The sequence below is a fragment of the Aplidium turbinatum genome, chromosome 16, assembly GCF_918807975.1.
Source record: "Aplidium turbinatum chromosome 16, kaAplTurb1.1, whole genome shotgun sequence".
Lineage (NCBI taxonomy): Eukaryota > Metazoa > Chordata > Ascidiacea > Aplousobranchia > Polyclinidae > Aplidium > Aplidium turbinatum.
The window spans coordinates 8,613,537-8,685,625 of NC_137487.1; the positions used below are offsets into that span (position 1 = coordinate 8,613,537).

The 72,089-nt window shown below is 38.0% G+C and overlaps 3 protein-coding genes across 4 annotated transcripts; 2 read left to right on the forward strand and 1 right to left on the reverse strand.

Annotated features, from left to right (window-relative positions):
• Positions 1–5,858: 5,858 nt before the first annotated feature.
• Positions 5,859–34,946, forward strand: LOC145785719 (uncharacterized). 2 transcript variants are annotated; one of them, XM_082597414.1, is made up of 8 exons: positions 5,859–5,913; positions 18,265–18,378; positions 18,692–18,850; positions 28,722–28,858; positions 31,647–31,850; positions 32,210–32,373; positions 32,586–32,726; positions 33,548–34,946. In XM_082597414.1, exons 2-8 carry the CDS (start codon positions 18,349–18,351, stop codon positions 33,661–33,663), a joined length of 951 nt encoding a protein of 316 aa, XP_082453540.1. In that variant the 5' UTR covers positions 5,859–5,913; positions 18,265–18,348; the 3' UTR covers positions 33,664–34,946. The 2 variants fall into 2 exon arrangements, with proteins under 2 accessions (XP_082453540.1, XP_082453539.1); XM_082597413.1 differs by lacking the exon at positions 5,859–5,913 and adding an exon at positions 8,285–8,439.
• A 3,304-nt stretch (positions 34,947–38,250) lies between these two features.
• Positions 38,251–48,799, forward strand: LOC145785166 (uncharacterized). The gene is made up of 4 exons (XM_082596863.1): positions 38,251–38,353; positions 46,972–48,008; positions 48,460–48,510; positions 48,731–48,799. The coding sequence occupies exons 1-4, from the start codon at positions 38,251–38,253 to the stop codon at positions 48,797–48,799; spliced, it is 1,260 nt and encodes a 419-aa protein (XP_082452989.1).
• An 8,857-nt stretch (positions 48,800–57,656) lies between these two features.
• On the reverse strand, positions 57,657–64,347 carry LOC145785836 (uncharacterized). Its single transcript, XM_082597542.1, has 4 exons — positions 64,129–64,347; positions 61,875–61,974; positions 61,292–61,358; positions 57,657–58,716 (listed from the first exon to the last, which is right to left on the reverse strand). The coding sequence occupies exons 1-4, from the start codon at positions 64,266–64,268 to the stop codon at positions 57,875–57,877; spliced, it is 1,149 nt and encodes a 382-aa protein (XP_082453668.1). The 5' UTR covers positions 64,269–64,347; the 3' UTR covers positions 57,657–57,874.
• Between the last annotated feature and the right edge of the window lie 7,742 nt (positions 64,348–72,089).

Consider the following 72,089-nt stretch of genomic DNA (forward strand, 5'->3'; position numbering starts at 1 on the left):
ATACAAATTTTGCAAGTACACATGGATTTACAAACTTGGCCACATATGCTTTGTCTTGTTTAACAGTTAAGTTCAGTTTGTTTTTATTTCCGACCGCCACAACAACAAAAAACAATATAGGCCTATGACAAACATAGCAGAGGTCTAGAAAAAGGTTAACCATGCCAACCTCCAATGCAGTTGTAGAAGGGATTACTTCTACCGTCACTTTGACCAAAACAAAGGAGAGAAATAGAATGCGGTTGCAAATGTTGGACTCATTGCTGAGAATAAAACCGCATTTGCATTCCTCAAAGCAATGCTGTAAACACTTTAAAGAAACACCAAGGATGCTATCTTTGTTTACATCAAAGAACATGTATCAAACTGACAAAGTTGACGAAGGTTCAGTAAACGAAGAAGGTCTTTTGTGGCTGCTGCAAGAAGACGATGATCCCATTTAAATTTTTTTACTAGATGACTGCTATGTTTGTCTATTCGCTACAGACCCAGTCGCTTTAGGATATTGTTAAACTGTTATTTTTGTCTTTTAGTGTCTTGTCGCGACTGATTTTGTTTCTTATAAGCTAGTTTATAGGTAGTTTTGTGTCTTTTAAGGAAAAAACATAGGTTTGTTAGAGTTTGTAGCAGATTTGGCTTTTTTTGGCTTTTTTTAAAGGCAAGTTTGGCTTTTTTTATTTTGGCTATCTGGCAACCCTGCATAGTCTGGCAACCGTGATTACAATGCTTATTTTGGTGGTGGGCACTTTAACGTAGGACAGGTTTCCTCGTGAATCAGCTGTTTGCAGTCATGTGACTCACGCCCAGTGGCGTATTTAGAAAGTTTGTTAGGGTGAGGCCAAGACATTGTGTCAGTCAGCCGCGTAGCGGCTGACTCTGCGGCTGGAGGCCAATGGGGGCCTGGGGGTAGTACACACGGGGTAGTCAACGGTAGTGCACAGAAAGCTCAAATTTGATGAAAATGGCTGTTAATTGGTTCAAATTGTTTCTACTTGGGTTAAAATTAGACTTGTTTGACCCTTTAAGTAGGAATGGGCAGGGGTATACCAAAATGTCATATGCTGATGCGTCAGAACGGGGGAAGGGGTTAACTGAAACCGAAAACTGAAACCGTACTGCCGCCGGGGTGTTCTGTTACTGTTCCAATCAAAGTGCAAGTTACTGTTCCAATCAATGAACCAACAAAAGATATCAAACATTTCAGAACATAAACAATAAGTTGGTCCTTCCGACCTCGAATAACTTACCATTAGAACATTCTCGGCGATTCGCAATGACAATTTACAGTTTAATGCGATGGCTGCGCTTGGCAAATATATCAATGACTGCATCATACGCGAGTACAATATCTTTGTTTAAATACATCTGAGCTAGACCATCCAAACGTGGCTCGGTCATGGTCGTGCGGCACTAATTTTTCAGATACTTTAGTGAACTGAAACATCGCTCACTGGAGGCAGTTGTAACTGGAAGCGTAGCAAAGATTCGAAGTAGCCTAATTTATGGATAATCAGATAAGTGCCGAGTTGTTCAGCCGCTTGACACGCATCCACAAGAGTCGCAGGTCGTTTATCCACAGAAACTGCAAGCCAATTCGCTCTCCATCTCCAAGCCAATTCGCTCTCCATCTTCGCAATTCAATAGTAGCTGCAAAGCAATTGCTTGGTTCAACATCCAGCATTTCATGGTAGAAGTCGAAAATCTCGTCGATCGTGCAGTCCTCATCTTCATTAATCAATGAAGGCAGAAATGTGCTGACTTTAAAAGCTAGCGAGCAGTGCTCATTGAATCTCGTGAATTTGTTCCATGTATTTGTCAATAAAAGGAAGAAAAACTGTTGACAAATTACATTGCAAAAAGAAGTATACCTCCGCCCCCCGCGCTAGGATGAATTATCCAAGCAATTATTGCGCTACAACTTTTTTTTTTTGCAAAATTTGTATGATTTTTACCTGATCATTAGGGGGAGGCCATCGCCCCTTATCCTCCCCCCTAAATACGCTACTGCTCACGCCATTATGATTGTAACCTTATAAACTCAATTAATTACAGTCTTTAAGATCCTTCTTGCACTCAGTTCAGTTGCAGAAGAAAAAAGAACATTAGCAGAGGGTGGGAATCGAACCCACGCAATCGAAATGACTATTCCCTTGCCCTAACCCATTAGGCCACGCTGCTGTGGCGATACATTCACTTAATTTTCTTTGTAGCAAAAATGTTTGGAGAAGATCGGATCGAGAAGATCGGAATATCACGTGCTGAGTCACGTGACTGAAATCAGCTGATTCGCACGGAAAACTGTCCTATGTTAAAGAGTCTACCTATTTTGGTAGGCACTTTAACTTCACCCGCTCGTCGAAAAAGCGTACTCGCGATTCAGCTGATTTCAGTCATGTGACTCGACACGCGATATTCTGATCGAAAAATTTTGATACAAAGAAATTTAACTGAATGCTTTGCCTCAACCATTGTTGCCTAATGGTTAGGGCAGAAGAGTAGTAATTTCGATTTCGTGGGTTCGATTCCCAACCTCTGCTAATACTATTTTTTCTTCTGCAACTGAACTGAGTGCAAGAAGGTTCTTAATGACTGCAATCAATGGAGTTTATAAGGAAAATTGTGACTAAAACACAAAGCAATTTCACATTGAAATGCAGGCACTCTTCGACGAGTGGGTAATGTTAAAGTGCCTACCGCTTATTTTATCTTGTTTGAGTTTGGCTTATTTTTGGCCTTTTTTCTGCCTGTTTGGCCTTGAGTTGGCCTTTTTTCTTGGTGAGTTTGGCCTTTTTTACAAATTTCAGTCTGGCAACCCTTCCCTCAAGTTGTTTGCGGAAACTCACTTCGGCTTTGTGCTTTTTAACTGCGATCAGCGACTTCAGCTTTTTTTAAATTTTTCTCTCGATCTTTTTAGGGTACGAACTGAGAGTACGAACTAGGTTGTGCACCCCCTTTTAAGAATTATAAAGCATGTAGTTTCAAAGCTAGGTTTAACAATAACATGCAAAGAGTAGGTTACAGTAGGTTGCTTTCGATGCATTTCTAAGCAAAACACCCGAGTTTTTCTCTGGCAAGTGGCAACACTGCTGCCACTTTTTATTTTGTAAACAAAATAATAAGGCAGTGGCTATTTGACCGGCTCCGGTCTTTGAATCTGAAACACTATTTGACCGGTCATGACGTCACTACATAAGCGCTTTTTTCTTTTTCTCTTTCAAAGCAACAGACGAGAAGCGCCGATATAAGTTCTAACTTCAACACGTTTTCTTCAACTCAGTCCGTGGCGCGTGCGATACGTCTCCGGCTGCCAATCTAGAGGGGATGAGTTCGATACCATCCGGAAGCATTTTTTTTTTTCATTTTTTTTTTATCTAAGTTTTGACCCGAAGCGCATTTTTGTGGTCGATTTTTAATTTGAGTAGCCTACAGCCCATTTTTTATGTCTTTTCAAATGTGAATAATAATGTTAAAGTTTTTTTAATTTGCTGGAATTTGAGAATTTCTCTTGGTAATTTTCCGATCGTCATAAGTGAACGTGTGTTGCCAAACGACCCTACATTTTTCTCTCAAGTTAGTTATATACAATACTTCTTTAAAAAATGGTTTTACCATTATCATTTCTTTTAAAAGAAGTATTGTATATAACTAACTTGAGAACTATTAACTAACTTGGACTGTAGGCTACTCAAATTAAAAATTGACCACATAAATGCGCTTCGGGTCAAAATTTAGATAAAAAAAAAATGAAAGAAAGAATGCTTTCGGATAGTATCGAACTCATCCCCTCTAGATTGGCAGCCGGAGACGAACCCTACGCGCCACGGACTGAGTTGAAGAATACGTGTTCAATTTAGAACTTATGTCGGCGCTTCTCGTCTTTTGCTTTGAAAAAGAAAAAAGTGCTTATGCAGTGACGTCATGACCGGTTAAATAGTGTTTCAGATTCAAAGACCGGAGCCGGTCAAATAGCCACTGCCAAATAATAACTCATTCATTCATTTTATTTTTCGTCATTAACACGCCCTGGACAAAAAAGATTACTACAAAATTACAATAGTCGAAATAAACCTACCAGCACGTCAATGAACGGGAAAAGGTGCCAAAACCTTTAAAAAAATTTAAAACGTGCCTGAATAGTAGATATGATGTACCATCAACCGGGGTGACTTTGTTTACCTCCAGGGGTGACTTTGATTTGGATGGGGTGACTTTGATCAGACACTGTTTAAGCTTTGTAATCGCCAATTTGAGCAACTGTACTTCGCTCAAATCATAGACTTTGCTCAAGTTTTAAGGATGAGATCTGAAGTACTTTTAATTTGATTCAGCAGTGTTGCCAACAAAAAATTTTTATCGGAGTTTCCAAGAGGCCAAAAAATTGGGGAAGAAAATATTTTTGAATTAATAGTTAACATTTGACAATGTACTCACTTTTTGGACCATAAACTTAACATTTGTGTTAAGGCCAATTTCCATCTGTCAGAAATTTATTATTGATATCGTACCGGTAATAGATCACTTATATTCGGTAAATATGGATAGATCACGTGCTTTTAGTGGCACACAATGACTCACGAGGTTACACTGCTAAAGTAAGGTTAGCCAGTGACTTGAGCAATTCCAATAATAAAGCAGTTCTTTTGCCGGCTTGTTGGTCCTGTTAATAACAGTCAGTTTGTCTTGTTAATAACAGATATTTTTAAGGCAGTGGCTATTTGACCGGCTCCGGTCTTTGAATCTGAAACACTATATGACCGGTCATGACGTCACTACATAAGCGCTTTTTTCTTTTTCTCTTTCAAAGCAACAGACGAGAAGCGCCTTTATAAGTTCTAACTTCAACACGTATTCTTCAACTCAGTCCGTGGCGCGTGCGATACATCTCCGGCTGCCAATCTAGAGGGGATGAGTTCGGAAGCATTCTTTTTTTTCATTTATTTTTTATCTAAATTTTGACCCGAAGCGCATTTTTGTGGTCAATTTTTAATTTGAGTAGCCTACAGCCCATTTTTTATGTCTTTTCAAATGTGAGTAATACTGTTAGAGTTTTTTTAATTTGCTGGAATTTGAGAATTTCTCTTGGTAGTTTTCCGATTGTCATAAGTGAACGTGTGTTGCCGAACGACCCTACATTTTTCTCTCAAGTTAGTTATATACAATACTTCTTTAAAAAATGGTTTTACCATTATCATTTCTTTTAAAAGAAGTATTGTATATATATAACTAACTTGAGAACTATACTTGAGAACTATTAACTAACTTGGACTGTAGGCTACTCAAATTAAAAATTGACCACATAAATGCGCTTCGGGTCAAAATTGAAATAAAAAATAAATGAAAAAAAAGAATGCTTTCGGATGGTATCGAACTCAACCCGTCTAGATTGGCAGCCGGAGACGTATCGCACGCGCCACGGACTGAGTTGAAGAATACGTGTTGAATTTAGAACTTATCTCGGCGCTTCTTGTCTGTTGCTTTAAAAGAGAAAAAGAAAAAAGTGCTTATGCAGTGACGTCATGACCGGTCAAATAGTGTTTCAGATTCAAAGACCGGAGCCGGTCAAATAGCCACTGCCTATTTTTAATTAATGCAGATTTAGACTAATTATTGTGTCCATAGCTGCTAATTTAATTCAGAAGATGCCTAGAAACTACAAGCGAAAACTTGGATCGAGAACGTACAGCTCAGGTTATTCGAAAGCAATGCTATCCAAAGCACTTCAAGAAGTTCGTAGTGGAGCTCTCTCTATCCGAAAAGCTTCCAAGCTAAATAATATACCATTTGGTACCTCAAGGAACAAGATGAAAGGACTTCATTCAAAAATGCTTGGTGGCCAGAAACGATTGAGTGACGAATGCGAGCAGGCGCGGATCTATGGGGGGCCCAAGGGGCCCGGGCCCCCCTTGAAATTTTGTGAGAAATTGTTGAATAGTTTGATATGCTTCTAAACAGCTGATATTAGTCCCTTAGCGGACTTAACTTATCCTGGGGGGGGGGGGATTATTTTTTGTCATTCTTAAGGTTGAAATTATCCATCGATTATACGATTATAGGCTACATTTTAATAGCAACACATGTTGGAGCTGGCTCAGCTGAAACCAACGCTGAGCCAAATGACGTCAGTTGAAACAATCTGAAACCTGAATTGTTTTATAGTTTTTAGTCTTCATCATAATTTCAATCAATTTATTATTACCGTAGGCTATATGTCTGCAAACATACAAACATCCAATTGGTCATGGACACTGCATACAGGGTTTTAAACCAGATTTCAAGTTTACTTTGCATGCTTAGCAATTTTTATTCCAGTAAAATTTATTGATGAACATGGCTGTTTTAATGTCTATTTTATAGCATATAATATCGTATATGTCGTAGTGTCATTGTTCACAGTGGTTGGGGGTTACAACCCCCCTTTGGCACGCGTGTGACGTCATGATATTGAGAATGATGCTTTCAGTCTCTATGTCTCTAAAACAAAGTTTGCCTAATTTTAAGCAAAACTGCATTAAAAGAGAGAGTTTTGCCAATACCAAACATTCAAACATCTCAGCCAGGAATTAGCAACAAGAAAACATAGAGACTTAACTTTATTTCCGAAAAATGCCCAAGAAAACATGATCTTATCCTTTTGCTATGCCACCGGACAGCACCATTTTACAGGAATATTTATACCCATATTTTTGTTGAAAATGCTCTCAGAAGGCCCCAAATTCAAAGTAATTTTTTTTAATTTTCTGGGGGAGGCCCCCCAGACCCCCCGCCGCTGGGTGTCACCTTTGGCGAACACGCTGTCGGGCTTCGCCCGCCGGCCGTCAAAACCCCCCAAAGTCCTGCCTATGCCACTGATTGTTCATATCTGTTTTATCTTTTTCTTACTTTTTAATTCCTTTTCAAATTTTCTGGCCCCCCCCAAAAAAAACTCCTAGATCCGCGCCTGAATGTGAGTGTCACATTATAAAAACCATTTCTGTTTTAACAGAATGGAAAGTTCCTCTTGGAGGAATGGACATTCACAATTTAGTAAAAACTTACCTGTATGCTCGTGGCATTGTTGATGCCAAATTCACTAACAATTTACCTGGTGAAGATTGGCTAGATGGGTGTATTAAATGCCACAATCTTTCGAAAAGATTAGTGGACAATGTAAAAAGCAAGCGTGCTGAACTGTCAGCAGAAATACTGAACAAGTATTTTAATAATCTAGAAATTACATTGCAAGGAATTGATGCAGACCATTTGTACAATTATGACAAAACAAACGTCACTGAAGTGATGATCCAGGAGCGAAAACAGTGATTGTGCCCAGAGGTCTCTGCCGAATCCAGCAAAAAATGGATCATTCTAAACAGTCCATTAGTGTGATGTTTTGTGGAAATGCTGCTGGAGAGTATCTTCCTCCAATGGTTGTATATGTATAAGGCTAAAAATATATATTCCTCTTGGACTGAGGGGGGTCCAGAAGGAGCGGGATATTATGCAACACCCAGTGGCTTGTTTGATTCCAGAACATTTGAAAACTGGTTTTGTAAAGTTTTCCTTCCTGATGTAAGAAGCAAAGATGGAAGTAAAGCAATATTTGGTGATAATTTATGATCTCATTTCTCCCCAATTGTCATAAAAAAAGCAGAAGAACAAAATATTAGGTTTATGACAATGCCACCCAACTCAACCCATCTTTGTCAGCCACTTAATGCAGCGGTATTTGGACCAGCCAAGCAAACCTGGAGTAAGATGCTCAAAAACTGGCAAAAAGAGACCAGGATCAAGGGATCGATTCCTAAGAGTCAGTTTCTTGGGATGTTGAAGTTGTTATGTGATAGCCTTCCGGTTGAAAACCTGGTAGCGGGATTTCGTGGCACTGGACTCCATCCTTTAGACCGCAAACACCGAACAGGTGTTAAAAAGATTCCCTGGTCATGGCAGATATCCAGTTGGCGAAGATACCGTCACGGTAATGAATGATTCTGTGATGGAGTTACTACGCAACCACTGTGGCGTCGATACAATGACAACCTAATGAAAAGTGTTGTGGATTGAATTTGCCAGTTGTGTGCATGAGCAGTCATCATAATAATGATAGGGTGGGAAAAGAAAACGGGGCATAAATGAAACCCATCTTCAGGCAAAAGCCCATTTTGATGTGGCACAGGAGAGCAAGGTGTTGAGCTCCTTTTAAGGTCAGATTGCACATCACACAGTAGTCTATGACGATTGAAGTTCAAGATCCAGTTTAAGTTATTGTTTCTTGTCCTGGGAGTGGTGGAATTTATAGCCTACTGCACTTGTTGGGTGCTGATTTTTAGGTTGAGTTTGCTGTTATATTAGGCTATTCTAACTGAAATGTCATTCAAAGTGAATAAATACTTGTCCATTGTGCCTTACAAAGTACCGGAATGGGCTATGAAGCTAAAATTGATTCCAAAAACAAGAGTTGTGGTTTGTACTATTCTACTAGCCCAGTGGTTCCCAACCTTTTTGATCCGGTGAACCCTTTTTGTCGATATTCAAATGTAAATTCCCCCCCTATAATTTTAGTTTGTAAAAAACTCGTTTAAACATTAATATTGTAATCTAAGTCTTGGAATATAAACTAAACTTTCACTAGTAAAAAGCTTTTTAGACTGTAATATTTCTTTTCATACTAAAATAATTTAATTAATGAAGAACGTTGCGGAAAAGTATTTTATTCAAAGAATACATTCAAAATTTAAGAGTCATTGCATTTAACAGCCTTTGTAAAAATTGTGATTTTTTGTTTTGACAACTCATGAATGCTGAAAGAGTATTGCAAAGAGCACAACGAATATCATTCTCCACGTCTAATCTGTTACTCTGTTTTGCTTTCATTTGCAAGAATTGAAAAACCTGATTCGCATAGATAAGTGGAAGCAAATGGAAAGAAACTTCTCAGCCACTTTGGAATAGGAATTACACATTAATGGCCAAAATCCAGTGATTGATTTTCTCTGAATAGGTCTCTTGCAAGAATCCGTTTTGAGTTCTAAAAATTCATCCTGCAATTTATCGGGAAGTTTTTCCATCAACAATGTAAATGAATTTCATATTAAATCAAGATCATCGTCATCAATTTCAGAAAAATGTCGAATGAATTCCAGTTCTAATGCTGTGAGATGTTGCAAAATCAATTATTTTTCTAACTCTGGAAGAACTTGTTTTTTGCCGTCAACAACCAGCACTGATAACAATTCTTTAAACATAGTTACATGTTCAATTGTTCATTCTAACTTTTTCTCTTTCTATTATATCAAGCTTGCTGGTGAAAGCTTCCAAAGCATCTTTAAATAATGCTGAGCGGTACTGGCATCTGCTCTTGGAAAGGCCACGCAAGCCAGGGTGTTTGAAAAGTAGAGGCGAGACAATACGTAGTTCCCCAGCGACCAGGACAGCAGAGCCTAATGACAGTGACATAAATCAATCACTCTCTTCCAACCTGCCTTGAGCCAGAACGAAGCAGTATATACAGTTTGTAATTCACATGGTATCAATATGTCAATGGCTCATGGATACAGATAACCCATGTGGGACGTGGGTGCGCAATCTTTGAACGGAGATGGCGTTTGAATATATACCATATATTGGTGTTTTTTCCTTGCATTTTCAGATTTAGTTTATTCAATGGACCAAACATATCAACCAAATAAGCAAGGAATCTAATCCATCTGTCATCATTCAGCAATGAAACAAATTCCAATTTTATTTAAAGGTCAAAAAATAATTTAAACTTGTCTCTGAGCTCAAACACTTGTTTGGTTACGTTTCCTCATGAAAGCCATCCAGTATTTAAATCAGTGGTTCCCAACCTGCGGTTCGCGGACCCCTTGGGGGTCCGTGAGAAAGCATTTGGGGGTCCGTGATTACCTTGATGAATTTCGGGAAAAAAAAGAAAATCGTTCTTTTTACTTTCATTTCTCTGTTTAAATGCAAATGTGTCAAGTACACCGTACTTTTAAAGCGCTCTGTCAAGAAGTAGGGTCAGATTACGAAGTACTTTTGTATCATTTTGAGGTACGTTTGTTATCTAGAGGAGAAGTTTTAAAACGACTGCAGCAGCTAAAAAATGAGGTAGGGTCAAGCGGGGTCAAATGGGACGCGGGGGCAAACGGGCCATTCTGTTACTTTGTTTACTTATCACATTTTTTTCCTACTTATTCTTTTCTAAAATCGGAAGTTAATAGCTCATTTTAAAGCTGCTTTCCCATAGATTTGCATCATGTAAAACAAACACAGATCTACACTTGGAAAATATACTTTAGATGATGCAAAAAGTGGCCAAAAAATGTGAAAATATTAAAATTTGAAAATTTACCAAAAAAACTTTGGTATACCACAAAAACTAATTAAGCTGCAATGAAAATTTACTGAACAGCATACACCCCAGAATGCTGAATTAGTATGTTGAAAATATTAATAGTCCCACTTTTTTACTTTTTGTAATTTTTCTGTTTAAATAAAATGGGGTCAAATGGGCCACATTGGCTTTTTGACAAGTTATAGCTCACTTGCATAACTTTTTTAATTCTATTTAATTTATATGGTATTTTTTTAGGTAAACAGGCCTATTATTACTATTAGACTTAGCTGTTGGTTGCATGATTAGCTCTAGACATGCCTTTTCTTCTTGAGCAAAAAGAAAATAGAAAGCATAAAACTGAAAGTGGTAAAGGCTTTGAAAAGTCCAAGATTTGAGAACCCTTCTAAACGTGCCATTGTGGACTTGATAACTGTCAATAGGAAAGAACTGCAGGACTTCATCACAGCAAACAACACACGATTTTTAAAAATTATTGAACTGCATTTTGACTTTTTGAGTCAAGACCCAACTCTTTAGGAACCCAATGACACCTACATTGCTACAAAATCGACTCTACTTGGCATGAGAGTTGTGAATGACATAACTGAATGTGGAGTGGCGAATACAAATTTGAGCATGATGTGCGAATACAATTTTCTGCACACCAATGACAAAGAGCAAAAGCAGTTCCTCCTCATGACAGTCTAAACCTTCAGACAGCTGTATCCAGATAGGAATAAGTCTACACTGATGCAATAACTATAACTAGTAACATTCTGGACATCTGTCAACACTGAACTAATTAATTTTGAGTAATTTTGTCATTATATTCCTATCATGTAATCCCGTGTTGCTATTAGTGTATTCGGTGAAGCTTTCAAAGTAGGTAGCAACCTTAAAAATGTTTTCAGTTGCCCCAAAAATTTGACAGGATTATTTTTTCAGGTATTGACACGATGCGAGAGGGTGTCAGACTTGAATTTCAAACTTTTAACTTTTCCCCAATTTATGAATCACCCTATTGTATAGTATCCTATTTCAATTGTCAACTATAGACCCTGCTGTTTGACTTGGCCCTTTTTACTCTGTTTATGACTGCCCGTTTAAAATTGAACATTTGTAAAATGTTTCCTTATTCATATCGTTCAATTTTAGTTGCAAAAAAGAGCAGTGCAAATTATGTGTTCTACCTTTATCTGAAAAAGGCGTAGAAGGCCTTTATTGCTAAAATTGTTGAGCATCACTTGAACAAAATACATGCCACCCAACAGGTATGTGATAAAACAGCAAAATTAAAGTTCTTTCCTTACCATTTAGACGTTTAGAAGTTGTGGCCCATTTGACCCCACAGCTGATGGGGTCAAACGGGCCACACCTACCCCAGCTTAGCACATTTTTTTATGTTTTTGCAAGTTTTCAATTTTTTTGAAAAATGTCTTATTTCATTGCTGAAAGGTGTAATGCTCTGTGGTAAATATTTTTTTTTTAAATTTCATCATAGGTTTTATGTGGCATTCAAAAAACTGAAAAAGTGTCCCGTTTGACCCCGCATGACCCTATCAACTCTTTTGAAAGCGAAAGGAAGTGTACGGCATGGCCTACTTAGCCGATATTTTGGGTCATATTAAAAGTGTTAATCATGGCATTGCATGGCATAATCAAGGACCAGGTGTGACAATAATTGATGCAGCTGAAAAACTGAAGGCGTTTTTAGCCAAGTTGCCGGTTTGAAAACGCAGATTGGAAGCAGGTAATTACGCTAACTTTCCAATGTTAGAAGATCTTATCTTGATGGATGAAACTCAAAGAGAATGTACTCTTTTGATCTCTATGGGAGAAAAATTTTGCGCACACTTGGAAACCCTGCAAATGTCATTTCGACGTTATTTTTATTTAGAACACCTGCCGATTGAAGTTGAAACATGGATTCGAAATCCTTTTTCTTTTTGACTTGAACGACATTAGCGATGACGATCTCAGTAAAGATGACCTAATTGATTTGAGATTAAAAGAATTATTACGCATTGAATTTCATTCAAAAACTGTGGAAGAATTTTGGTGCTCACAACTGCAAACCTACCCATTCTTGGCAAAGCAAGCGATTATTGTTTTGTTACCATTCATAACCACTTAACCTTTGCGAGGCAGGATTCTCAGCTCTTGTTACAATAAAAACTAAACATCGAAATCGCCTGAACGTTGAAGATGACATGCGTGTTGCATTGTCAAACTCAACCACAGTTCAGTCGTTTAGTTCAGGAAAGGCAACAACAGCCCTCTCATTAAATTTGCTTACGTTGAAAAAGTTTCGGCATGGCACTTTGGGTCACCTTAATATTCAAATACTGCTGACATTTCTTGAACAATTCATTCATTTTCTTATTTGAGCAACTGTTTAACCTGATATTTGCCGCAGGAGTCATAGCGACAATACAATATGACACAGTACAGTAGTTGAGGCAAAATTTAGGTAGGGGTCCGCAGAATTAATAATTTGTCTAGAGGGGTCCGTGACAACCAAAAGGTTGGGAACCACTGATTTAAATGAAAAAGAAGTAGGCCTACGTGATGGTCTGCATCTATATCAGTGCACAGTTGCATAATCGGGAGTTAATCTAATAATAATTTCTTCCTTAACACTCTAGTCCAGGTCAACTTACTAAGCTTAAAAAGGTTTACAATCCTAAAGCCAAATTTCCCCCTGAAAATTGCAAAATTTCCCTCTAGTGGGGAATTCCCCCCTTGTTGGGAACCACTGTACTAGCCTATACAAGTCTAAAGCAGGGTTTCTCAAACTTTTTTGTTGTGCGGCCCATTTCAAACAATAAATTTTGATGTGACCCTTTTGTGGGCAGTTTCCAGTGTAAAGTATTTGATTTTGGCCCTTTTTCAAATTATTTGATGACTTTATCATTACAATTTGTGACCCTGGTTAAGGTCGCAACTAGAGATGTAAAAAAACGTTTTTTTTTGTTTTTAAAAAAAACGAGCTCGTTTTTTTTGTTTTTTATCGTTTTTTTTGTTTTTTATTCTTTTTTTTTGTTTTTTTTACCTATGTTTTTATTAAATGTCGCAATATGCAGCAATTAGGGTAAACTCATTGCAATAGCGTCTTTTTCAACAAAAAAATAGTCTCATAACTCGTATAACATCTTTCAAATGAGACAATATGTCTCTCAAGTCTCAACACACGAGCCATAAAGGTTTCTCATCGTCTCAAATAGTAACACAGTGTCCTATGGTTGGCACATCTCAAGTATTGTCTGTAATTTGGTTCAGCCAGTTGTTAAATGCAGTACCACACTCGTGTACAGTTTCGAAGCCACCTGGGATTTTGGTTAATGGGCATGTTACGTTAGGACCAGGTGGTCAGGGTCCTGTTTCTGTACTTCACAAAGGCACTTTTCACCAGCACACCATTACCAGTACAACGTCAAGAGATTGTTCCAGTTGATGTGCATTTGGTGCAAACGTGATGAAAATCACACAAGCGGTTCTCGAGTTATAAGTGAAATAACCTTAGCCACTAAGTGGCTTTATAGATAAGGAGCAATAGAAAAACGGCCATATCTCAAGAACCGCTCAACATATTTACATAAGTTTTAGCTCTACCCCCATGTTTTATGGGGTGGGCTATCTGTTTATGAATATTAAAACAAGTTTTGGCTACTACTTTTTGAGCTAAAAAGAAATTAACCTCTTGTCGTTACGCACCAATAAAACCATGGTGCGTAAATTTAAAAAAAAAATAATTGGGTAGAAGAAAGATTGATGACAAGTTTGGCAAAAGCAGTGTAGTGCTAAAGTCCCAACTTTTAGCCCAAATCACATTTAAATGTAGTGAAAGATGGAAACGTTTTGATGTTTTTTTATTTTCCCTGAAGAGATTCAATAATCCTTTGTGACGTCATAGTCATGTTTGTTTTCCCTTAATCACACCATTGTGCTGTCATAGACATGTTTAAAAGAAGTATGGTTATTGGTTGCACTTAATCCATCCAATTTGAACTAGTTTGCAGAACTTTGAGACTTTAGCACTTTTTTTGTTTTTGCCTAACTTTTCGTCAATCTTTCCTCTGCCCAATAAAAAAAATTAAAGTTTGCATCATGGTTTTATTGGTGCGTAACGACAAGAGGTCAATTTCTTTTTATCTCAAAAAACAGTAGGCCTAGTTCTCAAATAAAATAAGTTTTCATCTTTGATGTTTGTTTTGTATCTTTATCCTGCATTGTGGGAATATGGGTAAAACTTTATTCTTGTCAGGAAAAGCATTATAAAGCATTTATTCACTATGTGAACACTGAGCACTGAGCAGTGCTGAAAAACTCCACTTTAAAGGAAAAATTTCTTCATTCAAGGTTGGTAGAATGGTAGTTACTAGCAATAGTCAACATGGGTGGTGGGCATTTGAAAGGAACATTAACCTAAACCTTTTCTGACAAATGCACTAACTTTTGACAGCTAAAAATATCAGTGATAAGGTCTCTTGCATTATATGTCCCAAATAATCTGCAAGAAGCATCAATGACGAAGTGTCCAATCCAAGATCTTACAACACATGAAAAGAATACTTCTGTTTCAACATTTATAAAGCATATACATCGTTGGCAAGCTATCAGTTACAAAACATGTTTAAACAAGCTATTGGCAATAGCTTGCATTAGTAAATTACCACGTCCACAAACAAGGTAAATGTGTGTACTGAATACTGCCACCTTGTTTTGTCAAAATTTCGTCAACCCATTGAGTGTGTACAAGAATAACCAGTACCACAGTATACTAACATCATAGGCTAACTTACATAAAAGGAAAAAGAAATTAACTCATCTACATTATGTCATGTATCAAATTTCATTAATTCAATGTTTGTCAGGTCTACTGCCACAAACATGCCAGAGAATGAAGAAGAAAGCGAAACAACATAGGTCCTCATAGGACTATGCAAGAATATATGCTGCCAAACACAAACACTTAGGAATTTCAGCACACCAATAAAACTATTTTTAGTAATTTAATGTTTTTCAAGAGCACTATAATGAAACTAAGCTGTAAAATGCAAAAAAATTGCAACTTTTTCAGAAAAATATAAAAAAAACAAAAAAAACCAAAAAACGAGTGTTTTTTGGCTCAAGTTTTTTTTGAAAAAAAACACGTTTTTTTTTAAAAAAACGGTTCGTTTTTTTTGCATTTACATCTCTAGTCGCAACTCATAGTTTGAAAAGCCCGGGTCTAGATTAATGTACTGTACCTTATAGCCTTCTGTATCTCAAAATGTTACAGTAGAATTTGCCTATAACGGCTTCGTTTATAACATCAATTCGCATATTACGTCACATTTCGCTCGGTCCCGGCAGAATTCCTATCTTTTACGTACATTGTAGTTCGGCTACAACAGCATCGCCTATAACGTCAATTCGCATGTAACAGCACCCTTTATTGGTCCCCAGACATCTTTTGTTCGTTTATAACGTCACTTTAAGCCATCACCTTCACCACGAAAGGTCAGTCTTTTAATCCAGTTAGCGCTGCTGCTTGCAAAATGTCTTCCCTTTATTTTGCAAGTCGTTCGCAGCAGGGACTTTAATTAACTGAATTAACTTTTTTCCCGCGTGAAAAACTATCACAAAGTCATGTAAAAAGCAGCTCTACAGTTGACCTACAACTCAAAGTAACAGTTGTACGTGCAGTAGCCTACTGTATAAACTAATTATATAACTTTTTTTCCCCGCGTGAAAAACTATCACGTGTAAAAAGCAGCTGTGTCAAATCCGTGTCAAAACCAAAACAGCTCAAGATCAATGCCTTTTTTGCTAATAAACAATGAACTTCTCTACTACTGTAGCCTATGTAACGAGCTGTATTGCGCAAATTTCCTGTAGCCTACCTTTTTCTTTGTTTACTGTATTTTCTGCGTGCCTTTTGTCAGTTTGGTGGTACAAAGTAACCCTGACTGGATTATACACCTCTTTGTTTAATCAAAAGACAGTTGTGGAATAGTTTGCGGTAGTTCGTTTATAATGTCAATTCGGCTATAACGTCAGTTTTTGCAAATCCCCTAGAGGTGCCGTTATAGGCGAATTCTACTGTATTTAAAATTTAATCAGTGTTCACCAGATATATATAGTTTAAAATTGTTCTTCTTGCTTAAATCTTTCGAAATGGCTATTTTTCCACACTTGTTGCCATGGTTACAATCAGGTGTTGCCAGAGTTAGGATTAAAGCTAGGAAGGGTAAGGGTTAGAGTTAGGAATAAGGTTAGGGTTTTGGTCTTTGCCCAGGACTAAAAAAATTTCCAAAATACAAGTTTTCGTTTTCAACAGCTTTAAACTTTTCTCAAATTAGGGCAGAATTCCTTATCTGGCAACACTATTGAGGCTATTATTACACTATATAGTGTAAATATAGTCACAGCCTAAACGTTTAGGCCTAGCCAAATTACTACAAATCATCATCAAGTCATGCTGTTGTTAGACTGATGCTATAGCAGTAGGCTATAGCGAAATCAATTTCTGAATTTAAAAAATGAAACTGGTAAACTGTTGTTGCATGAGTAACGATAATAATAATAATCATGTTTTTACTTGTGCCGGTTTCGATAACATACAGTAGGCTACACTACACTCACAGATGGGATATATACAATGGGAAACAGTAAAAGACATATAGCCTTCTAGTAGCTGCTTTTGGCATGTCACTAAGTGTCTTTGCCGAGACACAGCCATGCATTCTGGAGTGGTATTGAACCCACGTCCTTTCAAACATCACGCAGATGTTCTCACCACTCGGCATTTTTCTCAGTTGTGACGTCTTCAACAAGGCGTTTTATACTAGCCCAATTGATACTGAGGCAGTCAACTGCTTCAAGCTGACAGTTTGCTTGGGTTAATGGGTGAGGTTCTAAGTAACAAAGGTTAAAAAATTATTAAACAACTGTAGTAGAATAGAAATAAAGAATATATAGCTCATACGTACTACCTAACGTTTACTTTAAAACAGACTACAGCACCACAGTACATAGGACAGATAGGTATATAACATGCATCGTAGAATACAAATGTAAGTAAAAATCCACACACAAAATTTTGAAAAATATCCACTTGGGAGACATCCACCAGGAAAATATCCCCTCTCTTGAAAAATATCCGGTCTGATAGTTGGCCTACAGATTTAAAGGATATTTCTCTGTGGATATTTTCTGTAGGCCTATGAATTTTTTAGTAATTAGCCTACTATAGATAACACATACCACAGCCTATCCATCATAAGATTGTAAATTGCAGCAACTTTATAGTTTTGCACCAAGTTGTATAATTTTTAAAATTGATTTAAAATTAACTTAAAATTAATCTTTATATTCAGACTAGAAAAACTTCTTTGAGAGCTTAATCCAGGCAGTTTTGCATACTTTTATGCCGTAGGGGCCTTGAACCACTGACGCAGGCCCACTGGCCCAGTCACTGAGATTTACAAAGTGAAGTTTCCACTTGATGTTAAAGTTGTTGTCCTTAAATTGTTCTATCCACATTAAGTGTCTCTGAATGGAGAGCAGTCCTTGGAATGCGTTGCTCAAGCTCACACCCCGAGAGTCGAGCCAGCGCATCTTGCTTGGAGGTTTAATGCTAACAAACACAGTTGGTTGAAATCATTCCAAAGTGTGTTTTTTTTGTGTAAAAGCTAATTATATGTCTATGTGGTCTGTTTAGTGTTTGCTGTATTACAGAATTGGCTATATATAATTGCTAGAACGTAGAAGAAATAAAATAATGGGCAGTGCTAGATTTTAATAAACCTATTGATCTGTATCCTAGCTAGTCTTGATGTAGCTTTTTGAATTTTTTGTCCATATATTTCCAAAACATTTGCTATAATTACACAACTGTTTATGGCAATTGTTCCATCTCTGTTTGTACAAATACAATTGAGTTTTGTTTTCATATATTTTTTCAGTTAGCAGCTGTGCCGACACCTGTCCACAAATGGATTATTCCAAACATACCAAATGGATTTGAAATACATATAAAGCGAGACGATATGACTGGAAGTAGTTTATCTGGTAATAAGGTATATGCACAGCGCATACTTTATGTAGTTTTTATCACACCAGTTTTGTCAGACTGGTAATTATTGAAAATCTAACATAGATCATGCAGGAGTGGAAAATTAGGTCCAAACTCTTGTGAGCCTTTTTCTTACAGCTTGCTGTCACATTTAAAATTATCGGTACTAATATTTTCCTACAATACAGTTGCAATAAATTGTGTACCATATCTTGATAAAGAATTATCCCCTTTTGGTTAGGTAAAGTGCATGAAGCAAAGTTTCTTTCATTTTAAGTGTATTGACGGGTGTGATTTATTTGATTATATTCTTGTAGGTGCGAAAACTGGAATTTTTGTTTGCTGAAGCGATTGCTCAAGGATGCAAATCTGTTATCACCTGTGGAAGCATTCAGTCAAATCACTGTAGAGCTACAGCTATCGCTGCTCGAGAATTGAATTTAGATTGTCATCTCTTGTTGCGCACAAGTAACACGGTACGGTACATACTCTAGTTTGCTGTTGAATGGGACATTTGTTAAGCAAAGTAACCTACATTTGCAGAAATGCCCATACTGATAATGCATTTTATTAAATATAAATGCCATATTATACACTAGTAGGTAACCTATCCATAGCCTTAGGCGTCGATTTTTTCTTAGAAGAGAGGAATTCTGGGTGGGCGAGAGTTTTCAAACAGATTTTATTGAATGTGTATGTTCGCAAATTTGCAATGGTTAGTCTTTCTCACAAAGACTGCGTTTAGCGTCGCAGCAGCAATTAAGCTTTAATATGTTTGCTTTCTTGCGCCTTACGATCTTATGAGCGCTGCTAAACTAAACAAACTTCTTTTATGTTTTCTCTTGCAACCTTAAAAGCGTGTGACTCGTGACCTGCTATCTTTAAAGTGGCGCTTTCGGATTTGCCGCAAAATGTTCGGACAGGTGACTGCTGACTGTGCTGACGGAATCTTCCCGAGCCGGAAGCTGATCCGGCAGCATGCTAACGTCAAATGAAGCAGGTAGATTTCCATGGCTCATGCTGTCTTCTACATCTACCGGTGCATTGCCTGAGACGTTGACTTCACCACTAGGGTGGATCAAAAAAAACGAATTTTTGAGTTCAGCTTAGTGCATCTGCCAAAAGATGCAGTTTGGGCTATCTTTTACATTGGTACTTGAAAAAACATTTTTTGACCCCTATCCAAGAGCGCTCTAGTGGCCGCCAAGGCAAAATTCCTTAAATTAGCCATAATACTTTTTCTAGTGGGTGCAGGCTAATGATTTTGGTGTCTAACCCCACTAAATCAAGTCTTAGGAAGTCACTTCTGCAGTCTAAAATGATGCATGGGCAGCCAAAATTGCATAATGACATTTTTGCTCTAAAAAAGGCATTTTATGGGAAAGAAATGGCATTTTTAGATATTTTGGGCAGTTTTATGGATGAAATACTAAAAAAAGTGTAACCTAGGTAAAACACACGAGGATGTGACCATTTGTGTGCAAACTGGCCTCTAGTCCAATGAGGTGGTTGAGGTGATATGAGGTCCAATAGACTACAGAAGCATACGATTGTGCAGCTGCATGCCGCATATATATATATTTGATAGTGTAAACTTAACTATTGCATTTATTACAGCTTTAGATATATATTGTTTATTTTGACAATGTTTGTAAGTATCTGATCACACTTAACTTAATTGAGTTTATATAATGTTTAATAGAGGCAAAACTTGCATTTGGCTTCTGAATAAGCTTTACCATTGAACACATCCTGGGTAGTGTGCACTCAACCCCCTTGTTTTTTACTTTTTTTTGTACTATTGACTTGTAGATTTGTGAGATTGTTCCACTAGCCAAGAATCTTTGCTGGTCCAAAAATCAGTAGAATTGGGGCACGTTTATGTGGGCCACCAGGCACCATCCCATTCAAATTTTTAGGTTTGCCATTAAGTAAATATTGAATTACCGGTATTTTCACGCTTCTCAACAGAATTTGTATGTTTCAACAAAATGATATGCATAAAACTTTTGCCTGTTCGACTATCTATTGTACAGGGAATTAAAAGAACATGCTTGTCTATACGAGTTGTCTGTGAATTCACATTTTTTACGCGTTCAGTTGGAACATTAGCTAAAAATACAACTCCAGTGAGCGGAAGTGGTCTAAAATTCTAATTTCACACTCGATATAGATCAAATACCATAGAAAGTTACCAATATAGGCTAGTAAGTTTGCTACATGAAAGCCTGGTATTGAATCTGTATGTATCATATACAGTAACTGTAAACTTTTACTAACACAGTTTGTCACAGAAGGCAATGTGATCGACTAGTCTAATCTGTGCAAGAGGATATTAGTTTTTTTCCTTTCTCAAATTAGGTGTGTTTTTTCTGTTAGCTTCGACTATTTGTAAAGTGTTTTGATAGTGTTCCTCGTTTCTGGCACAATGTAGGTAATCGGTGCTCAGTTTAACTCCATGTTCAGCCACATTGTAAACAGCTTTCTGGTACGACTCTGATTCAGACCATTTCTCTACTGATAAAGGAAGAAAATCATAATTTATCTCTAAAACAGAGAAAAAGAACCGAGAGTCCTTTGTGATAAAATCTGTCAGTTTTGATTCCAGATTGATTTCTGATGGAAAACGTGGTCCGTAGCTGGCCAGTGCCAAACCGATCTGCTGGTGTAAAAACAGGATCTGTAGGTTTTACATGTATAAGTTCATCAGCCATCTGATGTTTACCTCTTCCTGAACTTCAGAGCTGAACAGTGCCAGTCCAGTGGTACCATCTCAGCAGAGAGATACCAAAATTGACGTTTGAAGCTACGTTCAGCAGCATCTGATATCAACTTATGCACTGCTCCATATCTGAGAATGTTCTTGTACATAGTCAAACGGTTCCAAGGAGCATCTACAGCAACACTACACCGAAACCAATATATGGGTGAAAACAAATGAAATCAACACAAAATTTTGCATTTTAAAACCTCGACGACACCGATTGTGATGAAAATCACATCATTAGTAAAAATGTATGAAAAAATCATTTTCCCAAAATTTTGTCTTTCTACGTTGAGTACTTTTCGAGATAGAGTGATTTGAAATTTTAGTCATTTTCACCACTTGGTGGCGCCATGTTTCACAGTTTTAACCATATCTCGGCCAATTTTCATCATAGACACACGGTTGATAGCTCATTTGAAAGGTAATTTTAAGCTCTATCAATCTATCTAAAAATAATGAAACTTTATTTAATAATGAAAGAGGAATGTTGTGTTCTTGGTTGTAAACTTCCGACGAGCATAGCAAAAATATATATTTTCAAAATCAAAATTTTTTTTGTTTTTTTTTAAATTTGATTCTTCTTCTACAGCCATGCAAAATATTGTGTTGTGTTTTGACCATTCTGTGTGTTTTTAATAATTTTATTTTCCTTACTCAAATTTTTTTTTATTTTCTGTTTATCGATACTAAATTTTTTATACGTATCTGCAGGATAGCTTACATGGGAATTAGTAACAAGCTAAATGCTGAGATAACTTAATTATAAATAAGTACAGTTTCGATGAAGAGGAGGTCTTCAGACAGTGTGTCTTTAATATATAGTCAAGTGGGGTAAAAAAAAATTTTTTTCAGAAAGGTTGTCCTAGATTTTTTAGCTTATCAAGTATGACCACTAAAGTTGGTCACAATATGCAGACCATGTATGTCTATCATCCCCCAATGAAATTTTTTAAATCCATTAACTGGTTTGGAAATTATGCCCAAAATACCTGAATTTTTTTTTACCCCAGCTTTGGGGTAAAAAAAATTTTCATGGGGTAAAAAAAACACCTGTTAGTATAGCAGCTTCTTCTTCTTTATTATTATAATTTTGATTTCATATGTTTTGCTATTGATTTCATATGTAATGTAAATGATTCTCCACCAGAGGAAAGAAGCTTTGTGTAACTCATATATCAAGGACTGTGAGAGATGCTGAACCCATACTCGAAACTGACCGGATGGGTCATGATGATGATGTAAACGATTTTGCCCACAATTTTTGTATGCACTTTTTATTAAAATACACATTGTGAAATCGCAAAGTCTCATTACTGTAATAAAAACAGCAGCAAGACAAAAAATTGTGTCTAGTATACTTATGCACGCCATCCTGAATTTTATCTGCAGCTCTGGTTTGAACATGCAAGTGGGCGATTAAATTTTGCGGATTGTGAATCCCAAAAAATCAACCAGCAGTTTGTGAATGAACATACAACTAAAAAACAACAGACAGAAAATAAAACAACAGTTTGTGTATGTATGATTGTATGTGTTGTGCACTATCAATCAATGGATCACTCTGTACTCTCAATCAGAGCTATTGATCGACTAACCCGCAACACTAACCTTAAGCTCGGACCCCCAACTCCAGAAAACATCAATTGATTGTGCATAACACATGCATACATTGGCACTGATGCATCCAGAAGTTTGTTTTTGTGTTTTTTGGTGATATACTGCTTGGCAGTTGACATAACACCAATACAAAGCCAAAACATTCCATAAAATGCACTGTTTTTTTTTTACCCCAAATCAACGAATTTTATTGGTGTAAAAAAAACACCTCAATAATAATTCACACAAACATTTGGAGGCCCCAGTCTTTGTTGCATCTAGTAGCCTCACAACATAGTACTCACAATATAACATTAAAACATTCATACTACCTATCACTAAAATTTAGCAAAAACCTTTAATAAACTCCTCCGAACCTTTTTTTGCACACTTCGCTGGCCATATTTACTCTATTTAACATAGCTCTTCTTTGTCAAATCCAATCTTTTTCCTCTACCCCTCAAAGTAATCTCCAAAGACCACTTAAACAGACACTAAAAAAGTTGAGTGAATATCTACTCATTTTAGATGTGAGATGGTAAGTGTTTTTTTTTTACCCCAATAACCCCACTATTTTTTTTTACCCCACTTGACTATAATTAAGCAAGAAGAGATCGGGAGTTATACAGAGGCAGATGATTTAAATTATTTCTATATTTTCGCAATGCTGCAACATTTAAAAAAATACAAATTCAGCTTGAGGAATAAAGTTGGCTACTGTAGCAGTTTGTATTGCGTGTGTCAGGAAATCTTTAAATAATAGTAGGTATACAACATAGCTTTTTGTAGGTTCTAAAGATGAAATCCAATAGCCAAGATGTAATGATAAAAATTCATGATTAAGCAATGACATTGTCGACCGTTACTTTCAGAGGTTAACTATAAGCAAATATAAATAATTTTAGTGGACATAACTCGCTACTAGACTACTAATAAAATATACAAACAGTAAAAGCTGGTCACTTTATTTGAACAAGTCAAAAATATACAATATACAATTATACATACATTACATCAGTGTTCCCTCCAAGGTTTTAATAATATTAATTTCTGTTACAGGGGAAATCCACTCAAAGCTAACTGTAGTTTATAAAATACCAAAAAATCCACACTTTACAAACATGCCAATGAAAATTATGCAACTTTATTTGATTGGAAGCAATCATTAAATCAATTTTGGTGATTAGGAGGTGTTACGTCATTGGGTGGGCATAGCTCTATACTTTGCATGCAAAATTATAACATTATCGCGAAAACGCAAGTTCTGGCACAAATTCCAAGCAGCAGCCATTTCATAGCAATGAATTAACTTTCATTTTAAACCACGAAAATTGAGTACCAGTATGCCAAAAGTATGAACACTGAATCTTTGTTGTCGTGATCGTACTGTTAATTTGCATGCAAAGTAGAAAGTACCGGTACTGTATAGGACTATACCCACCAAATGACGTAGACACACCTCCTAATCAACAGATTTGATATGCTGATTGATTTCAAATGAAAGTTCTAAGTTGCACAAAACCTTAAAAACTTTTAGATGTAGTCCTAGAAAATTGCTTAAAATACATATTTTACATAAATAACTGACTTTGGTGGGAACACTGCATTACACGTTAGTTCACTGTTCAAGTTGCAATTGAACTTTTAAAGCTAGCATCTGTTCGGCATGCAACAACTCGTTGTCGGTGAGGGAATATGTCCTTCCAGAGCTTGAAGTAGTTTGAGGATCCACTGATGAAAGTAGAGAATTGCGTGGCACTATCAGAACATCATCTTTTCTTGGCAATGAATATGATGATACAGGACCATATGGATGCAGAAATTTTAGTTCAAGCTCGTCATTATTCATGAACTTCTTCTAAACATATGCTAGCCACCAATTCTTCTCATACACACATGTAACATATGAGGTAATTTCTTCCCATTGTAAAATTTTGAACTGTGTTGTTGTTACGGTGGAAAAATTGGATGACGATGAATATTCTTTGACTATCAGCTTCTCAGTAGATTCATTCATATCAGCTTCTCAGTAATCAGTAGATTTCGTCAGTGGTTCAAAGAAATGTAATTTTTGTGTAGCCTACCTGGAATCGGGTTTGCATAGGAAAACCTTTCTTCAAGGTCCGATGCATGTCGTTTAATTTCTTCATCCTCAACATACAAACATTTCACTTATTGTTAAGCTCTTTTCTGCCCAAACAAAAATTTGCGTTGGTGTTCGAATGTGGTCATCAGACACTCTTTGTAGGCTGGTTTGGCAGCCAAGTGTTTTATGGTACCTCCTACTCCATCACAGCGGCCTTTTCTATGTGATGGTAAAATAGATTGCCTTTTTTACAAGAAACTTAAAAGATTGAAAATATTTGAATAGATGACGTTGAAAGGTGTGAACAGTTTCAGCATTGTGTTGAAGAGTATCAGAAATTATGGCCAAACAAATGTGTTTCAAAGAAGTAGATGGATCTTGAGCAGTAGGAAAATTGTGGTAAATTACAATGGGTGAATGGTAGCCTGCATATTTGTCCATGTCCAATGATAACTTTGAGCAGCATCTTGCACAAAAAAAGAGTAATTTTCAGCAAAAACACCCAAAATTTTAACAGAGCCATCAATTTGTTGTTTCATTCGATTCAAACTTGCAGGTTATTGCTTAGTTATAAAATTATGTCTTTGAAGGATCAATAGTTTTTCCAACAGACTCTCTACAAACTTGTCTAGGGGCCTATTAAGGTTTCCAAATGTGTGCGGTCAACAGTTCAGTTGTTTTTATTTATTTATTTCAACAGACACCCATGCTTTGTATGTGATTGAATCAACGAGCAGGTTTTCTTCATATTCCGTGATCATACGTTTTAGGTCATTGATATGACTACATTTATCGCATAGGCTAGTCCAAGAAAACATTTTGGTTGAATACTGAACAGGGTTGCAAGCTAAGCGGGCATTTGGGCAAGTAGGTGTTTGTAGCTAACTATTGTAAAGAAATACAGTAATTCAAATTAACTTTTGAAGCATGGAAAGAACACAACCGTATTAATGTGCTGCCAAACATCATGGCTATCGATTTTATGCTGGCTTAACCAGCGCAAACTATGCAATAGCCAATATGTACGGTAATATATATATTTTCACATATGACTGATAGTTTTGTAGTAGAAAGCAAACATTGTTTCAGTAGATCAAGATTCTAGAAGGCACACTGCATTGTACAGTATATGACAACCTGAAATCCACATACCATGCATGCACCTTGCCTAGTGTCCTTTCAAGATAGCTACAGTACAGACAAGATAGGGTATACAATTCATCCTAATAGGCTACAATGTTATGCAGAGCAAACTATGGTGAATTGTTAGAGCAAGGAAAATGAATTGACTAAAAAACACACAGAATGGTCAAAACACAACACAATATTTTGCTGGGCTGTAGAAGAAGAATCAAATTTAAAAAAAAATAAAAAAAATTTTGATTTTGAAAATATATATTTTTGCTATGCTTGTCGGAAGTTTACAACCAAGAACACAACATTCCTCTTTCATTATTAAAAAAAGTTTCATTATTTTTAGATAGATTGATAGAGCTTAAAATTATCTTTCAAATGAGCTATCAACCGTGTGTCTACGATGAAAATTGGCCGAGATATGGTTAAAACTGTGAAACATGGCGCCATCAAGTGGTGAAAATGACTAAAATTTCAAATCACTCTATCTCGAAAAGTACTCGACGTAGAAAGACGAAATTTTGGGAAAATGATTTTTTGTTACAGGGCTTCATATCATGTAATTTTCATTAAAATCTGAGAGATTCGGGTTTCGGTGCTGTGTTGATTTCATTTGTTTTTACCCATATACAGTAGAAGAGGGAAATAAAATTCATGAGATCTTTCAGTTTAGCCACTTGTGAACCTGATGTGATAGTTCCCTTAGGTAACTTAGCTATTTGATTTTCCAGTAGCACCAATTAATAGGAATGAATCAATTTGGCCATCCATCTGGCCTTGTGTGTGGCCCCAGAACGGTAGAATTTCACATTTTGTAGACCAGGACTGATATAAGCAATGCACATTGCACAAGTTCATAAGTTATTTATAGTCGCCTCAAATGAACTTGTATTTGCTTTGTGCAAGTTGAACAACGTCATCTTTGAGGTTCTGAATGAGATCGTGTGTTGTTACTGGAAAGCTGTTGATATCCAATGTACTTAGCAGTTAGCCACTGTGGAATAGAACCCCAGTTATTGCGGAGTCTTATGAAGATGCTCATTTCTGGTTATTTTAAAACCTTTAGCTTCAAATCTTCAAAGATACATGACACAACGATTTCACCAAAGTGATGTAAACAACCTGACCAGAGAAGTTCCTTATCTTAAGAGCTACAGTAGAAGCAGTTTTTGCGTTTCTTTTTTTAGAGTGTTTTTGTCGTTTTTCTGCACTAAGAATCCTACTTTCTTTCCTTCTGACTCGTGCGAACAAAATAGAGTCAAATCCGGCTATTGTGGCTGTCCTGTCTGTCATCATTCCTTTTAAGAATGATATGTCTGCAGGATTTGATATAAGCTCCTCAACAAAACACTAACATACTGATTTCGCCTGAACCCGTTGTCATGCATTTTGTGTCCATTACTGTAATGCTATGGATAATTGGATGCACAAATTAAAGGCAACATTTTTGCAATTAACTTCATACGGTAATTGTTTGCTTTTATATGTTTGCTTCAGTGTATTAACAGCAATACCTTTAGAAGCAGTATGAATTTGTTTTTCTTTGCTCTTTTTAAAAAAAAACAATAAATTTCCAACTTTTTCAAGCATTTTTGCTGAATAAAGGCTCTGATGTCATTTTGCTAGCCCATAGATGATTTTAGACTGCAGAAATGACTTCCTAAGACTTGATTTAGTGGGGATAGACACCAAAACCACTAGCCTGCACCCACTAGAAAAAAAATTATAGTCAATTTAAGGAATTTTGCCTCGGCGGTCACTAGAGAGCTCTTGGATAGGGGTCAAACGGGGTCAAAAAATGTTTTTTCAAGTACCAATGTAAAAGATAGCCCAAACTGCATCTTTTGGCAGATGCACTAAGCTGAACCTAAAAATTCGTTTTTTTTGATCCACCCTATTCACCACTGTCCATCCTTGAAGCACTGCTTTCTTCATCAATGTCATCTCTACGTTCATTCGTGCTGGACGTGGCTTCTTCAGCGTTATCATCTCGACGCCTTTTGAAAGCTGGTTTTAAGAATGCGCGAATAGATGTTTGACTTTGCTTCATGTTTAACTTTTCAATAATGAAATGACAACATCGCGCGGTGCCCCAATTCATACCCAGCAACAACTTTGTGAGGAAAGATTTGTAAAAAGCGATTGTTTCACTCAGTAGGACGTCTTTAGTTTGTATCGGTTATTTTATTGTCATGTTCATTATGATGTCATATTCATATTCCCTTACGCTGACCCGGAACTGAAGTTTGATTGTGACGTAACGAAAGTGAGACCATTCGGAGAAAAGATCAAACGTGGCTTTTGTTGCGGAATTGCTTTGTTCTGTCGGATACCTAGCGAGAGACTAACGTAAAACAAGATGTTGCGCTGCAGTTGGTTGGATATTAATTCGGCGTTTAACAAAAACAGAAATAATTGTAACGAACACTTCATAAGCGAAACATATTTTGCCCACTGAACATATTTTGGCACTGGGCACCGCCCACCCGGACCACCCTATTTCGGCGCCTATGAACCTATCCAATTGTTTCAGGAAGAGATAAAATTTTGGATAATCACCAGTATCCAGTTTTAACATCAAGCTGTCATTTAAGAAAAATTTTGAACCTTTGTGAGCATTAAGCGCTCTCTAAAATCTGCTAGCTTAACATTAAACCAAGCAATGCGCTTACTCTAAAATGTAAATACTAAGTGCTATTTTGTTACAGAGGTAACCATATTGGCCTACTGTAGAACTCAAGAAAACCCTACTGAGTGTTTTTAGAGTGAAGAAATCATTCATCATCCTGGGAATCTACTCACTTCATTGTTATGTGATAGCCATCTTTATTTCATTCCAAAAAGCTCACAATATATCAGGGATATTAAACCAAAACAAGACATTTTAGTGAGAAAATTAAGGTGCTTTTATGTAAGAAATTAATTGCATGCTCAATACTCATTGCTCAGGCCTAATGCAAGTATTGTAAGGCATTGGTCGCTTTATGTATGCTCTTTTTTGATTGCTTGGTTATACCCTTCCAAACCAAGCCTTGTATTGGAATTTTTTGAAAAAACATTTTGGTTTGAAATTAGCATAAATTGTTAAAAAGGATGTCAAACTACTCAAACAGTGTTCGTCTAGCTGTGGTTGATTAATGATAATTATTAGGGTGGTCCTTATTTTTCAATTTTGGAAAATTCAATGTCTGACCCTGCTAAAATGTGCTACTAGGCACAAAAACACTGTGTGTGAAATATTTTTAAAAAATATTGATGTTTAGAGGTTGCCCAAGACCAATGAAAAATCACCATACACCACCCCAATAGACGGAATGTTGTTCGGTTCATCATATTTAATTTACACCATTATTTTTCATAACTGAATTTCTAACAATGCTTTCTTATTTTCTAAACAGAATGTTAAGCTCAGTAGAAAATAATGGCAAGTGTGTCTAAAAGTCGAAAAAAGGTGTACCTTCTAGATCAATGGTTCTCAACCGGGGGTCCGTGAAGCGATTTCAAGGGGTCCGTGAAAGTTTCCCAGTTTTCAGCATGATTGATAAATTGCAAAATTTAAAAATTGTTTGTGCTTTGTTTCTGTATTAGCCTACAGTGATTCTTCAACTTTAAGTTGCAATGCACTGGTGCGTCATTTGAAATTGCAAAGGACATTGCACAAAGATTTGGTTTCTTAACTGAAAAATATCATATCAATGACTTAAACCTTTTAATAAGGCTATGTTGGCTATCTCCTACTTAATTCTTTTGAAACAGCCGATTGTTGTTCAATGTTTAACTTAACATAAAGTGCCAACATATAGCTCATAAGTCATAACATAGTTTCGTCAATCTCATCAATCGTCAAGTGTGTTGCGTCATCTCGCATGAGTGAACTTTTTGAAGCCGCTGAGCGAGATGCAGGTTTACAAAAAGTCAAAAACTATTGTAAGAATGAATGAACTACTGTAAGAATGAAGAATCTACGTAAAAGCCTGGATTCTTGCTCCACTTGCCGTTAAAGCTCCCAACAGTGACCTGTGTGTTTTGAAGAGCTTGGTTGATTATAAGTGCATCAATAAAGGCATTTCTATGACATCTTTGATACAAGTTTTTTTTTTGTGAAGTCATCAGAAACAAAACTTGTATCAAAGATGTCAAAGACGATGATGAAAGGCATTTCAATGGTGACGGCTAAGAAGATGGCTGCCCATTTGCGGTATTTCGGAAGAATTAGTGGGTCTTTTCCTGTTTGATGATGACATTTCAACAGATCTGAAAGATGAGATGGTGCAAGCAATGCAGGAGAAGGCCGGGTAAAACAGGTTACATGAGTATTGGGTAACCTTGAAGGAAAAATGCTATGATCATTCTTCACAACTAACACAATGTAACAGTAACACATGGTCACTCTTCAAGAAACTGAACATACCAGACTCTGTCTTTCAACATCCAGCAACAGAGTGGGAGAAAGATGATAATTTTCAAACCGCTAAAGCAACTGTAAAGTCTCTGGCTGTTACAAACAAACATGCTGAAAGAGGAGTTGCTCTTGTGTAAGATTTCTCTGGATGTTGGACAAAAAATGAAGAACAATTACAATTTCTCCTCTAAGTCGTTTGTGATCACCGCAAGAAATATCCACAAACCCTCAAAAAGACCTTAATGCAACAATGATTGGTTGGTCACCATGGCTCTTGGTTGGCATATTGAGTATACTGTCTAACTAAAGACATGGACATTGTACAGTATAATATCCTAAATTAAGGGTATTAGAAATATAGAATATCGGTATATAACTATATATATTATTTGCTGTGTTATCAGTACGATTTTTAAACTGAACGAAAACTTGTTGAACACTGTATAGTCAATCAATAAATATTTTGTGTTACTCTGTGATGGTTGATGTTCTTCTGATGAAAATCTATGATCACAGTAAATAAAGAGAGGCTAAAGTTCAAAATGTTGAGTCAGAACAGGTGATGTGACTAGCCAGGCATACTCATTTCCCAAAATTTGCTACTTGCCGTTCATCGTTAGCACAGATAGCATGGACTGATGCCTGCTATACAATCATGGAGTGATGTAAAAAACACTTGTGCTCTACTTCTTTGACATCTAGTATATGCACATTTTTCGCTATAAATTCCAAATTTCAACGGCTCTGGGCAACCTCTATGTATATGTATCTTTTTTTCATATTTTACACAGAGTGTTTTTAAGCCGATGAGAACATTTTGGCATGGTCAGACCTGAAACTTTTACAAAAAAAAAATTTACCCTCAAATAAGGACCACCCTAATAATTATATGTGGAAATTTTTTATTTTGTTTTAAATAGTTCCTTTTTTTACGTATAAATGTATGTACCAGAATGGTTGAAGGTCTCAATTTTAACATTTAGTGCACTTTAATCCTACGGATATCAAAAATATTTGTTCTTATTTATAGCATAACCAAAGATAATCAATTTCTGTATATCAAATAATTTTCGAATAGAATAATCCTTTTTGACCTTCTGGTTCTCATCAGTGCAGTTATGCGATGACTAGGAACCGAACTGCTTCAACAAAACAGAAATCGGATTGTTTTCCCCTTGTGGGCGTTACAGATTCCTTTTTATTGTGTGTGTTTTGGTGCCTACTCTCCACTCCACCATGCAAGCTCTTCCTGAATGATAACAAGCACGTTCGTCGTTCATTTTGCAGAGAAGAGACTGGAATTTCAGCGTTTCCCATTCCCGTTGGAGGATCTAATGACATCGGTTTGTTTGGTTACATAAAAGCATGGGAAGAATTGATGAACGAAAAGAATATTTTTGATGAATTTCAAGATATTGTGGTGGCTTGTGGAAGTGGTGGAACAATTGCTGGTTTAGCTATAGCGAATTACTTAACGGGTCAAAAAGTCAAGTAAGAATTTCAAATTTGTCTTTTCTAGAGCTGTTTAACTTCTATTTTGATGTGTAATTATTAACCATGTTAAGTTGTTAACCCTTGTTTAACTAAGTTTATCGCCGAGTGATGAACGCCCGTCCTTACACAATGCTCGAAAGGACTTTGGTTTGATAGAGTTCTAGACAAGACACTTTATGACGTGCCCAAAAAAATTGTTACATGTGGGTCCAGAATATGCTTTTCTACTCGTAGAAACACATCGATACAGGTGAAACTAGCTTCCATCTAGACTGCAATCGCACATGACACCTTGAAATTAAGCAGGTCGTGATATTTGGGTTATAAAATAAGGTGCCAAAGTGCTTTTGTTGCAGAATACATGGCATATCCGTGAGCGATAATAAAGAATACTTTTATGGACACATTAATGAAATGTTAACAAACAATGGAATACTGAATGTAAAAGCTGAAGGAATCGCAGATATCATTGATGGCTACAAAGGTGCGGGTTACGGAATCAGTACAACTGAAGACCGAGGTAGTTATTGTTTTGCATACGTTATAAAAGTAATTGGTCCGGTAGTGGGAGTGCAAAAACATGACGAGTACTTTTTGTAATTTTATACGAGTTATAAATTTTCTTAAAAGAATTTCCAGCAGAAACATTATTGGTGTGCGTGCAATGCACAATGTAAGTTAAAATTTTGGGTACTTGTTAACAAGGTGGTCATATTGTTTTGTTATTTGCAGAGCTTTACACTCGCATCGCCAGCACAACAGGAATAATATGTGATTCAGTCTACACTGGAAAAGCTGTTAAAGGCATGTTGTCGGAGCTTGAAAAAAATCCAACTCGATTCAAGGGAAAGAAAATTTTGTTTATTCACACAGGTACATGATGATATTTTTGATTTTAGACGTAACAAAAGTAACCTGTTGAAAAAGTTCTTGCAGGTCAACAAGTTGGTGATAGGTTTTGGTAATGTTTAACAATGTACAGTGTTATTCTATTACAGTACTTCCAAGCTAAGTGGGTTAATCGTTTTTAGCTTTAAAGTTTGAGTTGTGTTGTCTGTTCAAACATGAAACCAGTGGTTTTCAGCGTGGGTGTCGTATTTTTCGGGTCTGCTACTATTCGGTGAGTCCGATTCGGTGAGAGCCTTTTTCGATGAGAGCCCTATTCGGTGATTTTTTTGAATTTTTTTTTGAAAATTATCGGGTACCGTAGCCTAATTATTATTGCCGCTTTTACATCGTTTTAACGTCGCTAAACGTTGAAATAAGACCCTAACCCTTAACTCCTAACCCTAAACCACTAACCCCTAACCCTTACCCCCTAACTCATAACCCTTAACCCCTAACCCTATAACGGCAATGATAATTAGGCTACGGTACCCAATAATTAAAAAAAAATCATGAATAGGGCTCTCACCGAAAAAGGCTCTCACCGCATAGGGAACTCACCGAATCGGACTCACCGAATCAGACTCACCGAATCGGACTCACCGAAACGGACCATTCCGGTATTTTTCAAGCTTTGTAGTTTTGACTGCTCTACGTCTGATCCGTTTAAGCAAAAGGTTTATTTTTGGTTTTGCTGAGTGAATGGTGAAGTTTACTTTGTAAACTGCACACTTTTTTATTGCGTGTATTGAACTACTGATTGAGTTTATCCAAATACATGTAGATTTATTTGTAAATATAATCTGTAGGTGGAATTTACAGTTTGTTTGACGGAACGGTTCAACCTGAGATCAAGCAGCAGTTCAGGAAGGACACTTATCTGTGGCCCAACGACTCGACAACATATACAAGTTTACTTCAATGAATTTAATAAATTCAATAACTTTGTTAGAAGCTTTTTATTTTGTATCCGACACCTCCATTTTATAACCAGAACTTATTATTTTGTTTCGGAACTTATCAGAATGTTAGGAATCTATGACCCGCATTTTAGAAGTTTCAAATCAAGCATAGAGGTGGCGAATTCATTCACATAAGTTGCATAGCTTGCAGGGTGCTCATAACTATGTAGCGTATGATAAAACAATAAATGCTATTAATACTGCAAAAAGTGCTCAATGGCAAGCAAAAAAAAGCCAAGCGGAGCAAATTCCATCAAGTACAGTTGCTACTTTCTATATCCAAGGTCCTTTTTGAAATAGAATAGAGTCTATTTGAATACGACTGTTCTGTTGATCCCGAGTAAGCGTGAAACAGATTGAAAAATAGTAACTTCATTTGTATTTGATAGTAGCCTATAATAATGTGAGCTTATATGCATAGTATAAACTTTATCTATGGCAAACTGGCGTATTTATAATTGCGACATGTTTCTATTTATCGGTACTTGATTAGAAAAATGATGTTTCGATGTATGTCGAACATGCGTGACAAGTTAATCATTCCTTTTATCTTTGCTTCATGTGTCATGCGTAAAAGAAACTTACGAATTGTATTTTTTAATTAAGTATTTTTACTTGTAGATTCCGCTTTTCATACTTTAGTATACCGTTTTATGTATATATTCTGCTATTTGTATATTGTCCCAAACCAATCAAACATCGTAGATTCGTAGGGGGACAGGGTAAGTTGAACCATTTTTCACGATTATCGCCATAGATCGTAAAATACTGGCACTAAGAGCCTGGTACTTGGACACAAGTTTGTGGCACCTATCATGCATGTTCTTGAGCAGAGCATTATTAGCCGAGACCTCATCAAACAACTCATCCTCCATTGCCATTGATAGATCAATTTTGCTTCGCCAACGCCTTCACTTCTTCATACTCAATTGTTTGATCCCTTAACAGGGTCCAGTTGATGTGCGTTGGATGCGTCTCAAATCGATACAACTTATTGACATATTTTAAACTGTTTGTCCTGCTTTTGGTATCATCAGATAGGTTATAACGTCCGCGTATTGTCGCTTTTATCTCTTTCTAGACCTCTGTTATGTTTGGCATAATTATTTTTCCTTGTGATAGTCAGAAATAAAAACAAAATTGACCTGAAATTTATAACGTGATAACCAAATTGAAAACGTATCAATAACCCTTAAAAATGTTGTGATTACGTTTTCACTTTATTTGGTGTAATAAACTTAAATGAACATTACTTTTTTGCCATTGAAAAGAGTTCGGTAAAACCTTTCATATGATACTTTACTCAAAAATTTCAATTTTTTTTGATAATTTGTTAAAGTTGCGTCACGGTTGAGTGGTTACATGAATGCAGACTTGGAAAAGTATCTAATCAATCACTCAAGCGTGACCAAAGTTGCATACAAGAATTATGATGCATTACCAACAAGTTAGGGAACGTTCAAATATTACGTAACGCCTTCGAGGGGGAGGGGGGGTTTATGCAAAGCGTTACGTTAGCGTCACATTGGGGAGGAGGGGGTTCAAGCAAACCGTTACGTAACGCTTTCGAGTACAGAATGGTAGTATTTTGTGCTGAATTCGTGCTGAAAAAGCGTTACATGGGGGAGGGGGGGGATTGAAAAAAGCGTTACGTTGGCGTTACATGGGGGAGGGGGGGTCAAAAATTCGGGAAAAGGCGTTACGTAATATTTGAACGTTCCCTTAATCAAATTCCATCCTTAGATGTTAAAAACTCCGTCTGTTTTAACATTTTTAAAACTTATTTTGATTTTTTTTAATCTCATGCTTGAGTGATCACAGAAATTTTAAATTTTCCGAGGGGCAATAACTCAAAAAGTACTAACCCAAATTGTCTCAAGTTAGCACCACTTTGCTCAGAAAACTGGCTCTATAGCCTAAACGCATAAATTTCATAAAAATCCGTGAATATGGGTGACAAAATGGGATAAGTCTGAATGGCTTCACAAAGAATGACCCTTTTCAAACACACATTATGTGTTCTATTTTATTAGACCCAATTATTTTTTTATTCAGCTAATCTGTGCATAGATCACTTTATAGGCTACGTCTTCTTCGGCAATCTTTTAGAAAGTGGTCGGACAATGCTTGAATTGAAAACTTTTCTTGTTTAATTTAAACACCTTTCAGAACTGCATTGCAAGCTCTTGCTTTGTGTAACCCAGGGGCGCGGGAAGTAGGGGTGCTCAAGGGGCTGCAGCCTCCCTAGAGCTAATTTAGCCCCCCTGGAATTTTCAAAAATTGTTTCGCCCCCCCCCCCCCAGAAAATTCTGACAATTTAAGGTACGGAACATATTTTCAGAAAATTATTCGAACAATAATTGCTTCAAAGAATCGAGTTCCTGTTACGTGTAGTCGCGCCAGGGGCTCCGGACACTTCCTGAGAGTGGGGGGGGGTTAATTTAAGCAGGGGCGGGAACGATGTTTTGACATCGAAAGGGGGCTTATTGGATTATCGCATCACATATACTTCTGGGAGGTCACCCCTAGACCCACTTCACATTACTGAAAGCTTCAGTTTCTTATACAGCGTCTTAGGCGATATGTTTCGCGCCGAAGGCGCAAAATTTTTGCATTTTAGCACAATTTAAAATCGAAAAATTATTTCAACAAATCTAAAATCGTGAGCAAAAGCTCTTTAACATTTGCCACATTTTTTGAGGTTTTGAGACAATTTTGACTGAAAGAGAGGACGTACGCAAAAATTCCTCTCTGTATTCTTCCTTGGGTCAAGTCCTTCAAATTTTGCACTTCAGACGCTAAATGGTTAGATTTAAAAGATTAAAAGCGTTAACGCCAAAGTTTTCTATGACTTAATTTACAGTTGCATGAATACAACACGATAACCTATGCCATAACATCCACAGTGAAAGGAAAAGTTTCAGCATCTGGAGTCTAGGCCTACATTCAATCCAGAAAAAAATAAAAGCTAAAATGCATTAACTTTTACAACAACCGAAAATATAAAGACATTGAAACAGTGCAACTGTAGTGGGTTTCGTTCGTGAGTGGTAAAAGCGAAATTAAACAGGTTGTAGCAGTGAGAAACTATGACGTCACACATAACCCATTGTGATACGTATATTTTTGACAAGATAGATTGGCCATAGATGACTTGGCGTTGTCTTGCGAGTCGGAGTTTCCAAGCAAAAACCTCAAAAGTTGTGCAACAAAATAAAAACATGAAAATAAAACACAAAAGTAAAAAATATATTAAAAATGAAATTTTTATCTCTACATTAGTGGGGGGGTAATTTTGCATTAGTTACCCCCCCACTCCAATTGGTGGGGGGTAATCACCCCCGCGGCCCCCCCTCTAACGGAGCCCATGGGTCGCGCTCATCATTCGCAATAAAGAGTCGTCTATCACAGGAAGCTATACCTCGCAGTAGCGGTACTAGCCACCCTCCCTACTAACACGGCGGTCCATCGTTTATTGCAGTGGCAGCTGGTGCTGTTTGTGAGCAGCAAATATCCAATCCAGCACGAACCAATCAGAAGCTACGCTGTTCATGACTTCATCAAGGTTGCGTTGAGAAAGAACAAAAGAAAAACTCAAATTCTAGCTAAATTAAGTCATCGCTTTGCCATCGGTTGGCTTGGCGCAGAGGGTTAGGGCGGTGTTAGGCTAGTCATTTCATTGACGTGGGTTTGATTCTCACCACTGCTATAGCTCTTTTTTCTTCTGTAATTACCGAACAAAGTTGAAAGTAATAATCAAGTCTCTGGCTGAATGCTGGAATGGTCACAATTGGACAGACAACGTAACATCTGGTTGGTTCGTGGTGGATTGGATATCTGCATGCCAGATTGGAAAGTTTGAACATTGCGCGGGGGAGAAGAGTTTCAGGTGTTGCATTTGCGCGGCTGTCAACATCAAACGCTGGAAATTGCGCGGTTGTCAATATCAAACGCTGGAAATTGCGCGTTTGAAAATTATTTACAAAAACGTAAGGAAAATGCTAACTGAAACCTTAACTTTGCAATTGCAATGCTGTCCTGCCTCGTTGAGCTTCTTTTGGAAATAGCATAACAGCAGCAGCTTAATAACTGCGCTAAGCGTGCTCCTTTAGAATCAAGGCGATCTCTATCGTCTTATAGGGATCGTCTTGTATATAATCCGCCTCCGTGGTTAATATGACGTCACAAAACGGACGCAACTATTATTGGGAGGGTGAAAAAAAGGAAGGTAAAAAGCGGCGGAATGGAGATGATAAAGCAGAATGGATATGGATTTTTTGACAATTTTACTATGTTTTTACAATAAAAACATTACACCAACGTCGAGTGTTCGATATAAGGCCCTAGGATGACTTAAAACTTATCAATTTGCATCAATTCAACTAAAAAATTGTCTAATTAAAGTTTAACATCAAAGATATAAAACCTTTGCCACTATAGTCAGTAAAGATCAGTTGACTGGTAAAACGGGTCGTACCAGGGCAATTGATAGCACTTTAATTCAAGAACCTTTAGCCAGAGTGCATATCGATACTCCTTACCTTACCGGAATGGTGGAAGCCTTGTGTTTGGAAAGGTGTTTGTTTGACATTGATTTAGTAATTGGTAATGTGGATGAAGCAAGGCCACCTAGTGAACCTGATCCGGAGTGGGGTATATGTGCTGCCGCTGTTACGAGGGCACAGGTAAAGAAGATGGAAGATAATGTAAAGCCTCTAAGAATAGCTGAGGTACAGTCTAAATTAACCGTTACGAGGAATAAATTGGCTGAGATTCAGGAAAACGACCTGACAGTCCAGTGGCGCCGCCAGACCTTCAACATTGGGGGGGCAAAATATTGACAGTGCAAGACAGTAGCATAATCAAAAATTTTGAAAGGGGGGTTGTTGACAGCCGGCGGGCGAAACCCGATGGCGTGTTCGCCGAAGGCGACACTTAGCGGCGGGGGGTCTGGGGGGCTTCCCCCAGAAAATTTGAAAAATTGCTTTCAGTTTGGTGCATTCTAAGAGCATTTTCAACAAAATTGTGGGTATGAATATTTCTGTAAAATGGTGCTGTCCGGTGGCACAGCAAAAGGATAAGATCATGTTTTCTTCGGCATTTTTCGGATATAAAGCTAAGTCTCTATGTTTTCTTGTTGCTAATTCCAGACTGAGATATTTGAATGTTTGGTATTGGCAAAACTCGCTCTTTTAATGCAGTTTGGTTTAAAAGTAGGCAAACTTTGTTTTAGAGACATAGGTTGATTGCTTTTTTTTTGCGAGATTATTACAGTTTTATTATTTATCAATTTTCTCCTTGGTTGATTCAAAAAATGATCTTATTCCGGTAAGTCACTAACTTTTATGCTCTAAAGTCAACCCAAAGTTTAGAAAATGTAACGTCATAGAGGTCATAGGCTACATCTTGATGAGTGTCAAACAAAAAGCTTTGAGACAATGAAGTTACTTTAGGCTATTTCTGATATATTCAACTTTTGTATAACAAATAGCTGTTTAGAGGTTAATCTAGATCGAACAAGCGATCTCAGCAGTTGCAGATGGCTTGCATCCTTGCACAGTTTGACGAGAAAGTACATCATAGGCTAAAACTTTTCTTGTAGCCGTGGCCGAGTGGTTAGCGCGTTGGGCTCGCAGTCGAGAGCCTGCATGTTCGACTCCAGCCACCCGCACTTGCTGTTGTTTCTCTGGGCAAGAAACTTTACGATAATTGCCTCTACCCAGTGATCGATTTCGAGTAATGGGTAGTACCAAATTTAAGTCATAAGTAGAGTAGACAACCGGAAACAGACATTGCCGTCGGCTGCAGCGTGGGTCAGGTGTATGTCGGAAGGCGTACACCGATGCATAGCGCTCAAGTCCGCTTTCCCACAATGCAGGATAAAGATAAACAAACAAACAAACAAAAAATGTAGAACATCCGTAGATTCAATTTGAAAGGTTGAAACCCCGAACCCCCCTCCCTTGGCTACGCCACTGGTGCAAGACAGTGGTATATTATTTAATTTCTCTTGTTTTCTACCAGGGCTGGAAAAAATGTTTAGCTTCCCGGGAATCTGTTTTTTAGAGAAAAAATTTCCCGCGGCTGACAATCACGATAATGAGAACCTTATATTTTACTGATCTCCGGAGCTGACGTAAACCTTAAAAGTCATGTCGACATATTCTTGATGCTCCCCTTATCGAAATTTGTTCTTTGTAATACCGCTTTGAAGGAGGATTACGACTATGAACAAAAGAATAAATTTTAAACTTCATTTTGAATTGAAAAGACATGACGTAATGTCTTCCAACCTTAGTTATATATTTTTTCATTATGTAACGTCTTGTAGGAATAAATTGAAAATCAGTATAATCACTCAAAATGAAAGTAATGGGACTACGAATCCTCACTAAACCAATCAATTAATGGTCTTGTTGCACTGAAGATGACAACCTTATATTTTACTGATCTCCAGAGCTGACGTAAACCTTAAGGCATAGATCTGTTAACTCAATTCAAACCCTTTGAAAGTTGGGGGGGCTGTCAATTCAACTTTTTTGTATCAACAGTTGTATCTCTAAAACCACTGAGGCTGCGACTACGAGATTTCTTGACTTTTCCTAACATTTATTCACCTTTATTGAGCTTAAATTTTGAGCGAATAAAGATTATAAATTGAAAGATATAAGGCATTTCTCAGCACATCCTCTGAAATACTTTCCCACCAGCTGGATGAAAGTAATTAATTTGGCCCATGTCTCGTTAATCCTAACTGTTTCACAGCGTGAAGGGCACTGGCTGTATGTAAAATTATGTAAATTAATCACAACATCACTATGCACGTTCTTCATTACTCTACCAAAAAATAATGTGTAAACTCACGCTACAAATTACATTCATAAGTAACCTCAACATTTCAACGTAGGCTATAGGCCTATGACCAGTTCTAAAATTCACATAGTTTTAATTTTCGGATATGCTCAGCGTGAATAATTTTACAAAGTGAATCCCAAATTTTGAAACCGTGCCAAAATAACAGAGATATCACTCCTAAAGCATAAGAAGAATTGACAGCTCCCCCCCAAACTGAGCAAGACTCCAGGAGCCCAAACTTCTAAGGATTAAAAGTCATGTCGACTTATTCTTGATGCCCCCCTTATTGACATTTGTTCTTTGTAGTACCGCTTTGAATGTGGATTACGACTATGAACAAAAGAATAAATTTTAAACTTCATATTTGTATTGAAAATACATGACGTAATGTCTTCCAACCTTATCACATTTTTTTCATTACGTAATATTTACCACCACCAAACCACTTTTGACGATCGAATTTGTTAATTTATTATTCGGTAAAATGTTTAGATGATATCACGTCATTACGCCGGTTTGTAATTTCATTCATGACGTCGTATGGATGAAAAACTTTTACAAGTTTTATACTCTGCTGAGATTAAAGAAGAAACATAAATAATAAGTATTGGAGAAATTGAGTCTCCTTTACAACTTAAGAATCGAACAACTCAAAACTGCTGAAACAAAACGTTTTGTTTAAGTGAAAGAATCACTGCAAGCAACCAATGCCAAAATGCGCGCGGAAGAAGTCATGGGAGTGTGAGGTATCAAAAATTTAACAGGTTGTTATTTTTCTACATCAATATGTGACGTTAGTTAAAACTTTAAAAAATCTATATCTTTGCTTCTGTAGAAAATCTTTTTATCTACTGTAACTGTACAATTTAGTCATCAAGGTTTTCCATTCTTTTTTTTAAAGAGAGAGCTTTTACCCCCCCCCCTCCCCCTTGCAACTTGAGGTTGGGATCCAAATATTAAAAAAGTAATATTAATATGTATTAATAAAAAAAAAATTAGAAAGATGATGCCCAAAACATTGGGGGGGCAGCTGCCCCGCCTGCCCCCCCCCCCGCCGGCGTCACTGCCTGACACTGAAGAAGTTTGTTAATATGAAAGACTCAATTAAAAGAGGAGGCAGGCGACGGCCACTTGGAGTTTGCTACAGATGCGGTAGACACGGACACTTCGCCAGGGAATGCGTTGCTGACGGCGGACATTCGGAAAACAGACGTTGCCGTGACAACCATTGCTACCGATGTGGGGAGATTGGACACATAGCTTGGAGCTGCCCTTTTGATGAAAATGCTTGCTACAATTGTCACAAAGAAGGTCATCTCGCCAAGGACTGTGCGGAGAGGAAGTGTTTCCGATTTAAGAAGATGGGTCATCTCGCTCGCTGGTGCACTGAAGACATTGAGGACGTTGGAAACTTTCGCAGAAAACGTAATTATTGTTTTGAAAAACGCCGTCCTTGGTAATTCATGCAACGATGGACTAATGAGTCGTTGAAGATAACTTATGAGAATTGTTTTATCGAGTAATTATTTGTTTTGTAATGTGTTTTGTATTGATTGTGTTGTTATATTGTTTCCAACAATATTCTAAGGGGAGGCGTATGTCACAATCAATGTGCAATGTCTCGCGATGGGTTGCTTTGTATCTTGACCGAACGCGCTGTTTTAATTATGGAATTCTTGAGCGGTATGTTATTATCGGTCAATGACCAGTAGTAACCTTTGGTTGGCTACAAAACGTTTCATTCACCTGCAAACTGGCATAGCCTAGTAAATGATTGTGTTGGCATAATTCGTTTATACCCATAAACCCGTATCAATCGCTGGGTTACTGATTGGTTGTTGGTTGCTGTCATAAAACCTTCTTCAAAATCAGATACTTTCCATCAGATACGGTACACTAACAAAGTTGTGGGTAGCCTACGTGTCGAGAGCTGCAATCAGATGACTAAATGCAGTCACTTGTTAGGCTATTTATCAGGGACAGTAGGCTAACACAAGCCTACTGACTTTATTCGTTGCTTTATTGCATGTTTGCGATAAAACTGAAAGATAAACAAACACTCACTGGATAAATTCGAGTATGCGCCCCATTCATCGGAATGAATTTCGGTGCCGGGAGCAATGTGGAGTATAATTTCAGCCACGAGAGTAGCTCGGTCCCGGCGCGGCACCAGTGTGATGAAACAACAAAACACTGGAATTAAAACTCCTTTTAAACAGAGTGTTTATTGACATATCATAGTCCATTGTCTACAAATTACAAGTAGCCTAATAATTAATATGGACAACAAGATATTGACTAATTGTCATAGCTACTAACTGCGTTCGCTGGACTTAACCGCTAAGCAATTACCAAGGAGGATTTTTACCTGAAAGAATTCGACCCAAAACTGTTGTCATAACTTAGAGTTTAGCAGGCTGAGTAACCTTTCTTTTCTTTCCGATCAAAACCAGGCAATGTAAAGTCTTGTTACTGAATCAAACAGGGGTGGCTTAGAGGCTACTGATGAATGATCGATTCGCCTTTACAATGCATTGTAAAAAAGCTTCTCCAGGCGATTAAGTTTGAACGACGATTGCCCGTTTTGTAGATGAGACATAAACTTGAAACTTTTCAGGTGCATAAAGCAAGACATATTGTTTTAGCTTGGAAAGAAATAATAGTTTTATTGTAAAAATTAAATTGCTGAAAATTGGTACAAGTTGGTGAAATTTAAGTTATCACAAAATAAAGATAGTAGCCTACTTGTTTTGGGTTTGTAGCCAATTGATTCAGGTAGATGTAGGCCTACGATCGTGCTTTCCAACGATGGCAAAATTGCTAAAATCCGAGCAGTATGAGAAAGCTACAGCACATAGTGGCAAAGGTTTCATATTTTTGATGTTAAACTTTAATTACCCAAGATAAATTTTTAGTTGAGTTGATGCAAATTGATAAGCTTTAAGTTATCCTACGGCCTTATATCGAACAATCGACGTTGGTGTAATGTTTTAATTGTAAAAAAAATAGTCACTCGACGTTGGTGTAATGTTTTTATTGTGAAAAAATAGTAAAATTGTCAAAAAATCCATATTCATTCCGCCGTATCACCTCTATTCCGCCGCTTTTTACATTCCTTTTTTTCACCCTCCCAATAATAGTTGCGTCCGTTTTGTGACGTCATATTGACATAAGAAGCGGATTTTATACGAGCATAAGCAATGGAGCACCATTGTTGCCATTATTTAGTTGCAGTCTCGCGGCTGGCCGGAGCGATTTTGCGCGGCTGAGGTTGTGATTTTTAGTGAATTGCGCGGCTGCGCTTGTGATTTTTCGTGAATTGCGCGGCTGAAACCGCGGCTGGAATTTAAAGTGCGCGGGGGATTTATCCCCCGCGCAGGCCAAACTTTCCAATGTGGTCTGCATGTTAAAGTGCCTACCAAAGAAGTTTGCCCAAAATCGGTGTTGCCAAACAAAACTTTTAATATTTTAATTTTCGATCTTCAATTCTTAAGTGAAAAAAGTAACCGGGTCGGACAAACACAGAGGAAAATATTTTTTCTCTCTTCTCTTTCTTTCTTTCATGGCACGAGCCGCCACTGGTTTATTGGACACCACTCTGCAATATCTACATTTCACGATGTACTTCTGAACAATACAATAATCAAAGGTGGGCAGTAACTAGTTACTTTTTGAGTAACTGTAACGGTAACTTCGTTATTATTTTCCAAAAGTAACGAAACGCGGTAACTAGTTCCTATTTTAGCACTTTTTCAACAATTAGGCTACAAGTTACTTTGGCATTGAAATTTCAGTTTCTAAATGCCGTTTATTTCTCTGCACGTGTTTGTGTCTTGCTTTGTGCGTGTTTGCTGCGCTTTGCGCAATAATGCATTTTTCTCGCAGCTGTATCGGCGCAGCACTGCGCATGCGCGGTGCTACTTTTGTTTTGTGGTCTTGTGGAGTAGGGTTGCCATATTGGCGAGTTTATCGCCAAAATCCAGAAATCTGGCGATTTTTTAAGACGTTTGGCTTCATATTTATGGTTTGGCTCTTTTTTGGCAATTTTTGATAACTGATGTGGCTAAATTAATTGTTTTTGGCGATTAATTAATATGTACCAAAGACAGGCAAGACACAACAGTACAACAGGGTTGAGCATTATAACAATATATTTTGGGCCTACATATAGGGTTGCCAGATTTTTTTCCTCAAAATATTTTGAAAGCGCGCGACCGCATCCTCAAAGTTCTCAAAGCAGTGGCGGGGGGTCTGGGGGGCCTCCCCCAGAAAATTTTGAAAAATGACTTTGAATTTGGTGCATTCTGAGAGTATTTTCAACAAAAATGTGGGTATAAATATTCCTGTAAAATGGTGCTGTCTGGTGGCATAGCAAAAGGATAAGATCATGTTTTCTTGGGCATTTTTCGGTAAAAGAGCTATGTCTCTATGTTTTCTTGTTGCTAATTCCTGGCTGAGATATTTGAATGTTTGGTATTGGTAAAACTCGCTCTTTTAAACGAAACTGCATGAAAATTAGGCAAACTTTGTTTTAAAGACATAGAGACTGAAAGCATCATTCTCAATATAGTGACGTCACACGCGTGCCAAAGGGGGGTTGCAACCCCCAAAACCCCCTTCTTGGCTAGGCCACTGTCTCAAACACATGCCAAAGCCCAAAATACGCGCAATTCCACCCTCTAACGCAAGCCACACGCCTAAATGAGTGCAACCACGCCCAAATATGCAAAGAATTATTGCATAAATAATATGCAAAAATTGTTGCAATGTGATGTTGTCTGACACAACTATTTGGTTCATAAGTGATACCACAGATGAAAATTAATTAAATTTTACTTTCTTGATCTTCTTTAGCAAGTATAGTGCTCTACTTATCACGGGTTGAATTCATATAATTGGCTAGCCAGTATCTTGCAGTGTACAGTTGTACACAGCATATACCTACTGATGCTAAAATGGCAAGAAAAGAGACCCACGATTAGAAGAACACTCCTACACTCACACTCCTACCTAATTAGAACACTCCTACTTGCTTATGTAACTTAGTTTACTTAACATACTTTTCATGCGACTGCTGCCTTCAATAAAGAATACACACAATTCACTTTTAACAGAATAATCAGCTAAACGGTTTCGCTCAGTGGCGTAGCCAGGAATTTTGAAAGGGGGGGTTTTGATGGCTGTCGGGCGAAGCCCGATGGCGTCTTCGCCAAAGGCGACATCGATGAGCGGCGGGGGTCTGGAGGACCTCCCCCAGAAAATTTTGAAAAATTACTTTGAATTTGGTGCATTCTGAGAGCATTTTCAACAAAAAATATGGGTAGAAATATTCCTGTAAAATGGTGCTGTCCGGTGGCATATCAAAAGGATAAGATCACGTTTTCTTGGGCATTTTTCGGTAATAAAGCCATGTTTCTATGTTTTCTTGTTGCTAATTCCCAGCTGAGATATTTGAATGTTTGGTATTGGCAAAACTCGCTCTTTTAATGCAGTTTTGTATAAAATTAGGCAAACTTTGTTTTGAGGCATAGAGACTGAAAGCATCATTCTCAATATAATGACGTCACACGCGTGCCAAAGGGGGGGGGGGTTGTAACCCCCAAACCCCCCTGGCTGCGCCACTGCGCTCATCTGTCCATATGTTACCCATAACACTGAAAATTCTCTCAACATTGGCATTAAATACAGGGATAGACATTGCATACTGGACAAATTTTAACAATTTAGGTGCAGTTTCTTTCTGAAAGAAGTTAGTCCACTTTTCCGGCGATGATCTTAACTTATTAGCCACATCACACATGATTGGGTAGCTGGCCTACACAGTCTATAAACAAACAGTTAAATGGCCAAACTTCTAGGGTGTTAGTTGCTCAGGCTAGTGGCTTTCAGTATGTCAGCTACCTAGGCTGTACACTGTACACTAGGATGGGTCGATTTCTCCATTTATCATATAAATTTGAACATAGGTGCCACTTTACCTTCTAAACGTTTCCGCAAAGTTTAAAATCGTTTTGTGCACAAGCAACCCATTACCCCAATGACACTCTGTTTCTATAACAGGGTTGCCAGATTGGGCGAAAAGTTGCAGAAATTTTTGTCATTTTATCTCATTTTTTCACCCAATCCGGCAATCCTGCGCAGTGAGCGAACTTCTAATAGTTGTGCGGTTTAGCACGCCACAAAAAAACTTTGTGAAACTGACTCTTTATCTTATTCATCCGATAATGATCCGAGTTTCATGGAGAGTGTCTCAAAAAGTAGTGCCTACAATCAGTGCAGGATTAAGGTGGATGCTATTGATGCTGCAGCATTAGGCCCATTCCTGAAATAGGCCCAGACGAAAACAGACGTGAATTTTCCGGACGCTGAACAGTTTTCCTTTGCTTAATTAACCCACAAATAATTAACGCTCAAAGGTTTGTCTGGAACCCAAACAAAGGTTTGCACATTAACGCTCAAAGGTTTGTCTGGAACCCGATGGTGTGAACGTGCAGATGCTGTCAAAGCGCTAGTAGAAGGGTGGAAGAGCATTCAAGAAGTCCTGGATGAGCTTGCGGCAGATAAGGAGCAGAAGGCCGATACGAGAAACCAGGCCGACGGATTTTCGCGCAGGATGGACGAACTTGAGACAGCAGTTATGGCGACTGCCTGGAACGATATCCTATGCCGTCTCAACAGTACGAGCATTAGCCTCCAAGACCCTACAGTCAGTCTGAATACGGCAACTAGTTTATTGGCATCACTGGTCGACACGATTCAATTTGCACGGGACAGATTTGACGTGTATGAGCAGATGGCGATCGAAAAGGTTCCTCACGGCGAATACAAGGCTGAAGAACGTCGAGGCCGTAAGCGAAAGCGAATGCCTGATGAAGGAGCTGCAAACGAAGAAAACCTCACCCCTAGGGAAACATTCAAAACCCATATATATCTGGTCATGATCGACAGACTGTTAGCTGAACTGGAAAAGCGAATGAAGGCGTATGAGGATATATTTACAACATTCGGATTTCTTTCGGAGCTAACGTCATTGAGCATAAAGCAGATCAAGAATAAAGCTCAAAATCTCGTTTCCTCGTATCCAGATGACTTGGAAGACACGCTGGTGGCTGAGCTCATACAGTTTGCTGCATTTATGCGCACCCAGAAATCGGTGAGTGTGAACGAGTCAGCAGAGCTTACCATGTACAAGCTTTTGTCGTCGTTGAACCTTTCTCAAACATTTCCAAACGTCGAGATTGCTTTGCGCATCTATCTGTGCTTGATGGTGTCTAATGCCTCCGGCGAGCGGAGCTTCTCAAAACTGGTAATAGTCAAAGGAGAGCTGCGGTCCTCGATGAGGGAGGAAAGGCTAAACATGCTGGCGCTTATGAGCATTGAACATGAGGTGCTGAGCAGCCTTGACTGCACTGACATGATCGAAGATTTCGCGCTTGCTAAGGCTCGAAAAACAGTAGTATAAGTAAGCAGCACTAGCGCAGCATTGACAATATGCCAACGTTAAGTTGATCTGGATTAGCCTTTTCTTCATTAACTCCGCTTTTCAGGCAATATTGGTATTGAATTGTGTTGGTGTTACATAGCCTGATGTTACTCTCGAGTTTTTACGATAACACGTCGTTATTATTGTTCATGTTCATTAAAATTTGGCTGACTGCGTCGAAAGCAATAAAGGCTCTTTGGTCGGTCTGATTACGCGTGTACGGTGGAGTCAGAGTGTCGAATGCATATGTACCAATGCCTAGAAAAAATAGGCCTGTTTTTGCGCTGCAGCATCAGGCCTAGTTTCGTCTTAATCCGGCCCTACCTACAATACCATCCCAATCCCTTGTGTTGCAAGGGAAGCCCATCAAAAGATGGTTTCTGACGAAACAGTTGCTGCTATTGCCACTGCTACTTTGCAGGATGTGTTAGGAAAAGACTTCTCCACAGACATCATTATTGACCCACGGAAAGTGAGACATAGCCGAGTCAAGGGGAGTACTGGATTGAAACCAACCCAACATGTCGTCAATAATTTATATCGCTCTATTTTCGATGGGAGAAAGGATGAATCATATGTCTTTGATGACTGCCACCACAGGAGAAAAATAAAAGAATACCATTAGGCCTACGTTTTACTGACACAACCTGGTGACTGTTATGTTTCTATGCAACATTTTTATTCACGAACAGATAAACAGCTTACACATCGGGTTACTAGGTAGAACTGGAGACGAGACAATGCAGTTCAGTCGACCATGACATTACAGGATTGCCATATCACACATCTCCCTTTTAAGTACATTGCAATGAAATGGACTTCCACAAACAAATCACCAATAGCCATACAATTTGTACAATCATGAATGCCAATCAGGGTCTTCAATCAACCTACGTGGCTTGAAAACATTTCTACGTGGTCGTACATTTCTGTCATTGTCGAGTACCACAGAATCGTTAGAACTGGTACATTGATGTTCAGGCATTGAAGCGGGTATGCGCTTACGTATAAACCTGCGATTACGTAACAACAGTCGACCACTTATAGTTTTTACAACGTATTTACGAAATTGGTTAATCTCGACTATAACACCATAAACATCAAACTTTTTGGACTCATTGTTGTAAACTGCAACGTGGCTGCCCACTTGTATTTCGGGTAGTGGTACAGCGTGCTGATCATACCTCCTCTGGGTCTCTCCCAAGGACATAGAGCGCCGTATGTCGGAGGCTTTCATTTTCTTTTGCCATTCGGGGGCAAATGCCTTATAATGAACCGGCAAGGTGTCCTGCACGGGGTGGCCATATAGCTTTTGGGCAGGGGACAAACCATCTTTCCTACATGGAGTGTTTCGATACTGTAGGAGCGCTCTTGCCAGCTTGTCGTCGTTAAGGGCAAATCGCTCAGTCGATCGTCTGATCAACTTTTTCATTGACTTCACAGTGGCCTCAGCTTTACCATTAGACTGGGGGTATGACGGTGAGGATACTCTGTGCTCCACCCCCCATTCCCGCAAAAAGGATTCTACTTTGTGGGATACGAACTGGGGCCCCCCATCTGACCACAGTACATCAGGCACAGCAGTACGAGCAAAATAGCTGCGCAAAACAGAAATTACAGCACTAGCGGTAGTATCACGACGCATCAATTGAATTGATGGCCAGTCAGTATAGCAGTCGACCATAATTAAAAAATTTTGGCCATTCAAATACGCAAAATCAATAGCTAGCTGTTGAAATGGGCGATCAGCTGGTGTGCGTACAATCATGGGTTCTTTACCCAACGAAGGCAATTCATCTTGACATACTTTACATGCAGTGATTACTTTTTCAATGTCCTGATCAATACCAGGCCAGTACACAGCTAAACGAGCTCGTTCACGGGTTCTCACAATACCCTGGTGTGAGTCGTGCAATTTGCGCAGAACAGTATTCTGCATTTTACGTGGTATGAACAATCTACATCCATACAAAATCAAATTACCAACAATGGTGAGATCATCTCTAACACGCCAAAATTCACATAAGCAGTTAGGAAGTTGATTTTTCGACTCAGGAAAACCTTCTATGATCACTTTTTTTAACTTCTGATAAACAGTATCATTAGAAGCGGCCTCTAAGACTTCAGCAAGTCTCATATTTAATTCCGTCTGCTCCGCTTGAGCAGCAATGGCAAAAATAGACATAGGAGATTCCTCGGCCATTTCCGCTTCCGAAGTGGGGTAACGTGACAGGGCGTCTGGGCCAGCATTTAAGGTACCCTTAACCTACTTGGCGGTAAAATTGTAAGACACAATTTTCATCCGGAGACGCTGTAGCCTCGGGTTTTCTATTTCATCTAGGCGTTTCGAATTCAATATCGAAAGCAAGGGATTGTGGTCAGTGATAATCTCAAAATGGGACAGTCCCGCCAAAAATCGGTGGCATTTCTTAACTGCCCAGGCAACGCCAAGCATTTCTTTTTCAATAGTGGCGTACCTCGATTCCGCACTGGTCAAAAATCGTGAGCCAGCCTGGATAACTGACCATGTATCTCCGTTCAATTGCTGTAAGATGAAACCAAGGCCTTTCCCACTAGCATCAGTCATTAGCCTAGTTTCCCTGTGGAGATCAAAAAAGGCTAATGTAGGGGATTGTGACAAGACCAATTTACATTGTTGAAAGGCCTCCTCATGCTCAGGTCCCCACAAAAACGCGTTTTTAGTGCTGAGGAGAGGTCGGAGTGGTTCCAAACAAGTGGCAATTTTGTCGGAGCTACCAGACAATTGGTTAACAAGACCAAAAAATGATCGCAAATCAGTCACATTCTGAGGGGTAGGGAAGTTGCTAATGCCCTTAATTAAAGACATATCCATTTTGTACCCATTCTCAGATATTTCATAACCAGCGAATGTTACAGACGTTCGCCCAAATTTAAACTTGTCCCTCTTAAGGGAAATGTTCCATTCCTCACAGCGTTTTAGGAATTGGCGTACTCGAGTGACATGCGAATCAAAATCACGATCAAAAATCAACACATCATCGACAACTTTACGATAATTATGGAGGCCTGAAAACGCCTCGTCCATACGTCGATTGTAGTGTTCTGAAATAGAGCATATGCCGAAAGGGGCTCTCAAAAATTTGTACCTTCCAAATGGGGTAATAAAAACGGTCAACAACTGACTATCGTTGTCTAAAGGACACTGATGATAGCCTTTAAGGGCGTCAAACATGGTAAAATAGTGACAATGTTCATTGTTAATATCAGCAACGGCTTCCGCCGGTGAACATGAGCTATAAAACTCGCGCGACACATACTTGTTCAATTTTGAAAAATCTACACAAGGTCTGACATCGTCCGAATCTTTTTTCGGTGTGACCACAATTGGCGCGCACCATTCGGTGGGTTCTGTGACAGGCTCAATTATGCCTTGCGTTTCAAGTAAGGATAGTTCTTCCCGTAATTTATCGCGATAAGCGTACGGCAGAAAACGCGGTGTGGTAACACAAAACGGTTTTGCATCGTCTTTCAGTTTAATACAAAATTGCTCGCCATCCATTGTTCGAATTTGTCCATCGAAAACTTTTGGAAACTCTTTGATGAGGTCATTTTCAGTCACTCTTGTGAGACCGGTGTCAGTTTGACAGATACTTTGGATCTGTGTTGGGTAGTCCTTTGGCAATATTCGTAGATCCTTCGCCAACTTCCACGAGAAGAGGAGTCCTCCTGGAATGGATGGAAATACCTAGATCGTTTCTTCCATTGTCATTTTGCCAAGCGTTATGGTGACTGGTAATTCTCCAATCGCACACAAGGGTGTTCCATCTGCTGACGAAGCTGCTTTGAGGGATGGCTGGAGGAGATTCTCGACATCTTCTCCTAACAATTGTAGAATGGAAACATCTGCCGCCGTCACGTCTGCACCAGAATCAGGTAGTGCGTCAATGGTGCTGGACCCGTTAAGACTAGTGATATGAACCGTAACGGTAGGAGCTTTGTTATTTATCTTACAAATGGAAGACTGCTCGCATCCTATTTTCAACAGGGAACCGGCATCTGTAGAGATCTGCCCAAGCCTGTGAGCAGGTGGAGTGGTACGAGGCGGGCGGCGTTCAGAGCCACTGCTTCTACAATGTGACGCAAAATGATCCAGTTGTCCACATTTATGACATGTTTTACCTTTGGCGGGGCAGTTTTTTATGTCCTTGTGCCATGGTCGGCCACATTTACCACATGTTTTCATTCGGTTCTTGTTTTCAGTCTGCGCACGTGGTGAGAATGACGTCGCCTTTTCTCTGTCTCGAAAACGTGCGCGCGCAGAAGTACGGTTGATCACGTGACTTTTAATGTCGGCTCTCTGTTGCTTCGCAGATTCGTGGGCGCGGCATATGGCTGTTGCTTTATCTAAAGTCAACTTTTGGTCACGTAAAAGCTCTTCTATAGTATCGCCATCAAAAATTCCTTCAATAATCTGGTCACGAATAGCTTTATTTGAACATTCATCAGAACAGTAGTTACACGTTCTTACTAAGTCGCGTAGGGCAACTAGGTAGTCATCAAAAGATTCACCTGGTTGTTGTCTTCTTTTGCGAAACGCCTTACGCTCAACCGTTTCGTTGACAGTTCCTTCAACATGTTCAGTCAAAGCTTGAATAATGCTTTTGACGTCTTTGTTCTTATCGTCTGGTAAGCCTAGGTTACTGACGACTAACGCTGTTTCTCTTGAGAAAGCCAGTCTCAAGACATTGTACTGGGTAGTGCCATTTTCTTTCGTTAATTCTGAAACTAAAGAATAGGCATTCCATTCTTCTACCCAAGCTGTAAATGCACTCCCTCGATCTATATCAAGATCTAACTTCGGAATGTCACTTCTTCTAAAAGTGAAAGGCATACTTCTGCTCACTTCAAATAACAGATTTGAATTACTCGCAGCGCCATGTTATGTTTCTATGCAACATTTTTATTCACGAACAGATAAACAGCTTACACATCGGGTTACTAGGTAGAACTGGAGACGAGACAATGCAGTTCAGTCGACCATGACATTACAGGATTGCCATATCACACAGTGACATCTACATCTCTCATGTCACAACACCAAGTGGTCGTTCAGTTGACATTTTAAAATGTATGATCGACGAGAATGTAAACGTGGATGTAATTCGAATAACAGGTTGTGACGGGACAGCAGTGAACACTGGGAATCGTAATGGAGTAATTGCGAGAATAGAAGATCATATCCATTATGAAGTTCAGTGGAATATATGTTGGCTTATGCTGCCCATCAATGAGTTACCATTGAACCATCTAATTTGATTATTTGGAAAGACAACTGGTCCAGAAACATTCATTGGTGAAATTGGAGATATTCTGTGGTCAAACCTTATAGCCTTGGAGATCGCATTATTTGATAAAATTGAAACTCCCCATTTGCCAAAATTGGACAATTCAAAGATCTAAACACAGACCAGATGTACCTTTTGGAAATCTGCCATGCAATCAGTTCTGGGGAATGCTCTGAAACACTCTTACACAGAAATCCTGGGAAATATAGGCTAGCCTAATCATTCACAGGAGAAAATCGAATGTGGCGCTATTATGTTAGTCAAACCCATCCATCAGAAGGTGTTAAGACATTGACACGATTCATTGCAACTGTATACATGGGCTTGTATGGTTTGCACTAAGATGGCCACAGATATCAGTGATGCTCCAGCAGTAGGCTACTTTTCCTTACGACACAACTCAGTCGTGGAATTGAGCCAGTAGAAGTGCAGTCTGTCATCGACAAATCGATCAAGCAAAATTGTTATGCAGCTCACCCCGAAAACTTGCTATATGCCAATGCCATGTTTCATGACAATAGACCTGCCATTCGTGAAGTAGCTGTTAGGCGAATTCTGAAAGCACAAAAGCTTTCATCTACAATACTTTGAAGATTCCATCGCCCTGCTGATCAACTTAATCTTAATGCGATGGATTATATTGATATGATCGACTGGACACAGATTGACGTAACTGAACCACCATTATTATCATCTAACTTAAGAACTAAGAGTGAGGATGAACTTTGGGATGCAATAAAGTTGTCATACACACCACAGACTCAAGCCGTTGAAAGAATGATTCGTGTAGTCGCTGAGGTCAGCCTCAAAAAACTGTCGAAAAGGAGAAAAGCAACTCTATGATTTATTCTATCTTAGATGCAAGGAAGCAGCGGCCTATTTTTGAATCAAAGAAAGACTGTGTTGTTTAGTTTAACATCCAGGTGTGGCTTTAACTCATTACTTTTGAATTGTGTTTCATTTTCACTGTAGCCTAGCCTACCTATTAAATATACTGTAATTTACCGTGAAGTAGAAAATTGTATTTTTCCATACCACCTGGGGTAAGTGGTTAGGAGCACACCATCACATTGAAATTTTAACACTTCGTTTAGTATGGCAAGCCTCACCTAAATACCGATTTATGAGACAATCCGAAAATTTTATGTGAAAATCGACCCACCCTACTGTACACGGTGCACTGTTTTTTTTCCACTGTTGGACTTCGTGCTGGCCAAGCCTGGCTTTGGTGAAATTACACTGGCGTAGCATATTAGGGGTTTTTCCTCAAAGCACCAGACTCATGTGCTTTTACTCTCTAAGCAGCAGAAGTGTATAGTTAATCCATGGCTATTGGCTAAAATATATTGACAGAATTGTAGACAAAAATTAATTGTCAAAATAGTGAACATGTTCACTATCACTATTAGCAAAATAGTTTACAGTGAACATTTTCTTAAAATAGTGATTTGTCCACTAAAATAGTAAACATCTGGCAACCCTACCTACATATTTACAAATAGTTTAACAGTCAAACGTTTTCAGTTTAACTTAAGTCCTCATCAGGAATCTGAAAATAAGTTAATTTATAAAAATGCAATAAATTTCAACTTCTTAAAGGTAACTAACTAACTGACTGTAAGCTTCAAGAAACACGCAACGATTAAAAGCAATTTCTTGATGCTTATAGTCAGTTAGTTAGTTACCTTCAAGAAGTTGAAATTTATTGCATTTAGTGTAACGCTTGCAATGCCTCTAAAAAGATTGTCTGACATTAAAACCAGTAACAGCATTGCTGTTCGCTTGCCGTTGGTGGACGTTCTTGTGGAAGCAATACAAACTAGATTTGGTCATTGGTTCGAGGACAGCGACTTTCAGCTTGCGACTGCATTCCATCCACAATTTAGACTTACCTGTGTTTAATGGCTGACAATAAAGCGACACTGCTGAATTGAAGACCAAAATAAAACAGAACATGCTTCAAGCAACCTGCTCTGCTGAAGAGAGGAGTAGCAGCGATACTAAAGTGGATGGTGGTAGAGCCACAGTAGACTTTTTTGCACCACTTTAAGCAAAAACCAAGAAAAGAAAGCAATGCACGTTGAATCTGTTAACAGGAGTATTTGGAAGCGGACCCTGAGCCTCCGCACGGGCGTCGGGCTTTTTCGCTCAACTATGCACCAATGGGGAATGGCCTCTTCCTTCTCCTGTGAATGTGGTGCCGAGGAACAGACCGCAGACCACACCATCAAAGACTGTACTATCTTCAAGCCAAATAACGGAGTGGAAGGTCTGCGTGTCATGGATGATGAAACCAAAGACTGGCTGCTCTCTAGTAGCCTTCCAGTGTAGTCCGGGAACATCGTGAATCTGGAGTGGTAAAATGATAGACCCTTGACCCCAGATGCTCACACGACAACGACGATTGGGCAAGAACATTTTAAAGCCCAAAAGGGCAGGCCTAAGTGGCGATCACTTTCAAATACTCGTATTTCTCAAAGGAAATAAACATATAGGCTACTGAGTGGGCTATTTTTTTTTTTGAATGAAACATTTTTGTATTTGTGCTGTTATGTTAGCATAGATAGCTCTAACACTATATATCAAACATTGCGGTTAAACTGAACTTGCATGCAGAGCTGGCCAGGTGTAGAATTTTATGTTCAGAATTGTGAGTAACGGAAAGTAACTAGTAACGGTAACTAGTTACTTTTTAAAATCGGTAACTGTAACGGTAACTCAGTTACTATTTTGGCCAAGTAACTGTAACTCAGTTACTTTTGAAAGTAACTTTGCCCACCTTTGACAATAATACATGCTATTGCTTTTTCGTCTCGTTTTGTTCGTTAGTGCAATGAGAGGAGACGCATGGGCAAAGATATTCGGCTTGGTAAGACAAGCACGCACGATGCTGCTTTATTTTGCGGTTGAAGGGGTGAACCTACAGCGGTGAAGTTTTTCAGCCTGCAGAAGCCGTCACAAGACATCAGGTCCAAAACAAGAAGATCTCTGCTTCTTCAGCTTTGGAATCCATCACCATTCTCCGCGAACGGATCAAAAACTCAGAAAACATGGATCCGTTTCCAAGCTTATGGAAGCAGCGAACGTCTTTGCGTCTGCCAATAACCTAAAGACGCGAAAGGATCCCCGAGTGAGCAAAATTCCAGCAAGATTTCGAAACAGAAAGGAATCGGATGCTTTCTCGTCTGCGGGAGGAGCGTGGAAACGACAATACATTGAAGCCTTGATTTGGTTGATGCATGCCATCGTGCAGCAGTAACTGTTGAATGCTTGAGCTAAAAACTATAAAAATGTGCTTTTTACATCATCACAAGAAACACTTTCTATGCATGCAGCTTGCCAACATTTTTTTGCAACCAGAAAAAGCAGGTCAAGTTAATGCAAACAACTGGATTTGTCTCCACAGAACAGAAGTCAAGATATTAATAACATTTTTTTGTTAAATGTTGTGGTGTTGCTTAGCTATGTCCGTTTATGGTTGAAAAAGTACTGTAACCTCTCCACCCGAATTGTTCTATAAAAGTATTCACCAGATTTATACAAATTCATATTTTGTAGTTGCCCAAATCAAGATGATGCATTTATGGATATTATGAAAAAAATTTAAGACTGTAAATTTTGATGCCGAGGCAACTGCATCATGCCAATTTGGGCAGTTTTATAAATAGACTATGATCAGATAATTTCATATTTTTTTGTTGCCCAAATCTAAACGATACAGTTATGTAAATGGAAAAAATTATTGAATTTGTTCATTTTGGGGAAACCGCCTCACGCTAATTTGGGCAGTTGCATAAACAGACTAATCAGTTTCATCAGATAATTTCATGTTTTCAGCTGCAAAAATCAACACAATGCATTTGTGAAAAGTAATAAAATTAGCTATATAGCAAATTTTGCGTTTTGTTTTGGGCAGTTTCACAAAAGTATTAGAGACATATTTTGGTGGTTCCCCAAATTGACAAGATGCAGTTGGTTAAATGCATTTCGTACTACAGTTTGATCACCATGCAATACAATACATCAATAGGGGTGTGCCAAATGAAAGTTTTGCGGCACATTTCTTGTGCAAATAAGAGGCTGTACTTAGTTCGATAGGTAAAAGATATTATAGTTTTTCTTAATTCAAGCAATTTTGTAGCTTTTCATAATATAGCAATTTTTGCCCGAATTTGCGACGTTTTGAAACAACAGGGGGGGCTGCCCCCCTGGCTCGTACGGCTATGATTTTATGTTCCTGTCATAAACGTGGCACTCGATGTGCACCGTATTGTAATTATCGGTAGTGGCTGGCTGCTGTTCTTTTACAAACGAGTGTTTTTAGTCAAATATGACGCAACCAATGTTATTTGTGAAACATCAACATTAAAAATATTTTATTACGTCACAAGTCAGGATGATCAATTCATCAGCAACCGATCAAGTTCATGAATTTTTTTTCAAAACGAAAGCTTTTATTGAAAGTCATTTTAAAACAACTTGTTTTCTAATTGCAATCCTTAAAAAAAATTAAATTTGCGAAATTTTTCTTTCAATTATATCCAAATTGTTCTTAGATAAAGAAATACTCGCCAATTTATCTTCCTCACTCGCCCAATCACTGGTTGTGTTGTACATTTCAATAGCTTTTGTGAAAGCGGCTTTTGCTTTAAATAGTTGGTTTGTCTTTTGAAGCCCAACTCCGATGTTATTGTGGCACGATCGAAATATACAATATTGATTTGCTTCAACATTGAATGCTGTTTTCATTAATGTAATTGCGGATTCGTTTCTTGCGATCGTTTTGTACCAATCAGCTGCTTTGAGGCAGCAGAAACTAAAGCGAAACAAAAAACAACTAGTTTGTTTACATTTAAGTTTTAAATGAACATTACTCATATTTTCCATAAAATCGAGTATTTCTTCCATGAATGAACATTGTTGTTTAATTTGTTGCTGTTTGGACAATTCAGAGGATATTTCCATCATCAACCTACCAATATTTTCAAGCTTATCTGACCTACTTTCCCCGTCGTAGTGATTCTTAATAAATTGAAATCTACAACGAACCAAAGAGATTGCGCAATCGCATTTTTTCACATTCATAAATTTCAAAACTAATTTCCTAATGTTCTCATCATAAACGTCACGTGATTGATCGGTCAAGCGTGACGATTGATTTGCATCAACGATGGATGCAATCGAAACACAAACAAATTCTACTTCTGGAATGTTCTCCGAACTCAACAAGCATTTTGCTTGGTCGATGCTTGGTTGTAACTTGTCCCATCCTTCGACATAGTCGATGATCATTTGCACAGTTTCCACCGCTTTTTTGAAGTTATTTTGTTGCTGACATGTCGCTGCAGAACCTGTTAAATCATGAAATTGTAAAACGATCGAACGATCAGAGATGAAATTTGTGCACTGGAATGGAAATAAACTTTTTAATAATTTTTGAACTTGTAATTAATTGGATTAATAAATCTTAAATGTGGTTTTAATTGATTAACCACTTCATGGATGTAACGGATTCAACCGAAGCGTATTTGAATCTTACGTAGCGCTTGTATTTTCCGCCAGGTGGCGGCAGACAGTTAAAATGTATTCGGTCGATACTTTTACGCTTCATCGTGGTCGATGCTTAAAAGCAATGTTACCCCCCCCACTTTCGCTGAAATGTCCCACAGCTGTTTCGGGAGCCATTTATTTTAGTCTGTCTAATATTGATTGTCATGTTGAGAAAATAAATAAATGTAAAAGTAGCTGCCAAAGCTCAATATTCAATCAATAGCTTAAATCACGCAAGGCCGTGTTTACCACTCCCCACACCCTTGGGTAAAGGGTCACTCATATTCAATTGGTTGAGCGTTTTCCAGCTACTTGACATAGGAAAATGTAAAAATACTGCTACATATGCTCGATGGTTAATACTGTAGTTTATATCAATGGGGTTTTCGTATCATATTGTCGGTCATTATTTGGGATGACCATTCCAAATCAAAACCAATCAATGCCTTTTTGTTAGAATTCATAAAAATAGAACATTAAACCCTCTCGTTTTCTTTGAAATATTGATTTAACAGTTGATAGATTAGTACAGGGCTACTCAACTGGCGGACCGCGGTCCGAATCCGGACTTTCTGGGTGTTGAAGATGGACCTCGGGTTTCTGGAAGAATAACCTCATTGCCACATTTTAGGGCCTCTTTAAACAGATTTCCATTAGGGAAAAGCAATTTTTTGTGATTATCCAAGGAGCTGGGGGCTTAGCCCCCAGACCCCCCAACGCTTTCCCGTTTTCTCTGATGTGCGATCCACACAGCTACACTACAAAGAAACACAATACATTTTTTCCTTTTTTATTTCTTTGTTTGTGTCAGATAAAAATCCAAGTCGTGTTACATACTACCTGAAAAGAGTTTCGGTGCTCGCAGGCTACTGGTTGTTTAATTTTCGTGGTTGCATATGAAATATTCATCGGACCGCAAAAATATTCATCTTGTCAAAATGAACCTTTGCTAACATTAGTTGAGTAGCCCTGGATTAGTAATTGAAATTGCGACGATGTCGGCAGCCAGTAGAGTTGACAGGGATGGTGTGGGGTAAGCTATGGTATACCCGCTATTATTAATAGCCAGCTATTGTAAATTTTTTCAGTGGACTTGTATTTGGCAGAAAGTTCCAAAACGACATTTTTTTAGTTCTATCATGTTGTGTTGAAGAAGTTTGCATTCACCCCAGTATCTCATTTTTTAAGACAAACACTATGTCATTTTTTTTCGTGTGTTTAATTTTTGTGTTTCAAAAGTGATGCGCGTTGATGACAGTCTTTTCGTTGATTTTAACAGAAGACCAAACTATCCTTTGAAAGCTTTATTGTTGTTGACAGAGCCGTGTTAAAACCAGGCAAGGAAGTAATTAACTGCTTGATGGAGAAAATTTTTCGTTGTGTAAGCGTCTGGGGCCGAAGGCAAATCCTTGAGTCACGCCAAATTCGCAATGTTCTTGGAAATAGCTGAAAGGCTACTAGAGAGCAGCCAGTCTTTGGCTTCATCATTCAAGACGCAGCAGACCTTCCACTTTGTTAAGTGGCTTGAAGATGGTCCAGTCATTGATGATGTTGCCTGCGGTATGTTCCTTTGCACCACATTTACAGGAGGAGGAAGAGGCGATTCTCCAGTGGTGCACGGTTGAACGGAAAAGCATGACGCTCGTGCGAAGAGGGTTGAGGCGCACCTACGCCAGGTTTTGTTGTGTCAGACCGGTGGAGCAGGTGTCGTCGTCGAATGGAGTCTGTTGGTGCTTGACTTCCATTTAAAATTCAATTTATAGTCCGCCCAAATAGCCGCAGAAATGTTTCGTCCATCTGCTTCGTTGATGTCTTGATTTCAGTTGATGGGGTTGCTCGTTGGAAGGAGCAGAGACGTTGGAGTGAAACAGATTGGTGGACTCCAATGCTCGTCGGTGGAGAGACAGAGTGGCTTCTTCGTGATGAAGGTCAGCAGCTTGTATGCTAGCGAGAATGGGGAGATTGTCCAATGATATGTGACGCAGGCATCCCGTCACTGTGCGTTGCTGATGGCAGTGTCGATGTTCTAGCAGTGAGCATAAAGTTTCCAAGTTCACGGTTTTGAAAGAATTCGGGGTAAAATCTCAAAAGTTTACCTCAATCCCGGGATACCATAAAAACGGGCTTGTTAAGGACAGTGAGCTATTATACCTTGGCTGTACGATTGGAATGTCCGTTTTCATGCGAGAGATTTCTTTTTTTTTCAAGTTAATAAACTTTGTGAGATATGCAATATCCTTAACTTTTGCGTAATGCAAGTATTTTTTCACCAGTACTTGTTTGTGTACCATTTAGTCCGGTAAAAGTAAGGAGTAAGGACAACCGTATTCAAATCACGTAGCATTCCATAACAAGCCAAGCGTTTGTGTTACTTACCTTGCAATTGTTTGGCTGTTGCAGGAGTGAAAACTTCTTTCTTGACAGTGTGCGAAATAACTTTCATCTGAACGTAAAAAGTTTATTCAATTTGGAAACTTTATGCCTTTATTAAACGATTTTGGTAAAGAGGTGACTTTCTTCAACCGTAGACAGATAAAACCAAGCAACCACACGGCATTTAACATAATACATTAAAGTGAACATTAACTATAAACTACGAACGTTTTCGGCCATACACAATACACATGTTAGCCTTTTTCAAGTAACGAAAACATCTACATTGAAAATAAATAACTGATCTACACAAGAAATTGAAAACAAAATGCATAGAAGGAAACGGCAAAGCAGGGGAGAAAGGCACATCACATGGCGGTCAATTCCGCGAGGCAAAAACGCATTATGTGATGAATTATAAAAAAAAGTTAAGCAGGCAGGAAGCGCCTGCGGCAAACAACTGCGTATTGAGGCGAGGATTGCAGGGTTTTATTAGCAAAGCTTCGTAGATTTTAGAATCAAATTCGATTTAGTGTCAAATTTAAAATCATAGATTTATCAATTTGAACAGAAAAAGTGAATATACATTTCCTAATCTCTCAATGACGTTTTCTAAAACGATGTTTCGGGACACTCCATCCACTCCGTTGCCTGGAAACGCAATGGGACTTCTACACGTTGGACATCTGCAATGGTGGAAAAGAAATTGTAAGTTTTGTGTTTTAAAATATTGGATATGACAAAAAGACGTTTTTATTTTCAAGTAGAGTTGGCTTTGTAAATCAATTGCACCACTTTGCATTGCACAGTTTGGCAAACTGTTGAACTTATATTGTCGCATTGTATTTTATTTGCAGCTTTAAAGGGCGGGGAAACCCAAATTAACTTTGCGAGTTTTTTGTTTCAGCATGATGTCATTGTGTACAACATGCGTTTTAGCAATAAAAAAATCCAAATTTTGTTGCCCTCGTCTCGCAAAATACTGCATCAGATATAAGATGATGCAACTGAAACAATATATGATGCAGTATTTTGAAGTAATGCAAAAATGGTCATAAATCAAGTCTGGTCTTAAACTTTTGGCCATAACTATATGTACCTTGTGACGTCACAGCGAACAGAATCACAGCTTGATGCGCAACGAGACCTCGCAAACGGGTATCAATCAAAAGCGGCCTTAGCGAGACGAGGGCAACAAAATTTGGATTTTTTTTTTGCTAAAACGCATGTTGTACACAATGACATCACGCTGAAACAAAAAACTCGCAAAAAGTGAATTTGGGTTTCCCCGCCCTTTAAGATTGTAGAAAGAAGACAACTTTGCATCCAACTTAAAGTAAAATATTTGTGTTTTTTCACAACCTGACACTTCAACGGGTTCTGTTTTTAGCTGTGCGTTGGTTACGAACTAAAAGTTTGGGAACCACTAATGTAGGAACCATTGATGTGGGAACCATTGATGTGGAAACCACTGATGTGGGAACCATTGATGTGGAAACCATTGATGTGGGAACCATTGATGTGGAAACCATTGATGTGGAAACCATTGATGTAGAAACCACTGACGTGGGAAGCACTGATGTGGAAACCACTGATGTGGGAACCATTGATGTGGAAACCACTGATGTGGGAAGCACTGATGTGGAAAGCACTGATGTGAGAACCATTGATGTGGAAACCACTGACGTGGGAACCACTGATGTGGAAACCATTGATGTGGGAACCATTGATGTGGAAACCACTGATGTGGGAACAACTGATGTGGAAATCATTGATGTGGGAACCAATGATGTGGGAACCACTGATGTGGAAACCATTGATGTGGGAACCACTGATGTGGGAACCAATGATGTGGGAACCAATGATGTGGGAACCAATAATGTGGGAAACCATTGATTTGGAAACCACTGATGTGGAAACCACTGTTGTGGGAACCACTGATGTGGGAACAACTGATGTGAAAATCACTGATGTGGGAACCACTAATGTGGGAACCAATGATGTGGGAACCAATGATGTGGGAACCAATGATGTGGGAAACCATTGATGTGGAAACCACTGATGTGGAAACCACTGTTGTGGGAACCACTGATGTGGGAACAACTGATGTGGAAATCACTGATGTGGGAAGCACTGATGTGGGAACTACTGATGTGGGAACCACTGATGTGGAAACCACTGATGTGGAAACCATTAATGTGGGAACCACTGATGGGGAAACCACTGATGAGCAAACCATTGATGTGCAAACCACTGATTTAGAAGCCACTGATGTGGGAACCACTGATATGGGAAAAACTGATGTGGAAATCACTGATGTGGGAAGCACTGATGTGGGAACCAATGATGTGGGAACCAATGATGTGGGAACCAATGATGTGGGAAACCATTGATGTGGAAACCACTGATGTGGAAACCACTGTTGTGGGAACCACTGATGTGGAAATCACTGATGTGGGAACCACTGATGTGGGAACAACTGATGTGGAAATCACTGATGTGGGAAGCACTGATGTGGGAACTACTGATGTGGGAACCACTGATGTGGAAACCACTGATGTGGAAACCATTAATGTGGGAACCACTGATGGGGAAACCACTGATGAGCAACCATTGATGTGCAAACCACTGATTTAGAAGCCACTGATGTGGGAACCACTGATATGGGAAGCACTGATATGGAAACCACTGATGTGGGAAGCACTGATGTGGGAACGACTTGTCACAAGTTATTCTACTGGGAGATTGACGATGATTTATAGGTAAAAAAGATAAAATAAAGTTCTTGTGTATTGCGATGAAAGCAAAATATGCCAATTTGTACAAAATTTTCTTGATACCTTTTATCCTGATTGCTCTGACAGAGTCTGGCTAGACAGTTGTGGCAAAAGCTATGCCCACACGTTAGCACACGAATGGGCCTCTTCAGAGGTTCAACGCATATTGCACATTGGAATTCTTCGGCAACACTGGACGCCATTGTATCTTATTCTAGCGCAGTAAAAAATCTGGAATAATTCCTTTCAAAGGATAGAAAACATTTAAAATAACTTCAATTATTTTCTGTAAAACAGATTGATTAATGTTTATAGAAATTTCACAATCAACATTTTCTAATTTCATTAATCAGACAATCAACACTGGCCTAGTGGCAGAAAATTTTGTATTATCATTGGTCTTATTATAAAAAGGAATAAAAAATAAATGAATCAAGCCACAGATATTGACAAGTCATGTCCTGGTAGCTTCATTCAATGCTGCTGTATAGCCTCCTAGCAACTTGTTTGGTGGTTAACAAATTTTACAAAAAAATATTCAACGACCGCAGACGTTAAATCGATTTACAAAGTGGTTAGGTTTTATGTTTGGATTGATACTAAAAATGCTAGTTTCTGAACTTTGTTTTATCTTGATTGTGATTTACAAATATTGTTCTTAGCACTACAACTGTCACCCCTCATGCATTATTTTATTAAAAACTAACATTGCCACATTTATAGCTATATATATTCTATACATCCATTTTACAATCGCAGAATGTATGATCTTACATTAACTTTGTTTTATCTTGATTGTGATTTACAAATATTGTTCTTAGCACTACAACTGTCACCCCTCATGCATTATTTTATCAAAAACTAACATTGCCACATTTATAGCTATATTCTATACATCCATTTTACAATCGCAAAATGTATGATCTTACATTAAAAAGTTATAAAAGGATTAGAGCAACAAGTTTGCCAATCCCTGACTGACAAAAGAGTTATGAAATCTGATCCAGTGCAGAAGAAACTTGTATGATATAGAAATGTTTAAAACGTATATATATAACTTAAATTTAAATCAAAACTTTTTATTCAAAATTCTAAAGAAATCTTTGAAAATCCTTGAAAACTTTTAAAGAAAATCTTAATCAAAATTTTTTATTGGACCTAAAAGTGATTATTATTAGATCAAAACAACGCTGAATTAGTGAAAACTTTCTAGGGTGCAATCTTCCCAGACTCTATGCAACCCAGTTTCCTTTTCTGAACTTGAGTTTTATCTGTTTATTTTATGAATCTAGCATGTATAAACCGCTAGAAATAAGTAGACCGATCGAATAAGTATTGGTAGCCTGAACAATGAACATCAAACTTCGTTTTTCCTATCATCGACTCGCGAGGCTATTTTCATATTAAAACCGGTTTGTGAGAGGAAAAAGATTTGGGACCGTTGCTGTACATCATCGAAATATATCATCATGTCGAGATTGAAAATAAAAATATCTATGTTAAACTCTATAACATTATATGAGTGTTAGCCAGCAAACGCAATCAGCAACACCACTTTAGACCCTGTAACTTAGTGGAGTGAGGCACCACTTAACCGAACCATTTCATCGTTGTATCGTTACATATGGAGCAGAAATGTGGTCACTCACAAACCAAGAAAACTGGCAGCAGTACAAAAAAAAACATGGAAAGAGTAATGTTAAGTATAAATAGAAGAGACAAGATTAGAAATGAAGTTATTAGAAACAAAACACATATCAAAGATGTCATGGCCATAGGCATCATTTCAGGGGTGCGAAGGGTGCTTGAGCACCCCAAAATGAAAATCTGAGGTAACAACATAAATGCGAGAGCACCCCTGGGCCCTGGTTTGCATACAAAATACACCGATTCAAATGGAAACTTGTATTGCTAAATAACGTTTTTTTTTTCTTTCTTGAAAGTCGTTTCACCAAAGCGCAATATTTTCAGTGTTTTACATTTGTGTGTGGCACGCAGCGCCACACATATCAAGGGCAGACATGATTGTACTATTGCGTAACAATTAAGCACAAACACGCGCACTGCATCAAGAAGTGCCGTTCGAGAGAAAACAATTTGTCTGGCTCGAAGAAAATGGCAGACTTGCTACGAGAGCTGCTAGAGATTCCCACAATGAAAGAAGCCGATGTTACGAAAGTAAGCAAATTTTATGATGGTGACTGGGAACGCAAGGATTTGCTGCGTGAACGCAAACAGTGGTTCGCTTGTTGCAAACGTGACGGTGATGTTGTGACCAGGGTTGTCGGTATTTTACCCGACCCAAAAAAACCCGGGCGGGTTTTTTCAAAAAAACCCACTTAAAAAAACCCAAAAAAACCCATAAAAAAACCCAAAAAAAACCCTTTTTGTCCAGTTTTTACTAGAAAATTGAAAAAATGAACAAAAACACTACAAGGCACTTAAAACAAACTTTAAATTAGGACTTAAGGATGTGATTGTGAAGTAACTTTCCAAGAATAAACTGAAAACGCAGTGGATATTGTACAGTACACAAAAATCAAGTAATACCCCTTTGTGTATACTACACTAAAACTCATTTATGCAAGAAGGCCTTATAGTTAAACTGGTGAAAGTACTACTCTACAGTAGTCTGTATATATGATGTGAAATGCAATTTAGGAGGCTATTTACCAATTACAGATTCTGCGAAGCAGGACATTAAGGCGCGAACAAAACGGCGCAGAGACAAAATGGCGCAGAGGCAAAACGGCGCAGACATAACGGCGCCAAAGTCAACACAACAAGTTCAATTTATAGAATGATAATACTCTGCAACCATAACGAAAGTTTATGTGTGAATAAGGATTTTTAGAGCTGGTATACAAGTCCCCCCCCACCACCCTTGGCAACTCATGACAAAGAGGAATTGACCAAAACATGTTAACAAAATGAGGAAAAGGTTCTAAGCTTGTTACGTTGACTTTGGCGCCGTTTTGTTCGCACCTTAATGTCGTGGACCGCAGATTCTGGATTCTAACGCTTGGCTGTTTCAGAGCATTTTCCTAAATGGCCATTGGCCACGCAATCGCTCAATTGCTCATCCATTACTATATATAATATATTTATAAATGATAAAAAATATTTAAACATGATGGCATAAATGCTCCTTGCCTTCAAATCTAAAGCAAATGATGCAATAATGTCATTTCTACCACGGTAACATCAACTTGGTATAGAAATCAGTGGATATGCAACATCCAACTTGATCTTGAAATTAATGGATGATGCAACATTCAAGCAACAACAGCCTTAGTGCATTATTTTATTGAGTTATGCAAGCATTGTACTGTGAGTGAAAGGCACTTCATTCGTAAAAAGTAGTTTTGAGGTGAAATAAGCATGAATCTACCTTTTTTTGCATCTTTTTTAAAAAACCCAATAAAACCCAAAAAAAAACGGGTTTTTTAAAAAACCCGGGTTTTTCTCAACCCTGGTTGTGACAGTGAATACGCTACGTCAGAAATTCATTGCACAGCCATCAATGGTCGATATAATGCAAAATATATATGCAGCTTTGGTAACTTACATTGTTATGCCGACTTCTTCCTGTGTAGCCGAACGTTCCTTTTCGTTATTACGACGCTTGAAGACCTACCTTCGCAGCACTCAAACGCAACAACGACTGAACAATTTGGCCGTTATAGGTAGTCATCGCGAATTGGCGGAGAAATTAAACATGGAAGAACTTGTCACGGAGTTTGTTTCCAAGACAACGACACGCAGAAACAAATTTGGATGTGATTAATTTATAGCAAGCCGCATTATAAGGCAGACGTGAACAAATTAAAGTCGAATATATTTCAATATTCAATGTAAGATCACTTTTGCCTTGCATGTAAAACTTGTTTTCATTTCTATCTGATCGTTTGACATACCGCTGCAGTCTATTCAATTACACATACGACAAAATTATCTTCTTTTATGTTGATTCGACGTTTCATGACGTAGGCTAAACATGGTTAAATTTACTATTAGATTGAGTTATTTGTTTTAACATTTTCCATCGGTCAAGTTTTCAATTGATTAGCCTATATTGACAATTTTCATGTAATAACTTAGAGCACCCCTAATTTCGACAAATTTTTACAAAAAATTACGCCAATGGTCATGGCAACAGCAACAAATCTGAAATGGCAATAGTTGGGACATGTTGCAAGAATAACAAACAGCAGATGGGCCAAAATAATCAAGATATGCAAAAAGAACTAGAGGGAGATCGAAACGAATATGGCGGAATAACATTGAAGTAAAGATTGGCATCACCTGGATGAGAACAGCGAAAGATAGAATGGTGTGGAAACATATGTGGAGGCCATCATTAGTTAGAAAGCTGAGTCTTTGTTTTGTACCACGCCCTTTGAAATTCCAAACAAGAATGAAAAAATAAAATAAAACCTTGCACTCAACTAAGTTTAATTAAGTAGTTTTTCAAATAGCTTTGCTACCCTGAGGAGTGAGGAGTTACTGCTGCATTGAAGACTTGGCTATTGACATGATTAAAGCTACGACATGCACTCTCTATTGAGATCAACCAGCAATAAACTGTCGGTTGATATGGATAGGCCTACACTACAAATTGCCATCAACCACAAACCTTGATGCTACACAAGGAAATGATGATGTCACAATCATACTTCCTGCTGATCCAGCTTACAGTGCTAAGCTGCTTAAAAGCTCGAAAGAACTCCCTCTTTCTACTTCTGATTAACAATTAATGTTCTTTTAATGAAAATTTTAATGAAATGTTCTCTTTAATGAAAACCAGTTTGTAAATGATGTTGCCAAATCTATTAATAACAGCATGACATTCAATATGACACCACAAGAGAAAGTACGGTAATAACCTTGGAACAGATTATTAATGATGAAACCAACAAGCATATGCCATATACTAAACTTAGCAAAAAAAAGAGTCGGTTATATCTGAGGCCATGGTTGTCAAGAGGTATTCTATCCTCCATCAAAACGAGGAATAAAATGTTCAAGCAACTATGTAAAACTAACTTTAAGAGTAATGATTTATACACCAAGTACAAAAAATATAGTAATCTGCTTACTCATGTGAAAGAGAAATCGAAGTCTAATTATTATAAAACCTCAATAAACAAAGAAAGAAACAACTCTAGCAACACATGGAAAATAATAAATGAAATTACTGGCCATACAAACAAAAAACATAATATACAATACGCAAACAACTTTTCATTAAGTAATGGTCATGAAGTTACAACCGACCCGGTGCAAATAAGTAATACATTTAACACATATTTTACTCAAGTGGGACCTTCACTTGCAGCCAAAGTTCCAAAAACCACTTCTAATCCATTGTCCCTGATGAGAGGCAGACTTCTTAATTCCCTGCACCTAGCAAATACTGATGAAATGGAAATTTTAAGCATTGTCAACAGCTTAGATAACAAAAAAGCAACTGGTCCAGATGGCATCACTATTAAAACAATAAAAAGATTGAAGTATGTCATAAGCCCAATCTTAGCTTCTATAATAAATGAATCTATGACAATTGGTAAATTACCTGATAGCTATAAAATTGCAAGGGTGATACCCCTTCATAAAGGGGGAGTAAAAAACAAAGTTGATCAATTCAGGCCTATTTCCATCTTAACATGTTTCTCCAAAATCTTTGAAAAAATCATTCATAAAAGGTTAGTAAATTTTTTTGAAAAATTCAATGTTTTGTCCCAACAACAGTTTGGTTTCAGAGGTGGACATTCAACCACATTAGCTGCTACGGATATCTATGAACAATTACTACAAAATTGCGATGATGGTTTTACTACATGCCTAGTATCTTTATTGACCTTGCCAAAGCATTTGACACTGTTGACCATGAAATCCTTTTAAAGAAACTGGATTATTATGGCATCAGAGGAAATGCCTATAATTTATTAAAGTCTTACTTAAATCACCGTTACCAGTTTGTGCAGATTGGTACTACAATTCTAAATATGAAGAAATCAAATGTGGTGTACCCTAAGGCTCAGTTCTTGGTCCACTGTTGTTCATTATCTACATTAATGACCTTAATCACGCTTCTGAATTTGAGACTCGTTTGTTTGCTGATGATACACTACTATGTATTAAGGATAAAAGCCCTACTAGATTGCAAGAAAAAGTGAATTCTAACCTCCTAATGATTCAAAACTGGATGCATACAAACAAGTTAACAATTAATGTAAGCAAAACCAAATACATGTTTTAGTAACTTTTTTACTTGCCGTGTGATCAATGGGTGGAACAGTCTCCCTGAACATGTGGTTACTTCGCCAAGTGTAAATTCGTTCAAAGCTTCGTTAGATAAATTTTTCCAAAACCGGGATATTGTGTACACCCCACAATGTTTCTAATTTTTATGTTGTGTTTTGTGCAAGCTTACCACAGTAAGTTTTGTTTCCAAAATTTTTAACGTTACCTTCTATTTATACTGTTGTTGCCAATATCTAATACTGTAGTGTACTATTTATTGTTGTGATTGTGTAGCCTACTGTTATTACTGTACCAACACTAGTGTTCAATTACACTGTTAGCATTAGGCATTCCAGTAGTCACTGCCTAATTGATGCATACCAATATTGCTTTAGTACAATAACAAAAATTTTGGTATTGTTTTTGTGTGTCTTTTTACCTTATATAGCTGTTTACTTTTGCGTGTGTATCACTGTTGATACCTCTGTTAATCTTAATATTGTTATTATCTTTATTAGTTGTTTACTGTACGTGATTGAAAGATGAATAAGCACTCTGCTTTACAACATCTCATATATTATTATTATTATTATTATTATGTTGTTTGGGTCAAAGTTTGTTCAAGAAAATTCAAATCTAGAAATAACTTTTCAAAATACCAGTTTGCAACGCACAAACACCTACAAATACTTAGGAATAACATTTGATGAGTCGTTATCATGGAAACAGCACATCAATATAATCTCAACAAAACTTTCTCAAAGCTGTGGTGCTCTATATCGATTAAGAAAGTGCGTAAATTCCCAGACATTAAAAGCAGTTTACTATGCTCTAGTTCACTCCCACCTAATGTATGGTATCATATGTTGGGGTCGTGCTTCTAAAACGGAACTGTATCCTTTAAATCTGGTACACAATCGCATAATTCGCTGTTTAAACTTCACCAAGATTAAGGACAGAATTCCCACCAAATCTCTGTTCAATAAAAGCAACTTGCTACAAGTCGAAGACATGTTTTTAATAGAAGTATGTAAGTTTGTTTATAAAAGCAATAAAGGACATCTACCAGCAATTTTTTCTGAGTACTTTCGTCCTTCTAATGAAACTCATAACTATAATACCAGAGGTGCTAAGAAAGGTATACTTTTTAAACCAAGAATGCATACAAAGCTTGGTCAACGCTCAATTAAATTTCTTGGAACAAACACTTGGAACAAATTACCGGAACAGCTAAGAAAAATTCAAACAATTAGTATGTTTTCTAAAAAATTAAAACTGCACTTAATGTCTGGGTATAAATTAAGTAACTGATATAGTGCCATCAAACTTTTTTTACTTATTCTCACCGTATCTCGCTAATTACTGTATATTCGCTTTTTCCTTACCAGTAGCCTATGCTGTGTTGTATGTATAGCCTATGCCATTTTGTATTTCTGCATCGCTTCTTGTATTCCTGTTTTATATTGTACTGTTAAATTTCATGTGTGTATTGTTTTTTATTTTGTAATGTATATATACAATATATATTTGCGTTCAACTCCGACACCGTTCCATGTCAAATAAGCTATGACACCACACGGGTGTGGCAGACTTGATGACCAGTTCGGTCCTTCTGCCACTCCCATCATCGTCAGCAAACATTAAAACAACCTAGTTCACATTGTAATCTTTTATTGTTTTTTCCACATGTGCTGTTGATGCAAATAAAAAAACTTCTCTCTCTCTCTTTTCATACAATTTTGAATTTTTGTTTCCTAAACACTTAGAAATGCATTTTA

Coding starts and splice junctions, on each gene's coding strand:
- LOC145785719 (XM_082597413.1), top strand. CDS start 8,344: ATGTCATTCAAAGTGAATAAATACTTGTCCATTGTGCCTTACAAAGTA. Junction 18,851..28,721: donor TGTTGCGCACAAGTAACACG/GTACGGTACATA, acceptor GAGTGTTTTTAG/AGTGAAGAAATCATTCATCA. Junction 28,859..31,646: donor ATTTTAGTGAGAAAATTAAG/GTGCTTTTATGT, acceptor TTCATTTTGCAG/AGAAGAGACTGGAATTTCAG.
- LOC145785166 (XM_082596863.1), top strand. CDS start 38,251: ATGGTGGAAGCCTTGTGTTTGGAAAGGTGTTTGTTTGACATTGATTTA. Junction 38,354..46,971: donor TGAACCTGATCCGGAGTGGG/GTATATGTGCTG, acceptor TAACGCTCAAAG/GTTTGTCTGGAACCCAAACA. Junction 48,511..48,730: donor TCATTATTGACCCACGGAAA/GTGAGACATAGC, acceptor ATTCACGAACAG/ATAAACAGCTTACACATCGG.
- LOC145785836 (XM_082597542.1), bottom strand. CDS start 64,268: ATGGCGTCCAGTGTTGCCGAAGAATTCCAATGTGCAATATGCGTTGAA. Junction 61,359..61,874: donor TCATTGAGAGATTAGGAAAT/GTATATTCACTT, acceptor TTTTACGTTCAG/ATGAAAGTTATTTCGCACAC. Junction 58,717..61,291: donor AACAGCCAAACAATTGCAAG/GTAAGTAACACA, acceptor ATGATTTAACAG/GTTCTGCAGCGACATGTCAG.